Genomic DNA, 72,089 nt, shown 5'->3' with positions numbered 1-72,089 from the left:
CTTCCTTCAAAAGGGCACAGTATGAAAAAGAGGAGGGAAGGGTAACTTTGTACTGCGGAAACCTGACAAACGTTAGCTCAGCCAGGCGACAGGGTCAACCTCAGTAGCGATTAGACGTGTTGATACACGTACCCTTGATCTAATGAGATGAGAATGGCTTTCTCTCTGTGGTCTTCTTCCCCAGAGCACATAACCCCAGTCTAATCATGAGGAAAACATCAGACAAATCTCAGCTGAGGGACATTCTACAAACTGTCTGATCAGTACTCCTCAAAACTGTCAAGGTCGCCAAAAGCAAGGAAAGTCTGTGAAACTGTTACAGCCAAGAAGAGCCTAATGGGTCATGACAACTAAATGTAACGTGGTATCCTAAATGGGATCCTGGAATACCAGAAGGACATTAGGAAAAAACTGAGGAAATAGGAGAAAAGTATAAACTTTAGTTAATAATGTGTCAATGTCAACTCATTAATTGTAACAAATGTACCATATTAATATAAGATGTTAATAATAGGGAAAACTGGATGTGAGGTATATGGAAAATCTTTGTACTCTGTTTGCAATTTTTCCATAAACCTAAAATTGTTCTGAAATAAAGCATTTATTTAAAAGAATTTGCAATGCCCGGTACACTCCTGAGATTCTGATTTAGTTTGTCTGGTGTGTGGCCTGACCCTCGAGACTTTAGAAAGCTGCCCAGGTAATTCTCATAAGTCTCCCGTGAACCACTGCTCTAAGAGTAGGGATGGTTTTTACAAACAAGCTGCTTTTTCTTCCTTCTCCTTTACTTGTTTAATTATAATAAATAATCTGACCTTGTCCTTAGTAAAATAGCAGTGTGACTTAATGACTTTGGTTGTTTGAATACAGCAGTTCTTTAAATGTACGATCAGTGATAGGGAACTTAAAGAGTAATAATTTCCATTAAATAAGAAATCTTGTCCGAAAAGCTTAGAATATCATAAATAGTTGGAGGGCAGACTATGCTAAACATATTTTTGGTTTAAATCTCTCCATTGGGCACGCCTTTCATTTCTCTCTGCAGTGCTGTGCCTTACGTACGCAGAGGTAAAACATCCCCCCAGCTTTAGGTGCAAAGGCTTGGCTTTAATTAGATAGTAGGCTTATTCTCTGGGGTTTGATTGTCACAAATGAGATAAAAGTATCACATCCTGGCAAACGCAGCTTAAAGGCTCAGGCACTGCGAACTCAACCAAGCAGTCTATTTTCCCGTGCGGGGGACCTGGGGACCACATCCAGTGCTGGAGATGATTGGCTTCACCAGTCAGGGAGGAAGGGGTCCTAGTGACCCAGCCCCCAGACAAACTTCAGTACAGACACAGAGGCTAAGAGGAACGGAGCCCTGCTTCCTCATGCCCAGATAATTACGGTACCTAATTTGGAGGTGGTGAGACTATATTTTTCAGACGTACGCTATTTGCTTAAAACCCTAACAGGCCAAGAAATTGCTTCATGCACATGAAGGTATGAAAAAGATTTATTTTCCTTTTTCTTCAGAAATAGTCCTTAGTAGGAATTCCCGCTTTTTGAAATCTGTAAGAATGTTAACCAGCCAGGAAGTATTTGTTGAGTCTTACACTATCCTAGGCACTGAGGGAGATGTTTAAAAAGTTAAAAAATAATAGTGGCCTTTTATTCATTCATCCAAACAATGCTTAACTGAGTGTCTATTACATACCAGGCATCTGTGAGGTACTAGAGATTAAAAAGAATAAAACAAAAAAGCCAAGATTGATCTCCTTTCTTATCTATTCCAGAGTCTGAGAACTTACTGTCTAGATCAGCCGTTCTCAACCAGGGGTGATTTGGGGGGATACTTGACAACGTCTGGAGAAATATTTGGTTGGCTCAACTGGGAGAGTTGGGGAAGGATACTGGCATCTAGTGGGTAGAGGCCAGGGATGCTGCTGAGCATCTTCCAACGCACAGGACAGTCCCCCACAACACAGAATTATAGGGCCCCAATGCCAACAGGCCGAGGTTGAGAAACCCTGCAAATGCATTTGGCCCTTTCTTGAAAAGAGAGCACACTCTTCAGGTGTGAATTAATGAAGCAAGCCTTAAAGCCACCTCCTGCCCTCCTTTTACCAGGTGGGGGTGGGTCAGGGGAGGGTCTCTAGCTGAGGGGAGAGTAAAGGTTACCGCCCTGCCATTTAAGCGGGCTATGGTGGCACTGTTCAGAGGAAGGTCAGTGATTCTGTCATCAGGTCTCAGCAATTCTAACTGTAACAGCCCAGCCCAGAGGGCACATCCAGTTACATCCGGCTGCTCCAGAGAGATGACTGAGTCTTCTCCTTTTTATTGAGAGCAGCCAAGTTTCTACAGTCAACCTTGGATATGCACAAGTCCTTTCAAATGATATTACTAGAAGCCAATGACACTCTCAGAATTTAAACATAGCATTTGAACCCAAGTTGAAACTACTATAGAAATTTTATATCATCTTACTTATGTGTATGTGTTAACTATAAGTTTAAATGTAAAAAGTGGCCTTACAACTGTGCTGTTCAATATAGCCACTAGCCACACCTGGCTGTTTAAATTAGTTGAAATTAAATAAAATTTAAAATTTATTCCTCAGTAACACTAGTCACATTTTTTTTTTTTTTTTTGAGGAAGATTAGACCTGAGCTAACTGCTGCCAATCCTCCTCTTTCTGCTGAGGAAGACTGACCCTGAGCTAGCATCTGTGCCCATCTTCCTCTACTTTCTATGTGGGACGCCTACCACAGTATGGCTTGGCAAGCGGTGCCATGTCCACACCCGGGATCTGAACCAGCGAACCCCGGGTCGCCAAAGTGGAACATGCACACTTAACTGCTGCACTACTGGGCCAGCCCCACACTAGTCACATTTAAAGGGCTCTCTAGCCAGCCACGTGTGCCTACTGGCCACCAAATCAGACAGGGTAGATATAGAACATTTCTATCATCACAGAAAGTTTTATTGGACAACACTATCTTACAAGCCATTTCTAAGGATCCTCACCAATATACACAGTTACTGCAAAAAAAAGCTTGTTGCTTAGCAGCTGAGACACCCAGGCAAATGCTTTGTATTATCTCATTTTCATTGTCTAGTAGGAAGACAGACATAGCCTGCTGGGGGGACCATCTCTTGTCAGACATGGAATTTTGTGAAGGGTTTATGTAATGCATTTTGGGTCATGTATCAGACGATTGAAATGTATTTTCCAGAAGGTGTAACAATGTAGAATTCAAGTAGATAACCCCTATAAGCCATTTCTGATTTGTCAAGTGTGTATTGTTAAATATTAATTCCATTAAGGTATGTCAACAGGGAATTAAGATATGTGACCCAAATATATTTCTTTCTACGAATTGAATGTAATAGAGAACTAGCACTCAGTGGATCTCGACTGGGGATGGGGCCAGATGAAGGGAGGAGGGGAGGATCAGGATGACCTGGTGAGCTCGTACAAAATGCAGAGGTTGCCAGCATGTAAGGTTTGTTAATTGTGGGGTGGGTGGGCAGGTGGGTAGGGAAGGTCTTGGACATATATATTTTGAAAAAGTTCCCCATATAATTCCAGTGTACCCAATTCAGGTGAGTATTGTTTAGAGATAAGAAAAGATAAATTAGTGTGCCTCTTCCATGGGGGGCATGGCTTAAAGAAGACACCTGGGCCCTACCTCCAGATATGATTCCACGCATCTTGAGTGGGTCCAGGTTTCCATTCAGTTCCTTCTCACTGTCTCTTTTTTAAATGACCCACTGGTTGTTCCCATCTACCCTTCCCCCTAGGTTATTTAGAATGATAGGCTGGGTTGAGAACAACTGCTTTAGGTATTTCTTTCCAATATCAGTTTGCTAGAGCAAACATTTGCAAGCCATATATCACAATCTGTTCTTGGATGCATTTTCTGATCAGTGCCTAGGGTGATGATATTTTGTGCTGCTGATCAAAGGAGGTGTCACAGGCACAGAGGATGTATTGGCCAGAGAAGACACTCAGCTGAGGAAATTCAGGAGTGCCCTTTGTATTTTTTGCTCAGGTTGAAGGGTACCCTACTTCCACAGAAAGGTGGGCCATAGATGTGTGAGCAGGGCTAAAAATATTTCCCAAAAGGACCATATCAAGCACTTGGATAACTGTTTAGGGTGAGCATTGAGAGTTTGGTCCTAGAGCTTGGCTCATTTTTGTTATATGAGAAGCCACTACTAACTATAGAGAAACCTTACTAGTCCATCAGATTGATAGCTAGATCTGCTGATGGATAGGAAACTTCAACACCCTTCCCCTCATCTCTCATTTAAACTTTCATTATATTTCATATCATATTTTCAAGGCATGTTAACTCTGAATGGGCCTAGGTTTGTTTTTCGCTTTTGTTTTTTCTGCTAGTGGATTTAGAATAGCCCTACTACATTCTGTATTTTCTTCATCCCTGGATTCAAATTGTCTCCTGGTAGAAATCCAGTTTTCTCCATGATATGTAAAGTGCTGATCACTTGGGATTTTAAAAGCATAAGGTGGGACTCAAATCACTGGGGAACTATCCAGAATATAAAGTCCTTTTGGTGGCACGATGTCCAACATATGACATAAGCAAAAATATCCTACCATCCTCAGCAAATGTCCAATCCCACCTTCTTCCTTCTATTTAGAACATCAGAATCTGTTGTTTGTGAAGTTAAAATGAAGGGATGAAACTGTGAGGAGACTGGAGCAGATTGTAAATCAATAATTTAGTTTCCATCTCTAAAAATCTTTTGTGAATAGTACTCCTTTGAATCTGCCTGTGCCTGAGATGTCAGAGTTGTGAAATCCTGGAAGCCAGTCAGGGTTGTCTTCTCTAGATTGTCCAGGTAGAAGGGAAGGAGAATCTTAAGGCCATGTATAGTTTTGGCTTAAAAAAATTCAGTAATCTCTAAAAAGGAAGGAAGGAAAGGAGAAAGAACTCTAGAATGGCCCACTAGAGACTGCATCATTCATTAACAAATATCGAGTGTCTATTATCTGCCAGACACTGTGGTAAAATGTGCTGCTGTGGCATGGTAAAAAGATATATTTGGTCTTTGTCCTGGTTCCTGGTACAGAGCTCTTAAAATCCTTGGAATTTCTAGAGTGATAGGAGAGTTTCTTGTATTCTACCGAGATGACTAAAGATGGCGGTTCAGGGGCTGGAGAGGAGTGGTGTTAGTTAGATAACTTCAGGGTTGGGGCCAGTCACCAGAGGAACCAAGCATGTGATGAGAGGGTTAGAACCGTCAGCCCCGTCTCCAACCTCCAGGGAGAAGGGAGGGGCTGGAGATTGAGTTCAATCATCGATGGCCAGTGATTTAGTAAATCATGTCTATGTAATGAAACTTCTGTAAAATCTCTGTAACAATAAGGCTCAGGGAGCTTTCAGGTTGGTGGACACTTTGATGTGCCAGGAGGGTGGCACTCTTGGAGAGTGCGTGGAGGCTCTGGGCCCTCCCATCCCTCCATCTGTTGGCCAAAGCATCTCTAACATTTGGCTGTTCCCGAGTTGTATCTTTCATAGTAAAATTGTAATGGGAAGTAGAGAGCTTTCCTGAGTTCTGTGAGTCGTTCTAGCAAATTATAGAACCTGATTGGGGGTTGCGAGAACCTTGAAATTTGTAGTCAGGCAGAAGTACGGGTTGCCTGGGGAACGCTGTTTGCTGCTGGTGTCTAAAGTGGAGGCATCTTGTAGGATTGAGCCCTTAACTTGTGGCGTCTGCGATAACTCTGGGTAGTTGGTGTCAGAGAATTGGAAAATTGATTGGTGTTGGAATGATGTAGCTGGGGATAAAATGGTAAACAAGAGCTGATATATTTCTGCTCTTATAAAATTTACAAATATCTCAAAGTGTTTGTTGGGTTGTTTAGCACTATGTCATGTACTATCCCATTGCCCTTCCAGATCTACTCACCCTGGTCTTTAGAGGCTGACCCTTGTGGACCACGTCCATGGGCACCCTGCTTTTGTCTCTGGTTGGATCTAACCAATGGGGAGCCCTGGGAGGAAACTGAAGGGAGGGAACTAAGTGAGGTCAGGGTATTTATTCCCCTCATTCCCACCTTATGAAAATGGCTTGGGCTATGTCCGTACATGGAATACCACTATTTCTTTCAAGGCAGTCTCCTCTACATGGCTTTCTCCTTCCAGGGTCTGGTAAGCACTCCTTCTCCTTGTCTCTTTGTGCCTAGGGGCGGGAACAGTGCTTCACCTCCTAACCCTGGATTATTGCCCACAATCCCTTTTGGTTTTATTACACCCTGAGTACTCCTTTGTTAAAAGTTCCTTAGTAGGGGCTGGCCCCGTGGCCGAGTGGTTAAGTTCGCGCACTCCGCTGCAGGCGGCCCAGTGTTTCGTCAGTTCGAATCCTGGGCGCGGACATGGCACTGCTCATCAGACCACGCTGAGGCAGCGTCCCACATGCCACAACTAGAAGAACCCACAACGAAGAATACACAACAATGTACCGGGGGGCTTTGGGGAGAAAAAGGAAAAAATAAAATCTTTAAAAAAAAAAAAAAGTTCCTTAGTAAATAAACCTTCTTTGAATTATCCTGATTTGAGTGTTCCATTTTATCGGGACTTTGACCAATGCAAGCACTATCCATTTAAATGTTGGATTGATTCTTGCAGAGTATGTTTATTTTTGTTTTAATATAGTTGATGCTAGGCCAGCCATTTATCTGCTTCTTAAGAAGGTCACCCTGGTTAGCAATGATAAAATCAAGCATCGAATAGAATGCTTATCTTTGTACTTCCTTTGGAAGGAGAGTATTCATTCAACAAGTTAAAGAGAAGGGGACCTAGGATGTCAATTCTGTTTTATAGCATTTAGAATTGCAATTTCAGTTGCCAAAATGCTCTTCTTACCTATTATGATTCTGGCATTGTTACTATATTCCAGGCTTTCAAGATGCGTTAATAGCTTGGGATTCATACCAAGATGATACATGCTGATGAGAGGTTGATAAATGTTGCAAAAAGTCATGTTATTACTGTTTTATTAGTGAGATGGAACAGGATAGTAGCACTCAGAAGTTCCATGATTGTGCCTGAAACCTGTTTCCTTTCATGGTAAACATTTGAGAGAGTGAAAGAGAGCATGTGTGCACACACCCAGAAATGGGTTGTGAAGAGAGCACAAAATGTATGCTTTCATTGTTTACTTTACAGAAGTTCTGCCGTGGAGAACCATGTCATGAGATTTACATTTGTTATTGATCTTTTTGTCTGAGCCCACCCCAGCAGTTCCCTTAGAATCTATTATAAGCTAATTTTTCCAAATGATGAATTTCTTGTAAAAAGATGTAAACTTATGTTTGTGGCCTTTCACAGGAGTTATTTTGAGCGTCCTTTCCTTCTTATTTCGTTTCCTAAAGTCATTACTGAAATATAAATTAGGATGGCCAGACAGGATTATCAACATGTTTTCAGCCTGTCTATAGTCCATTGATCTGTAGATAAGAGGGAAAGCTTTTCTCAGAAGATGGTGCATGTTTACATCTCAGGAGAATTGGTAAGAGGCTTTCTTCATCCTTGGTCATTAACCTTTAGAGAAAAAGCGACTTCAAAGGTCATTTAACCCCTAATGCAATAGATAAGGAAACTGAGACCCAGAGATATTAGAAGACTTACCCCAGAACACAATTGCATTAGTTTGTCAGGGCTGCTGTTACAAAGTACCACAAACTGAGTGGCTTAAACAGCAGAAGTTTATTGTCTCACAGTTCTGGAGGCTGGAAGTCCAAAATCAAGGAGTTGGCAGGGTTGGTTCCTTCTGTGGGCTGTGGGGGAAGGATCTGTTCCAGGCCTCTCACCTTGGCTTGTAAGTAGCCGTCTTCTCCCTGTGTCTCTTCACATCATCTTCCCTCCATGTGTGTCTGTGTCCTAATTTCCCCTTCTTATAAGGACACCAGTCATATCAGATTAAGGCCCACCCTAATGACCTCATTTTAACTTGATTACCTCCATAAGACCCTATCTCCAAATGAAGTCCCATTCTAAGGTACTAGGGTTAGGATTTCAACATATGAATTGTGGGAGCGCACACTTCAACTCGTAATAACAACTGTCTAGACTGACTAGAATTTTGGTCCTTTGATCCCCTTATTAGTTTTTTTTCCTATTACATCAAATATCTTCTAATATTCTTGTTCCCATTGTTGCAGAACAGATCATTTGTTTTTTCCCAGAGGATACGGGGGGTGGCTAGAACCACAAATTTTCTCAGACATTGCAAATGATTCAATTTAAGAGAATATAAGGTCAAAGTAAATTTAGGGGAGTAAGGGTTCTTATTAAGACAGCCTGAAAATATTCATCTTGGGGGATAAAGATAAATAATGAATTTTTGATTACTACATGGCTGCTGATGTTGAACCTTTCAAGTTAGAGATGGAATTTGCTAGCCTTCTTCCATAAACTGCAGTTGTGATGATAAATGAGTTTGTCCAGTTATTTTCCTCTTGACTTGGATCTTTCTGTCCCTGGGAAAAAGGCTCCCAGGGAAGCAAGCTTTCCTTTTAGATGTCCTATAGATGATGCTTTGGCAGAACTGTTGCCAATCCTGGCATTTAATTCTTCTAAAATCATTTTGTCAGTGTAAGGATGCTGAAAGCATATAAAGGTTAGGAGGCAGCCAAATTGGTGCCCAATATCTTAGGGAAATGTTTGCACATTGGAAGGCAGGCTATTTTTGTTATATTGTACCAAGTGGTCTTTTAGGGAAGGTGGAGCTAAACAAGATAAGATTGGGCTCGTGTGTCACGTCACTGAGGTCAATGTGGCTTGCTCATCCTTGCATTAATGAAAATTGCTTTGATTCAAGGTTGGAACAGAAGAAAAATAATAGGGTGTTGAACTCTTTGGTAATGACTACAGACTCCCTGTTCTCACATGGCCTAACATGCTCATTTTGTAGGAGGCGAACCTGATGATCAGAGAAATACCATGATCAGCTCAAGAACACAAGTGCACTTCCACCTAGACCAATGTGTTTTTCACCCAGGACAGCAGCTGTGGTGTAGAACTCGGGAACCATGGACTAAGGGGCAATCCTAACTGTCTAGTGACGTTCACAAAGGGTACAAGTAGTTCGGACATGGCCTATTTAACCAAGTCTCAGAATTTGCCTCTTGGTATTCAAAAGAGGTAGTAGTTTCTAGGATTTGCCCCCCTCTAACCCTCCCCAGCAGTGTTTCCCAAAGCATATCTCTTGCATCACCAGCCTTTCAGTATATGCCAAGGAAAAAAATTTCAGTGGTTAAACAAATTTGGAAGATGCCGCACACTCCATCCCTCTCTTAGCTATTCATTATGCATACTGGAATATTGAAGGCTTTGCAATGTCTTGCAATGAAGAAGCTATTTAACTTTAATTAGGTGTTTCTAAAGTCATCTGATCATGGAAACATTTGTTCATGTATAACTGTAAGTTGCAAGTAACACATTTTGAGAAATTCTGTGTCAAATTTGCATACGTTGAAGAGACATATACATTGAAAAAGAATTTAGATCAAGTTCATAGATGATAGAGCAAAAGATCTGTGGAGCTATCCCTATAGATACTAGAGTGACAATCCTTAAAATCTCCCACAAAATGGTCCTTGTGGCTATTAGCAGGGATGCAATACGAGGCTGGGCTAGCCAGGCTTTCCACTCATTAGGATCTTTGTTAATTGTGGGGGTGTGGATGACTGTGTGTATGTATGTATGTATGTATGTGTGTGTGTGTGTGTGTGTGTGTGTGTGTGTGGCCTGGATAATCAGATGGCTTAAAAAAGAAAGTGTTGGGCTAACAATCAGAATGCATTTTGGTTTGGGCCTTTATCATAGACTTGTGATGTGACATCTCAGCAGTTCCATTCCTCCACTATTTAGTGTGGATATTATTGCAAAATGCCCCATCCTTCTGTCACAAGGCAGACCTTTAGTACCCAGCAGGCCTCTCTGTACACTTGGGACCTCAGCAAATACTGTCTGAAGGTGAAGAGGAAGAAGAGCTTGTCAGGCTGATGACATAATGTCTAAGTGTTTGGGTCACCTCGGGAGAAGCTGAGTGTTTGGTACAAAGGGCTGCATGTTGCTGAGGGAGGTGTGAATGGCTTGTCTGACACCCTACAGCAACCATGCAGCACAGCCGGGTTGGTCATGTAGAATGTTGGTAGTTAGATGCTCCTATAACAAAGCCCCTTTCATTTTAAATAACACAAACTATCTTGAGCTAGCTTAAGAAAAAAGGAAAATAGGTTGGGAAGATATTTGAGCAGATGATGGGATTTAAATAATTTGAACAGCCAAATCTTAAGAGAGGTTGGAAGCATGATAGGTTAAGGGATCTGCCGTTGACTCTCAGTTTCCATGAGTCTCAGCTCTAATTTTGGGTCACATGTCCACTCTGGTCCATCACTTATGACACATCTCTTTGTTCAGGAGAGTGCAGCAATACCTTTCCCCAGCCCCAGGGGATGAATTGTGACAGTCTAAACCCATCATAGTAATCTCATTTCCCTTTGTCAGTAATTGGTCTAGGGGTGGCCGCGTGACCCAGTACTAACATAGGAGATGTAAGAAAAGATGGTTGGATATGGATTCTAGCAAAGCTTTTGTTTTCCCAATAAAAAGGAACAGCAGATTCAAGGGGCCTGGCTCTTTTTCTCTTTGCTTTTCTCCTTCTTCTCTGGATCTCAGACATGATGCCTGGTGGTGCAGCAGTCATCTTGTGACCATGATGTGACAAGCACCAGATGAAAGTTGGGTGCTAAGAATAGAGGCTGCAAAGGAGAAAGAGCCAAGATCCCCCTATGGTTGTGCTGCCACACTGACATTGGACCAAATACCTTCTGATTTGTTATTTGAGAGAAATGATAATCTATTTGTTGAAATCACAGTGCACTATAATAGGTTGTTGTTATCGTTATTATTTGCAACCAAAATAATTCCTAAGTGAAAAAATTTTGTACTATAAATATAGATGTTGACAGCCAATCCCTAAGGATCAGAGAGTGACCTTTAATGGGAGAGTGGACAGGGGTAGCTCGTGAAATGGTGAGATATTCAAAAGAGAGGGAAACCCTCTTTGTGCCAGTACACACCTATCCTGGATAGAATTAACCAATTCATTAACTAATTAATTTTACTTATTTTTATCGATCCCTTTTTATCTCCTAGACATTTTTCTAGGTGCTGGGGACAGATTGGAGAAGAGAGAAAATGCTGGCTCCCAGTAAGTTAACATTCTAAAGGGAAAACAGACAATAAACAAGATAAATAAATTAACAGAATCATTTAAGTTCTATATGAAGCATAAAATGGAGTATTGTGATAGAGAGTGGTGGGAGGGTGTGTGCCTGGAAGGCCTAAGAAAGTGGTATTTGAAATGAAAGTTGGATTGTAGACAGGAGCCAGCTGTGTGTTACCTGAGGGCCCAGGTTTTTGGGAGACAACGGTCAGCGCAGAGGCCCCCGCAGGAATGAGCATGACCTGCTAGAGACACAGAACGAACCATTACTGCGTGCCCACTGCATGGGGATTCGGGAGGCCACCCATGCTCATCTCATTGTAACCGTTCCGGCCGCTTAGCTCACGGGCATTATGATGTATCTGGAGGCTGCTGGCGGGGCTACGTGTTGCATAGGTGACTTTTCCTATCGTCTGCTTTAGGCTGTCAGAACCCAGGGGATGGGGTGGTTGGGGGAGGGTCTATGTAATAGACTGTGACCAGAGTGACTGGTCATCCCTTCCCTTTGAGAATGGTCTCGTCATTCTCAGCCACGGCACGTAGCCTCCCCAGGGGGCTGGCTTTCCTTGGAATAGAGTCAGCCCTATTCTGGAGGGACTGGCAGAGCATTCAGCTGGCACAGAGCTGCCTCAAGACCACGCTCCAGTCACTCTCTCAAGTTACAGTTGCCACGTTTGATGTGTCTCCCTGTGGAAAGACCAAAGCAGAGAGGCAGGGAGCCTGGGAGGGCCCCCTGCTCTGGCTTCCAGCCTGCCTTGACCGGTCATACCTGACATCGTTTTCAAGGGATACTTACCAGTGAAGCAGTCACATGAAATCACAGGGCTGCAAGCTCCCTCAAAGGTCATCTTGTCCTGCATTCTTCATGTGTCTGGCATTACCCAGAACAAAAGTGTTGGAATGCCATCACCCCCACTTCTAGCAGGTTGCCTGCTAAACCAGATATCCACCTAATTCTGGAAGAGAATCCAGTTCTCTTTTTTCTAACACTTAAACTTGGGGGCACTTAGAACCACTCTAATTATATCTCAGGGCTGTTGGGTTTCCTCTGGGGTCTTGTGTGATGGGTGGGACCCGAGGAATATGATGGTTGTTCACCTTAGGAAGATAAGATGGCCTGGAAGTACCCAAACCACCATTTAGAAACCCTGGTTCACTTCTCCTAGATCTGGGACAAAATAAATCACAAGTTATCAAAGTTGGAAGAGAACTTGGTGATTAATATCTCTTCTCTTATAGATGGAACAAAAAGGGAAATATGACTTGACCAAGGTTAATAATACTGCCGCAAAGGAAGGCTCTTTGGGATCCACATGGGTCTTTCATAGATGTTTGTAGCATTTTGCTGTAATGTGCTGCTGTGATTTATGGAACACGAAGGAAAAATAATCTCATGTGTCAGCAATGTACACAAGCAAAGTTCTCTGTGCCCCTGTCCGGTCTCTCGCCATCCTACGTAATAGACGTTCTTTTTCTCATTTCACAGATGAGGAAAATGAGTCCATTTAGTTAGTAAGTGGCAAAACTGAACTCAAGCTTCAGCCTTCTGATGTTTATCTGATATCATTTCCAAGTCTGTCTCAACTTTTCTTCTCTAGGAGTTGAGGGGCAAAGCAGAAATTAGCCATAACTTAGGGAGGGAAGGATACACAGGAACCCTGAATTGGATGTTTTAGGTTGCTAGGAGCTCCAAGGAAAGGATTCTGATTTTTAGCTAACCACCCCCTCCTTCACTGATGTGTGAAGATTCCTTCTTAGAGCCCCTGGACCTGAAGCAGGGGCCCCATGGCTCCAAACGTAACTTGGTGTTGTCATCTCAATAGCCACCTCTCCTTATTTTAAATACCACCTCCTGGACACAGTGTGACACGTAAACAACCTGGCTGTTAGAACCAACAGGCTGAGTCCAAATCCCGGCTCTACCACTTACTCTGGGTGACCCGAAGCATCTTTCTTAACCTTCCTGCGTCGGATTTTCTTACCTATAAAATGGGGCTGGCAGTAGTACCTTCCTGAGAAGGTGGTGAAGACAAAATGAGGTAAAGCGTCTAGATGAGTAAGTGCTCAATAAATGTGAGTTGTTGCTGCATTTGCTCTCGAGACAATGGAAGGAATTCTGTCACAGATCTGAGTTTTCCCCAGCAGTACAAGAAGAATATGTTCATAGTTCCTGATAACTGGTAGGCATTCTGAGGTGACAAGTGTCTAAAAGATATAATCATGTACCGTTCACTGCCTGACTCCAGAGGATGATCTCTTCCAGGTCCTCCACTATAAGGGTTATCTTCTCTTTCTGTCAGCCTCACCTCCTCCAACAGCAAAAAGCTGTGGCTTGCCCACCTGAACAGCTAAAGCTGACCTGGAAGTTATGCTTCAACAAGAAAAAGAAGTCAGAGCATCTTATGCAACTTGAAGAGCATAAAGGATCTAATGATAAAAACCACTGCCCGGAACTTTTCCAAAACGTAATAAATTTCTCTGCGTAAGATTCTCCAGTCATCGCCAAGGTATCATTTGTCTCATTTCGGTCTTAAGAGAGACGAGAAAAAACGTTAATGAACCCCCCTCCCATTAGATTATGTATTTGTACTTAAAGGCTATAAAAAAAAGTTACTATTTCAAGTTATTTCCATCATCTAAAATACACTTCATGTTGTTTTCTGTTTCTCAGCAATATTCTGACTTTAATTTGATCGCTTCCTATGAGTTTGTCTATTTCTTTACACAGAGTGGATTCTCCCTTTCCACCTTTCTGTTTCTCTCTCTCTCTTTTTTTTTTTTTCGCCTGTGCTGTTTGTGTGTTTGGATCATCTCTCTACTGACCTTTCCGTGGCTCAGCATTTTGTTGCAATGCGTGAGCTAAGTTGGAAAACAGAGCCAAGCGACAAACTGTGAAGCAACAGCTCAGCCTCACACACTGATTGTGCTTTGTGCTATTTCTGGCCAGAGCAGATGTGGCCTTGGTGGACTTTGGGGAACAAGATCTCTCCGGTTAAATAAATTACTAAGATTAGGACCAAAATGATGCAAATCCTTCACTTGCAAACGGATCATGAGCAGGCAGCCGTGTGGGAAGAAGACTGGATTGGGAATCAGTCAGGATCCTGCCCTGGGTTTCTCCAGGTCACCCCCCCAATGAGCCATCTGGTCTCAGGGGAGGACCTGTGACTTACAAAAAAGTTTTTGTAATCAACAAAAAAATAGGGAGAATACAATTACAAAACTGTGTGCTACCATAGAGTTCTAGGCAATCCTAACATTTTGATGAGTTCGCTTCAGACCTAGTTTTCTCTGTGGATTCCTCCTCAATCCCATTTCCCTTCCTCCCACCCCGGAGGTAAACACTGTCCTGAATCTGCAAGCTTTCATACTGTTTGGGTATGCACCTGTATCTTTCTACTATAGGTACTATCGTTTTGCCTGTTTTACAACTTGAAATAAACGGAAGCACACTATACATATCATTCTTGCTTTTTTTTTTTTGAGGAAGATTGACCCTGAGCTAACATTTGTTACCAATCTTCCTCTTTTTTTCTTTTTCTCCCCAAAGCCCCAGTACATAGTTGTATATCCTAGTTGTAAGTCCTTCTAGTTCTTCTGTGTGGGACACCACCACAGCATGGCTGGATGAGCGGTGTGTAGGTCCATGCCCAGGATCTGAACCAGTGAACCCCAGGCTGCCAAAGCAGAGCAAGTGAACTCAACCACTATGCCACCAGGCTGGCCCTGCAAATTGCTATTTTTGAATTTAGCATTAGATTTCAGCAACATAGCTCTGGTCCATGCATTTTAGCTGCTGTGTGGTGCAATGTTTCGTGATCAGACCACTATGTGTTATGTTCATTCTTCTGCTGATGAACAATTAGATTGCTTCTGATTTTGCACTATTATAAACAATGCTTCAATGAGTGTTCTTGTACATTTCCTATATTAACATACAAAAGCTTCTCTAAGGTAGCATTTTTTCAAAATGTTTTGTCTACACCCACAGTTAAAGATACACTTTACATGGAAATCCAGCACATGCATGTGCTACATTTGTGTGGGTGGGTATGCATACATGTGGAATAAAATTTTCTCAAAATAGTACTCATCATTATTTTCTGTTCAGTTATAATCCAGTTTAGTCTAGTCTATTTCACACACTAAGAAATGTGCCGGTTGCAATTTACTAAAGTGATTCCGTGACTCAATGATGCACCTCTACTAAAAATTTGAAAAATACTCTCCTGGAACATATACCCAGACATGGAATCGCTGGGTCATAGGTTATACCCATTTTCAAATTGATGCGTTTATGTCCTTGTGAGTTCCTTTCATCCATTTAAATGGATAACTGTATTTAGCTGGCATTCTAGGTTTTTTTAGAAGGAGGCTTTTCAGGTTATTTAGTGTGTCATGTGGCTGGAAATAGAAGTCCTGTTTTAAGCTTTCTGAGCTTCAAATTTTTTCATCTGTCATAAGAAGTTGAAACAAAATAAAAATACTGGACTCTTCAGTATTTTGCGAACCGCTTTCTCTTCCGCCCCGTGGTCCTAGGGAGGACTTTGGGGTCTGCCACAGTGTGTGTAGGTTGGGGTGCATGTTGGGACACGAAAGGGAAGAGAATGAGTAGGTCAAGTTCTGGGTCTTTCCCTGCAGTTCCTACCGAGGGAGTCCATTCTAACACTGATCCAGTGTATTTCTATTAGACTTAATTGGCAAAAGGGATGTGCAGCTGGAAAATATTCTTCAACTATGGGTTTAGATGCTCTCCAAGGCTCTCTCCAGATCTAAACTTGAATGACAATAACTTTGGAGTCTCTGGACCGTTTAACATTGAGGCCAGAATTAAAGAACGTGACGGCTTAGGGTGTGGGGCTTTGGCAAACAGCGTTAGTTCACTCAAGAGTCGACCTCTCCCTCCTGTTGTTGTAGAGCCTGACTTGGATAGGATGCTTGTAGAGTCCTGGAGGGCAACGAGTTAGGGGCACTCTCTGGCTGGGGCTGCCACTTTGGCATAGCCATTTCTCTTCTGTCATATGGGCTTCTTCCATGTGAGGCGGCTCTAAAAAATTGTTTTTATTGTACTAGTTTATTCTGTGAATAACAGCCTAATGTAAATTTTCCTGAGCTCCATTTCTGCTGCAGAAACTGTTCCACATGCTCATGATAAAGCTCATTTGCTCAGTAGGGTACACACACAGTTAAACCATTATATTCACAGAGATGAAATTTTATTATCATTTTAACGAAAATACTCAGCTCCTCTTGGATTTATTTTTGCCTTCCCAAATATAGTAAGAGCATAAAAAGCTGGTAGTAACTTGGTAGTAAAGTGACTTTGGGGTGGGCATATGTTAATTAATTTATATAGCATCTATGATCCTTCTCCCGATAAGCCTCGCTTTCTCTCCTGCTCTCTGCACCTCCCTGGGCCTGGATGACTGCCTGCTCTCAGCGTCTAGTCCCTCTCTTCGATTTGTCCCGCTTGCACTTCATCTTCCTTAATCACTGTTTTCATCACATCACTCCCATGCTCAGAAACCCTCAAGGGATCTTTATTTCCCACCACATCAAATCTAAAAGCAACTGCCTGTTTTCAAGGCTTCTTCTAATCTATTCTGTCCTTACATCTCCAGCTTTATTTGCTTTGCCAGATGTGGTTCTGGTTCCTGTGGTTTAAAGATAATGGAATTTTTATGCACCAAAAAAAAAATTGAAACCTGCATCATTTTTCTTAGGCACAGTTCAGCCCAGTTCCCTTAAGCAAAAGCACAGATCAGCAATGATTGCTTACCTCTCCACGGGCCACGTGAGTGGGACTGTGGGGTCCTCTGGGGGCAGCGGTGGAAGAAAGCAGTTTATGCCCCACTCTCTTTCTGCTTACCGGGAGAAGATTAGGCACTCAGAGAGGAGACTTTATTTGCTGGAGTGGTTTGTGGAAAGCTCTGCCATTTTGACATGACAGGCAGAATGCAAGCAACTTAGAAAGCAAGTATAAAAGATATTAAATTTCAAGCCAGGAGGGGCTGGTTCAAAACTTGTAGAGAGGTACACCTGCTTAAAGCTAAACTCAGCAGATCACAAAGCCCCAGAAAAGATGCTAGTGGTGCTGCTAAAGGGATTCAGGAGGAGGCTTACCTATTAGAGTAGGCTTATATTCTCTGGGAATATAGTTGATTTCTAACTTTGTGTTTATTGTGGTGGGTCGCATTTAATTGTCATTTACTTTGTTTTTCTATAACTGTTTCAATAAATCCTGGCTCTTCCACTTAGTAGTTATATGATCTTTGGCAAGTTTCTTCAACCATAAAGTGGATGTAATAATGGTACATAGTATATGAGGCTGTTGTGAGGACTAAATGAGATAATATATTTAAAGAACATAGAACATGGTCCAAGACAAAAATATTAGCTAGTATTCCTATCATAATTATTATAAGTAGGCATAAGCTTTTTATTTGAGCAGCTGCTAAAATTCCACCTTCTCTCCAAAAACCTCCAGATCAGTTCATTCTAACAAACATTTACTGGGTGCTCAATATATGCCGGGCACTGGTGCAACACTGATGATACTGCAAGCAAGACATTCACCTTGCCCTTGAGTAGCTTACCTTCTAGTAGGGAAGGCAAATGCATGAGTAGATTATTTCAGTGTAAGGCTGGGCTGTCCAATGTAGTCACCATTACCCACATGTGGCTATTGAGCACTTGAAATGGGGCTGGTCTGAATTGAGATGTGCTCCATGTGTAAAATACATATTGGATTTTGAACTTTGTATGCTAAAAGAATGTAAAATAATAATTTTTATTGAGGTATTGACTCCTGTTGAAATAACATCCTGGATATGCTGAGTTGAGTAAAATACATGATTAAAATTAACTTCCCCTGTTTCTAATTTTTTAAAAATGTGCTAGAAAATTTAAACTTACCTGGCTCCTGTTATATTTCTATTGGACAGCACTGGTCTAAGGTGACACAATGGAGATTAAAACACGGTGCTCTGACAACACAGAGGGGCGCGTGTCTTGCAGCCTGGGGGTTGAAGGAAGGCTGCCTGGAGGAGCAGATGAATCCTGAGCTGAGTCTTAAAGATGAGCAGAGTTTATCCAGGCAATGACGAATCTAAAGAGCATTCTGGATTGAGGTAACAGGAAAGGCATGGAAAATATGGTGTTTGTGGGGCACTGGAAGCAGTTGGTTGATCCACAGCATAAAGTATTGTGAGCTGGACACTGAAAGAGGAAGCTACCAGAGATATGAGGCCAGGTTTTCTCATTGTTAACATCCAGTTGTCATTAAGTGCTCTGGTTATTATTAGTGAGGTCTGGTTACGTTTCCATTACTTATTTGTGTGAAGTTTCAGACTATCAGCCTTTGAAAGTTGGAAGTTTATGTCTATACAAGAATAGGACTGTCTTGGAGGACAGGACTAATGCTACTTGGAAGGCAGAATGCCATTTTCCCCTCTGTAGATAGTCTTAAAGAGTAGATAGGCAGCCTAAAATTGCTGCCTACAGTACAGGACTAATGAATGAGAATCGTATAGGAAGGTGAGAGCTTTTGATATGTTCTGATTCATTGTGTCCAAGGAGAGTTTACATGCCTGCATTCACACCCATCTTTCTGTCAATTTCAGCGGGACTGCTTCCCACCCCCAAATTCCCACCAATAAGGAATAAAATTCATCATTCATCAGATTATATTAATTTAGAAGCTCCTTATACCCATTCTATCATGAATCACCCTCAGGTCGTCTGCCTTTAGTAACTAATTATTAAATAGATACTTAGTAGGTTATACAACAGTAAGTGGAAGAGCAATAGCAAAAGATGACTCTGAAAAGCTGAGTGGATAGAGAAGCTGGAGAGTTAGAGGGCATCTTCCAGGTCTGCTTCCTTAATGTACACACAAATCTCATGGAGATCTTGTGAAAGTATAGGTTCTGATTCATTAGGTCTAGGGGGTGGAAGCAACAATTTGCATTTTTATCAAGCTCCCAGGTGATGTCAGGGCTGCTGGTTCACAGAGTTCACTTTGAGTTGCAAGGTCTTAGAGTCTATTTAGTACAATCCTTTACCCAGGGCTGGAATCTACATTGCAACAGCCCTGATGAGTCATTAGAAGCCTCTGCAGGAAGACTGCTGGTGTGTCTCACCTCCCCCACCTTTGTGGAGTGAGTCTAATTGTTGGAACAGTTTTTCATGCCCCTAGATGCTATCTGGGAAATTTCTGTGCATTGGTCCTTGTTCTATTTTTGGAACCACTGAGAATGAATCTAATCTCTCTTTCTTGTGACAGCCCTTTGGAAATTTGAAGAACATTTTTATGTTCCCTTTAAATCTTCTTTTCAATGGATTAAATCTCCTCATCTCCTTTAGCTGTTAATCATAGAAACCTCTGGACTCTCCCAGGAATCAGTATTCTTTAAGTGTATCTCTTCTGAGCACAGTGTTCCAAGCTTTATCCAAACATCAGAGAGTAAAATGGGTCTGATACCAACCTGGCTGTTGATTCTTTGCTTCTGCCAGAGCGTCTTCAATCATCTTGGTTGTTTGGCAGCCAAATCAGACTTTAGATTCAGAATGAACTTGGTTGATAAGAGAAAGCCATGTTTTTCTCACTGGTTGCTATTGACTCAACTAGCACTTTTGGAGTTCTTTATGTTTTCTTAAAAAAAAGTTGTGATATCTTGTTTTCTAATTATGAAATAAATATTGGACATTTGGAAAATGTGAATTAGCAAAATGACCATTATTAACATGTTGAGATATATACACCAATTTTTTTACGCATAGGCATGTGTATGTATCGTCAATGGCATTTTGCAATGACATTGAACTATCTCTTGTGAACATGTTTCACACGTTTTCATTAGCTACATAATATTTATTCATATCAAAATTTTTAGTTTTTTCAACCAGTCCCTTGTTGTTGGGCATTTGTTTCTGATTTTTTGTGTCATTATAATCAATGCTTTAATAAATATCCATGAACCTAAATTTTTTATACATTTTTGATGAAGGTAAATTCCTAGAAGTGAAGTTACTGAACTAAAAGATAGGCTATTTAACGTTTTTCAATTTATTTTATATTTGTCATACTGTCCTCTAGAAAAGTTGTACTAATATGTGTATATTACCACCAAAAGTAAGAGTACCAATTTCTCTACACACTTGCACCCATAATCATTAAAAAAATTCTTTGATAGTTTGAAGAACAAAAACAAATGGTATTCCATTGTCTTATTTTGCAGTTTAATTACTAGTGAGATTGGACATTTTTTCACTTGTCTGTTGCCTTTTAATTTCTTCTTTTGGGGAATTAGCTTTTCATATCTGTTGATCATTTTTGTATTAGGGCATTTTTCTTTTTCCTAATGGCTTGATGGCTTGTAGTAGTTATTTTAGTGCAAAGAATATGTATCCCAAATAATTTTCCCAGTTATTTGCTTTTTAGTTTTGTGTTTATTATAACTAGAATGTGTTCTGGATTGTGACTTCTATCAGATTATTCTTAATTTATAGGAAAATTATGTTTTTTGTGTATGTGTTACTCAGCTGGTGAGCTTTCTGAACATTCATATTCATTTGAATCATTTAAGGTAAGTTTGAATCTCATCTCTTTTTCTTGTCTTGTTGTATTAGCTGGAAATTCTAGAACAATACTAAATAATAATGGTGGTAATGGGCATCCTTGTTTTGTTCCTGACTTTAATGTTTTATTATTAAGCATGATACTGGCTTTTGTTTTGAGATATATATCAAAGCAAATACATATTTAAGGAAATATCCATTTATTCAGATATTTTCAATTTAAAAATCAATAGTAATTGCTGAAATTTATCAAATGTCTTTAGCATCTGTTTATATGAATGTGGTCTCTTTCTCTCTTTCTCTAGAAACAATTTTAAACTTAGAGGGAAGTTGTTAGTATAGTACAAAGAACTGTTTTTCCTAAGCCATTGGAGAGGATGTTGCTGACATGACACCACATCAACCCTGACTACTTTAGTGTTTGTTTTCTACAGACAAGAAATATTCTCCTACATTACTGAAATACTACCATCAAAACCAGGAAATAAACACTGATAGATATATTATTATCATGCAATCCTTAGATCCCATTCAAGTTCTGCCAAACGTTCCAGCTCCTGACAGCCAGGGGTTGGAGTTTTTAACAAACATGTAGATGTGAATTATATCTCAATAAGGCTGTTATTAAAGAAAAGAATTGTATGTTGCCTACTTGTCATGTAGTCTCCTTCAGTACAGAACAATTGTACAGATCTATAGATGGAAAAATTGTTCAGTCTTTTCTTGGCTTTACTGACCTTGACACTTTTTTCTTTTTTTGAGGAAGACTGGCCCTGAGCTAACATCCATGCCCATCTTCCTCTACTTTTTATGTGAGACACCTACCATAGCATGGCTTGACAAGCGGTGTGTAGCTCCACACCCAGGATCCGAACTGCCGAACCCTGGGCTGCCGAAGCAGAACATGCAAACTTAACTGCTGCCCCACCAGGCTGGCCCCAACCTTGACACTTTTGAAAATTACAGGTCAGTTCTTTTTTTATTTTTTATAAGGAAGATTAGCCCCGAGCTAACATCTGTTGCCAATCTTCCTCCTTTTGCTTGAGGAAGATTGTCACTGAGCTAACATCTATGGCATTCCACATACATATTTTGTATGTAGAACGCCACCAGAGCATGGCTCCATGAGGGGTGTGTTGGTGTGCACCCAGGATCTGAACCTGCGAACGCTGGGCCGCCAAAGCAGAACGCGTGAACGTAACTATTATGCCATCGGGCTGGCCCCACAGGCCAGTTCTTTTATAGATTGTTACTCAATTTTAGTTTGTCTGATGTTTCCTCATGATTACATTCAGGTTATACATCTTGGTCAGAAATATCATAGAAAGGATACTGTGTTCTTCTCATTGTATCTTGTCAAGTGGTACATAACTTTGATTTGTCCCAAAGTTCAGTTTGATCACTTGATTATCATCAGGTTTCTCTCCTGTAAAGTTATTCTTTTCCCTCTTAAATTTTATTTTGTGGACAGTTACTTTGAAAGGGTATGAATATTCCATTCTTCATGAGCCATTTGTTTGTTTATTTATATCAATGTGAACCCATGTTTTCACATTGATTTGTCATGTTATGATCCGTTACTGAAATAACATATTTTGGTGTCAAATTATCCCTGATTTGACCAGCAGGAGCCCCTTCACACTGGTATCTGTGTTCTTATTCTTTGAATGCTTCCTTACTCTCTGGTACAAGAAGATGCTCCAGTTTCATCTTGTATTCTGCCTTTCCTAACCCTGCAATCAGCCATTTTTCCAAGAAGCCTTGGTTCCTCTTGGTGGAGAATGATATTTAGAAACCACGAGTTGATCTCTAAAGTATATTGACTGCTTTTGGGGTGTCACTGCTTCTAAGCCCCTCTCAGCTAGACTAAGCTAGAGAATATATGTATGTTTACGTCTATGTGATTTTCCATGTTGTCCATCCGTCCATCCATGGAAAGCCCTAGGTTTATAGTGATGCTTTTACTCCAATCCAACTTCATAGGTTTATTCCAGTTTTCTCCCTTTCCATGTTTGTAACTCCCTTTTCTGAGTATAAGAAACCTTCTATTATCCTTAAGATAGTTATCTATGCGATCAAGTCCTTGTGTAAAACCAGTCTTCCATCCACCACCACTGCTCTTTCCCCTGTGTATGCCCTTCTCATACCACTCAAGTTCCAACCCACTCCCCCTTCTTCTTGGCTCCAGCTTATGGCTTTTGGACTGAATTGTTTGGGAAAGAAAGGGGGATAGAATGAGGAGGAGGAGAAAGCTGTTTTTTCTTTTAACTTATAATTTAGTGAATTATACTAATAGGTTTTTCTAATATTGACTCATACTTAGACTTTCACAATGCCCCCTGCTTTTTCTACTCTTTCATTTAAAATTTCTTGATAAGTTAATTTATTTTGCTGATCTGAAAAAGCTTTGGAATGCTGGAAATTTTCTTAGACATTCCCATAATTTTATTCTCTTTGATGTCTACAGGGGGAATACAAGGCTTTCTCCTGAGTTCTTTGCGTTTTCCCACTGCGTTTGATTTTGGAAATGCTACCGGAATGATGGCTGCGTTTTCAGAGGTGGAAATTCTTATGTCTCAGAAGCAAGGAATTACAGAATACCTACTTTCCAGTGGTGATGTATGACTCACAAAATCCACACCATTATTTATAATTTCCTAGTGAATTTGTTCATGAAAACAGAGCAGAGATTCCTAATACTTCTTGAGTTTTGCAAAATAACAAGAAAGAAAAAAAGAATTCAACTAAATGCCCATTTGTTAGTCCAGCTTTGGAAGGGACCAGCCTTAAAGAATAATTGGTGAGTAAACCAATATCTATACCACTATCCTTCATCTCCTTCGTGTTCAGCCTGACCCAAAAGAATTTCTTGGAGCCCACAAGGTAGTTAATTGAAAAGATAAAACTGCTTTGGAAAGCATTTGCATTTTAAGTAGAGATGGAATTTGGGGAAGTGCCTTGTAGGCATCTATCATTCTACAAACCATAGTGATTGTCAGTGACCTGAAACTTGGAGCAGGTTATGATGATTAAATAATGTCCAGAGTTTTGCTCTTCAGGAGTGCCTTTGTCCCCTACCTGATCATTAGCACGCTGTCTTGACTCCTTTAGGCCTAAAGTGCGTAAGTTGCTTATTTTTATCTGCGTAGTTGGTTAACTTTGGAGGCAATCATCTTTGAGGTATGATTTTCTTCCTCTGACAGACAATGAGGCCTAGATGCCTATTCTTTTTATATTTCGTTATTCCCACTTTCTTCATCTCCCACCAGCCCTCCCACCATTTCTGTTTAAAGAAGTTACTGGTATTTTTCTTGACTAGCTAACTCCTGAAAAAACATTTGAGTATGACAAATGCTGGCAAAAAAGATGAGGGAAGAAAGGATGCTTTTTTGTTATGAGGTTTGAATTTATTTTATCATGATAAGTTGACCATTGGGTAACTGTGCTCCCCGGTGAATTGCATGCTTCAGTTATGTCATTGGCTCTGGTGACTCAGAGAGGGTAATCCAATTGTCCAAATAAAGAAGGGTCTGAAAACAAAGAATAAATAGAAGTTGTATTTTGGAAGCATGCTCATTCGTAAAACTGGTAGGTCCCATTCATTTCAGAAGGGCATTAACTGGAATATTGTCTGAGCCTGTGATTAGAACATTCGTTCATTCATTCAGCAGATATTTACCGAGAACCTTCCACGTGCTGGACACTGTCCTAGGTGCTGGAGATGTATTAATAAGCAAAGACAAACATGATCCTTGCTGGTAAATTTAACAACTGCTTTTCAGAAACAAAAGCCCTTATTTTTAATATTTGCCAATTTCTGTTTTATAAATCATCCCACCATAGCCAATTTCAAGCTTTCCATGTTCAACATTGCCTGGCATATAGTAGGAGCTCAAAAAATGGCAGCCATCACCATCATCTTCACATCCTGATCATAATTATCACTAATAGGCTTGCTTTAACCACATACTGAAAAGAAACTCACGATCTACAGGGGAAAATGTCTAAGATGTGTACTTAAGGGTGTGTGTGAATAAGGACGTAGAGAAGCAGAGATGGTTCTGAAAGGATGGAAACAGACTGGATTTGATAAGGGTAAGTTAGGCAACAAAGTGGGACGTTCCTTTTTCATTTTTACTAATTTTCATGAGTATTATTTTTATAATATTTTTTCTGATTTAAAGATTTTATTTTTCCTTTTTCTCCCCAAAGTCCCCCGGTACATAGTTGTATATTTTTAGTTGTGGGTCCCTCTAGTTGTGGCATGTGGGATGCCGCCTCAGCATGGCTTGGTGAGTGGTGCCGTGTCCGCACCCAGGATTCAAACTGTCAAAACCCTGGGCCACCGAAGCAGAGGGCGCAAACTTAACCACTCAGCCACGGGGCCGGCCCCTACTTTTATAATTTTTAATGAAAGAATTCACCTTGCCCAAGTTGACCAAGCTTAGCTCTCACATGATGCTGGTCGAACAGTGACCAAATACATAGTGGATACAAGACAGTTATCATGAGAGAATCAGATACCACAATATATGAATCATTGTGGAGGGAATTATCACTAAATGATTATTTTCCTGGTGAAAAGTGACAAACTATTGACAGAAGATAAAATAGATTCAAGATACTTGATGAGTATTCCAGTTGCTACAGAACAAACCACCACAAAACAATACCTTAAAACAATGACAGTGTTTGTTTTGCTCAAGGATTTGCGATTTGGATGGGGCCTGGTGGGGACATTTTGTCTCTGTTCTACTTGGCATCAGGTCGGGTGACTGGAAGGCTGAAAGATAGAATCATCTGAAGGGGCAGTCACTCCCTAGTCTGGTGGTTGTTAGTGGCTGTTGCCTGGGACCACTATGGGACTGTGGTTGGAACCCCTATGTGTGGCTGCTTGTCTTCCCCACCATATGGTGGCTCAGTTCCAAAGGCAAGCGTCCTGAGAGAGAACCAGGTGGAAGCTTATCAACTTTAATGACCTAACCTTGAAAGTCATACAGCATTACTTTCTCTACATTCTCTTAGTCAAGATAGTCTCAAAGCATTGCCCAGGTCCAAGGAGAAGAAAAATAGACTCTACCTCTCAATGGACACGTAGCAAGTTCTGCAAGACTGTGTGGGACCAGAAATATGAACATGGCCATTGATGGAAAATACAACCTGACACAATAAATCCTCTGCTTTTCGATGTCATCTGTAGAGCAAAGATGGAAAGTTACCCAGATCTTCTCAGCTGCCCAGCTGAATGTGAGGACTGCAACTTTACCTTTACTCCAAAAACCATATTCATGTGTTGTGAAAGCTATAAATTCTCATGTAGGAAACCAGAAGAATTTTAGTATTATATTTCCCATGCCTAGCACAGCCATGGTTCAAATTCATTTCGCTGTGTACTGTGAAATTTATCTTAACCTCAAAGGCAGATTGACACATTACAGGGATGGTGAAAGTTTACCATTGCTTGGTCTGACTCAAGAAGTTGGTGGGTTCATGTTATTTTTGTCTCTAAGCTTATTTCTCAAAGGGAAAAAAAAAGAGCACAGAAAGGAGCTTCATGAAAATGAATGTTTTGCAATGGAATTTCAAATATTGCTCTTAAATGCCGTTGACGTCCTCCTTTTACCTACCAGCCATACTTTATACTAATTTGTGTTGAGCGTAATGTGTTGTTTGGGAGTCAGATGCATTTCTCGTGTTATTTGTTAGAGTTTGAGTCAACTCATTCATTTGTGTCCCCAAGGTCCTTGGTTCCAGGTGGGGCACACACGCATAGAACATACTAGCAGGAGACTGGGCACCAGGTATGTGTGGATAACCCATAGAGTGGCACTTCGAGAATTGTCAGAAAACATCCAATTAATGGGGTTCACTAGATTTGAACCTCCTTTTATCTTAGGATTTGAGTTGTTATCTCCAAACCAGCTGTAAATTAGATCCTCAGGGATTCCAATTTTTAAAAACACTGTTATTGTAAATTTTTAGTTTTTTGAACATACCCAAGTTCGTTGCTTATTTAAGAAGATGTGGTCATCATGTAACAGAAATCTTAAAAACTAAGCTCTTTTGGCAATTGACATGAAGAAAAAAAATTAAAAAAAAGATTTTCACACTGTCTTTTAAAGTGTGAAAAACAGTTTTATTCATGTTTGGATAAATCAGTCATGTTGAATTTTAACAAAGTTTTCCCCCCAAATATTTTCTTGTTTAGACTGAAGAAAACCATGAGACATTTCTTTGAAGATAAGTCAATATTTTGTTTTCCAGAAATTTGTTAAAGACTTGAAACTTTTAGCAGTCCTTTTTCTCCCATAACTACAATGCCAAAATACTAAAATGAGTAAACTGTTTGTATCTTCCCTGAAATTGACAGCATGACTGGAATCAAATATTGGGCGCCCAAACGTTTATGTTCATTGACGTGTACTCGTAAGGAACACGTACTGATATCCCTAGCTCAGATGGTTAATTATAAAAAACCATCAATTAAGACAGTCAGCCTGGTTATTCTTTAGTTCACCTATGGGAGCTTTTATAAAATACCAATTCTTGGGTCCCACTCCCCAAAGATGCTGACCCACAGGCCTACTGTGAGGACAAGGAATCTATGTTCTTCAAAAGTTCCACTATGAATCTGGATATCAGCCCAGCGTGGGAATGACTGAACTACAATATTCGCTATTTCTTAAAACACTTTTTGTGAGGTAAGATGTTTTACCTTAATAGGAGTTTTTATAGCTCAGGACAAAATGATATTATGTTCAAATTTCTGTCCTTGTTGCATTTTACAATAGGAACTCAGGTTTACACTAAACTTTTATATATTGACTCACTTTATAGTAGAACCTACAGCTTTATAAAAGAAATGGGGTAAGGAATTCCAATTCATAAATCTCGTTATTGCTCTCTTTAGCTTTGTGTTGGGCTTAAATATATTTTATATATAAATGCTCTATATAATAATAATGATCATGATCATCATTATCTGGTAGACATTTCCCTTTAGCTTCCCCAGACTCCACTATCTGGAACTCGTGACTAAATGAACAACTACAAACAATTAGTTATGGTTAGAGGTCATGAATGGGGCATGCCTCACAGAAGTGGAAATTGTTGTATAGAGCCGCAAACAAAAAATAAGATTTCCACAGGCAAAGGAGTAGATATAAGATATTCTTGAGTAGAGAGAACAGAATAAACAAAAGCAAAGATGCTTGAAGTTGCCTGGCACATTCAAGAATGGGTGAATAGCTCAGTGTAGCCAGGGTACAATATGTACGGGAGATATCCATGGCTTGAAATATTCTGTCTTCAGTGATGGGGGCAAAGAATTCTATCTTGGTTCTGTTCCCAATTGTCTGGAATGACTTTATGGAGAAATGTGTTAAGATGGATTCTGAGGATACATCTGGCTCTGGGGTTGATTAGGGCTCAGCTGTGAGCAGAGGAAGGGGGCAACAGAGTATGTACTCTTGATCTTAGTGTTTTCCTTTGCACCTTCTCTTAACTTTGTATATATATTCAGTGTCTGTCCTGCTCTTGGTTCTCATTGTCATATCTTGGGTTATATATTGAGATCCTTGAGGGATTCGTGAAATGCTTATCCTTTGACGAAGATGTTTTGCTTTTGGCTGCCATTTCAACCCTGTGGGTGGGCGCTGTAGCAGGACTCTGCTGGAAGCTACTGAAGCGGTGAGAACCAGATGAAATACAACCCAGTGTTCACTTCAGAGTTTCTGAATCAGTGATCGAGTCAAAGGATGACTGATGAACTGTTCATGTGATTTGCTGCATTTATGGATTTCCATTTAAAAGCTGGTGGGGCACAGACATATTTTTCTCCAGAAGAAAAAGAGCTAATGCGGAAATTAGATCCACTTCAATTTTTAACCAAGAAAGCTCACGCTAATTTTCAAAGCACCGGCATTATTATATATGTAACTATGGATTGGACTGGTAATTTTTCAATTTACTAGTTTTCAGAAACAAATCTAAATGCTTTACATGCTTCAAGAAAATTTAAAAATGAATTTTTACCTCCTCAGACTGTAGTTTACAGGAAACCTCTTCTTGTTGTTCCCACTATCTTTTGGTTCTGTCTAGCAATCTCATTTGGACAAAATGTGTAGGCTCTTCGCTAATACCATTTGAAGATTTTATACTTAATGAGCATTTTTTTTTTCAATTCTAAGACTTTCTTTGGGCCACATTTTAACACTAAAATCAGGATGTGTACATCATACTTTCTGTGAACAGTTCCTGTAGCATTTCCTGTCTGTTCCAACTCCCAACTGCCCGCCTCCTCCTCCCACTCCCTCCCCCTGGTACCGAAAAGCTGTTGGTAAATCTGTGCTGCTTCTTGGCCATTTTAGCATTGAGGAAATGTGGAATGTTTATGCATGGAGGATAAATGGCTCTCATTGATTTTGTAAAAATAAAGGAAAGAGAACTCGGTAAATATGGCAGAAGAATTCCTTTGAGGGTTTCCAAACCATGCCTCCCTCTTCTCTTTCTTTTTTCTTTCTTTTTTTTTTTTTTTTTTTTTTTGCTGAGGAAGATTCACCCTGAGCTAACATCTGGGCCAATCTTCCTCCATTATGTATGTCGGTCACCACCGCAGCGTGGCTGATGAGTGGTCTAGGTCCACGCATGGGATCCAAACCTGCAAACCCGGGCCACCAAAGTGGAGAGCATGAACTCAACCCCTACACCGCCAGGCTGGACCCGCTCTCTTCCCTTTCATTTTGAACGTGGCTAGGTGTATGTCTGGCAGCTGGAAGTTTGAGATGACTTTTCTGCGAAGTCTGAAGGATCATGAAAAACCACATCAGGTGCCTTAAAAATCACTTTATCCCCAATACTTTAAAATTATTTTGGTTTATTAAGCTAATAAGGCCAATTAGTTATTGGTGCTAGAAGGAACAATTTTCCTTTTACCTAGAGATTGGTAAAAACGTTAGAATATTAAATCTAGGGGGTATTTTAAAGGTTGTCCCGTCCAGCCAAAGCTTTGACTATGGGTCCTTGACTCTAGGATCTTTCTTCTAGCATTCTGTCTAGAGTTCTGCTAGTAATCCCTCAGCCTGATGATTATGGGAAGTTCTTAGACACTTCCTGCCCCATTACTTTTGACCTTAAAATAGCCTTTAAGCCAACTTAAATTTTCTAGTAGCCATAGACAGGTAAAGTGCTTAATGCTTACCAAAGTATAGGACATATTTAGGGATCAGACAGATGACAGTTCAAGCTTCAGTTCTGCCACCTCTTAGATTTGTGACCGGTCAAGTTACTCAACGTCCCTGAGCCTTCTTCACATATTGAAGTCATTCAAAAAATAATCAGTGTAAATGAGGTTTGCACATCTAGAATGTGTCAGAACTAGCCTGGATGCTGAGCGTACAGTGCTAAACAAAACAGACATAGTTCTTGCTGTCAAAGACCTCAGCTCCTGAGAATACACAAGAATGAGTTTCAGTTACGATACAGAAGACAAGTCCTATGACAGGGATAGCCCAGGCTTGGAAGTGGGGCACACCGTGCAGGCAAACCTTTTAGAGAAATTACGTCAAAGCTGAGAGATGAAGAATGGCTGGGAGTGGCCAAGCAGGTAGGAGTAATTGTGATGGTCTTAACTTTCTTCCCTGTAAAATGAGGACATGCCTACCTTATTGGGTTATAGTGAGAAACAGACAGTGAATGTGACACACCGGGACTGTGCCCGACAGTACATTGGGCCAGAAAACATGACTTGAATAGGTATCATCCTAGGCAATGGGGATTCAAAAATGAGTAAGAGGTCATCCCCTCCTCCTGGGTCATAGAGGCCAGAAGTCTCACTCTAGCTCCCTAGGCTCCCTCTGTTGCTGCGCTTGTTCCTCTGTGTTGTACTTGCCTGTTCACACATGTCAATCTTGAGACCACCAGCTTAGTGAGGCCAGAAATGCTTCTCTCTTGTCCACTGTTGTAACTTCAGTGCTCAGCTGTTCCTAGTGCCTGTGGACCATTGCTGTTCCCCTGCAGGTTGGCGCCCTGCCATGGCCTCCCTCCCTTACCTTTTCAGCTTACACCTGCCCAACTTTCAACTGTCAGTCCCCACATTTATTTGCCTGAAGGTTTTCTGTGGCTGCTGAGGCCCACTCAGCTCACACGTGAAGGAAGGAGGCTGGGAGTGTGGAGGAGTTAAATCCCACCCCAGTTGCTCTCAGTGGTGTGGGATACAGTTGGTAGATAAATATCCCAGCTCCCATCCCTTGGGTGGGATGACTATGAGGCATGTCGTCCTCTGGGGCTCCCAGAGTCCCCAAGAGGATTAGTTCTAGTTACGCAAGGCGATAACTCAATTGATAATTTACCCTCCATTGGCTGTTTTCCCTTCCTTATCTTCTCTATCTGATCTCCTCCTCCTCTCTTACTGCCCTCGCTTACCCAACTCCCGAATAAACCACTTACACTTGAATCCTTGTCTCAAGGTCTGCTCAAACTCAAATGTCTACTGGGCATCCAAATCCTTATTCTATATGTAGGGAATTCTGCTGCCTATGAAGAGCCCATCTCCCATGATAGGAACTGAACATTTCAGATACACTTGCAGGCAGCGATGGGCACATGACCTGTGCTTCACCAATCAGAGGCAGCCACTCCACTCTCTAAATTGGAAGCCAATGTCATGAAGAAGAAAGAAATGCCCAGGATTACTTCTGTTGACAGATGGTAGCAGAGACAACAATGTGAATGGTAGCTTCCAGAATCCACTGTTGGTGACACATGTGGTGCCACCCAAGACTTCAAGCATGGCTTTACCCAAACAGTTCTACTTGGAGATTTTAAGATCTCTAAGTCTGGTTCTTTGGTCTTCTCAGAGATTCTTTGATCTCTCCAATATCTTTCGTGATAAATTCCTTTCCTGCCAACATGTCAGGGTTGGTTTCTGTAGCTTGTAACTAAGAATGCTGTCTGTCTATGTCAGTCAGGACAGAGCCAGGAAAACAGTCCTCTAGGTCTTTCAAGCCAATGGGATTTAATACAGATAATTGGGTAAAAGGATGATAGAAAAGCTGGAAAGCCAAACAAGAAGCAATGAGCACCCCACAAGTTGGTAGCAGCTGGTAGCTGCCATCACCCCTAGGGCTTCAGTGGAGGAAGGGAGCCCATTGTCTAACAGGAGCCAGAACCACAATAAGACCAGGACCCGAAGCTGCACAAGAGGGAGGGGAGAGAGGTAGGAAGAGAGGAAAAGGGGTGGGGACAATATCTGGCCTTCTTCCTTTTTCCCCCACCCTCCAATTTTACGCCATACCTCCCATAAGTAACCAGAAGCTAGAGGGCAAGGGAGCCTGTAGTACAGAGCAGAACAGGGGAAGAGTCAGAAACAGACCTGAAAGCCAGTAGGCAGTTGACATGCATTTGTACTAGGAGCTCAAACACATTTTGGCTGAATGAATGAAGAGAATGATCAAGGAGAGGGTTGGGCCCAGAAACTTGAGTTATACCAACACTTAAAGGCTAAGGGAATAAGAGAATTCCCCTTAAGGAGAAGCAATCCAAGAGATAGGAGGAAACTGAGGCAAGTAGTGCCCGGGATGCCACAGCTCTGAAGCCATGAAATCTGCCAGACTCCTAACTGGATTTCCATCAAATAGACCTCTGAATTATTCATCGAGTCTAGACAGGAGACTCAGAGCGCTTATCCACGAGCTTCGGGTATCATAGCTTCTAATCCAGGCTATTCCCTGGATAACTTGGGTTATTAAGTGAGGATAACAGTGCTTGCCAACTTCCATTGGGCAAGATGAGAAGCAACGAATAATGGAGATTTTTAAATACTTGGCAAAATAGAGAAATGTGTCGCAGCAGGAATCTTAATCGATAAACTAGAGACAAGCACATTCTTTCTTGCAGTTTGAATTTATGGGACTGTCCTATAGGACTTCCATGAGTAAATGGAATGTAATATTTTGTTAGTGGCAGTGCTGCCTTCCTGCATAAGAGAAAACGGTGGTCCATGTTTGGGATGCAAAGAGCATAGATTTAAGATTCAGGCAGACCTCATTTGAATCTCAGCTCTGCTGCTCCTCAGCCTTGTGATTTTCGATTTGGACATATTTTAAACTGAGCTGCAGTTTCTTCATGTTTAAAATTGGTATCATAATAATAATTCCTGGCTTACAATTATAATTTTTATGATTATGTAGGCAAAGCTTCTAGCACAATGCCCAGAACAGAATGGGCACTTCATAAATATTTCTACCCTTCTTCAATCTGCTTTTTACCATAGCTCTAAACGAGGAGGAAAAAGTGAGAAAATCAATGCAGATACTTTCTAGAAAAAGTGGCTAGCATGGATTCACTTTATAGGCACAAGCTTTAAGGAATTAAACCCAAAATTCAGTGTGCCTGCTTATTGTCGAAATTATGAATCCAAGGCTATTTAACCAGAATTTCAGATGTTCTAAAAAAAAAAGATTCATCTGCATTTTGTTTCCTAAAAAATACTTTCCGTGGCTGCCATAAAATGTCCATTCATTTATATTTTATGTGGGATTTTATTCTCAGGTGATGTCTTGGTGTTTCTATGACCCAAGTAAGGAGTCCCTGTGACTTTATCACACTGTTTCTTCCAGACACAGCTGGAAATATGATTGTCTAAGGGTCCGTCCCAAAGGAGCTGGGCCTCTGCTCTGGGTCAGCAGCAACAAGGAGTGTTGCCAAGATACGAAACAAAACACAAGCACCCTAGGTCTCCCTCTGGGTTTCTGGAGCAGCTGTCTCTAGCTCAGCTGTTGAAATTTCAGTTCCTTCATTGAAATTCCAACACATCTGTCCCCCAGACAGGAACATGCTTAATAAAATGACTTCCTCCATGCTGGCTAGTCTTGTGGTTTTATTCAGCTCTTAAAGACAGTGTGGGGGCTGAGTACCACAAAGAAAGAAGCCTCTCCAGGGATGGAGGCAAATCCTAGTGATGGGTTACTGAGGCAGAAAAGTGCCAGCCAGCGTTGACACCTGGCAGGCACCATCAGGGTATTCACAACTTGGTTTGGCCTTGAAACATCCCATGAGCCCAGACAAATTCAGGTCTCATTTTCACTTGATCCTCACGTGGGCAACCTGTTTGCTTTCTCTCTCATTCTTCCAGCTGTTCCTTGGCAAAATCCTTTTCATCTATTTAATTTTAGAGCACAACAGAGAAATGTATCCCTTTACGCAGATGTCAGTCATGTGCCTTTAAATATCACTTTTGTATCATGACTTTCTGTTTTAGAAAATATGGTTTCAAACCAAAATTTGTTCTTTTTTTAAAGGAGTGGTTGTAGTGTCAAGCCAAACTTAACTCACGTCCTAGGTGGTGGAAGTCAAAAAGAAGTTCTCCCCCATAATTTTTTAGGATTAGAGTGTCCCTGCAGGGGACAGGACAAGAATCTTCCCAGGATAAGGGAGACCCAGGTTCTGTGTCTGTAGAATGGAATGCCCTAATAGGGTAGCTCCTCCTTTCCCAGCCTTGTTCCCTAGCAACGCAAACCCCATGGTGCAGAGTGCCACCGACCCCTAACCTTGAGGTGCCTCTTGGATGTCAGTGCTCTGGAATTATTGCAACAGCCTCTGATCCTCCTATATCCCCTTTTAAAGAATAAATAAGCAAATACATAAATAAATATATTTGTTTCTCTCATTCATTCATTATTTCTAGTAACCAAATGGCTGTAGTTAACCATGTCCTGTTCTTTCAGGACTAAACATGGTTAGCCATTCATTTTAATATCTAATTCTGTATTCTAAATAGAATGCTACCTCTATTCACTTCCTATCATAGATAATGATTTCTCTCTTATATCCCTTTTTCCTTCCTTCATCCTTCCAATTTGTTATATTATGATTTTCAGTGTTTGCATTATTCTAACAATGGAATATTCACTGTTGAGTCAAGGAGCCTGTTATTATTATGTTTCCTTTCTTATTCAATTATTTTTCCTAGAGCTGATAATTTGCTCATTTTTTAAAAAATGTTTTCTCTGTACATACTGTTGTCTTCCCAGCCTCTCCCACAGCCATAATCTTCAAAGCACTGTTTTTAGCATATTAAGTATAGTAATGTATTTAATTTTCAAAATAACTCCATGAGGTAGGTACATATGATCTGCATCTTATAGATGGGAAACCGGAAGCATAGAGGTTAATTCACTTGCATCAAATCATAAGTGGCAGAGGCGGGATTTGAGCCCAGGCAGTCTGGCTCCTGCGTCCGTACTCCCAAGCTCCAGCAATACAGCGCTTGATATAACTTTCTACACAAGCAAATCTACCAGAACAAAGTCAGTGGATTTTTTTTATAGGGCTCTCTCTCTTGTTTATCCTTGTCCTCTAGTTTCATCTGAATTGTTTGTTTTCTACACCAGTGCCCACTTGTCATATGAGGACTGACTTTCACTTCTACCCAGGGAATTTCCTTCATCTCCCTCCTGTGTTGATTCCTTGCTTTCTGGATCCCATTGCTTCTTTCTTGGTTTACCCTCATTGCTTTAGGTGGAGCCATCCTTTAGAAGACTTCCTGAGAAAAGGTGCAGGGGAGGCAAATACTTTTTAGATCTTAAATATCAGAAAACCTTTGTGTTCTATCTTGATAGCACTGGGTAATAGCATTCACTGCCATTCTTATTCTTGGCCATTTATATGTGACCTGTTTTTTTCCCTTTCTTCAAACTTTTACTGTCTTCCTGGTGTTCTAAAATTTTACAACGGTGGTGAGTCTTTTCTCATGTATTGTGCTGGATGCTCAGCAGGCCTTTGCAGTCTGGACGCTCAGGTTCTTCAGGTCCAGAAAATGTTCCTTTAATACTTCTCTTGACATTTTTCTATTCTGGACCCTATTGGTAAGATGGTGGGCCTCCTGGATTGACCTCCTAGTTTTCTCTTTTCTCTCCAATTTTTAAAAAATATTGAGATAATTCCTTAACTTTATTTTCCAAATCTTTTACAAACATATATATATAATATAAAAAATATATATTTATATATATAATTTATAATCTCTATATAGATTTACAAATATATATGTAATTTTAGCTATCATTTAAATTGATAAGAACCCTTTCTTATCCTAATAATAACCTCTGCTTATTTTTTCTTAATAGCATCCCCACCTTGTTTTAAGGATAGTTTCTCTTATCTCTCTGAACTCATCAAATGTAGCTTCATTGAAGTTTCCTTCTTTTTAGTGTGTTGCCTCTGTTTCTTTTGAGTTTCCTTTCTTGTTTTGATGTCTCTTTTATGTTAGAGTCTTTCTTCAAATGTCAAGTAATCCTTGGCTTTCTCTTCATATTTGAAAAGTTCGGTTAAATAAAACACTGCTTGGAAGCTCTGTGTGCTTGGACGTGGCCTTGTCAACTGTAAAGTGCGCTGGAGAATAACTGGGTGGAGAGCTGGCTTTTTCACTGGGAGACTCCTAAATGCCAGGACCTACCGATTTTTCTCTAGGCACACCAGGTATTTATTTCTGTAAAATTTTATTAAAGTTTTGATAAGATTCAGATAATTTATAGTATGACAGCATAAACAACCTAAAATTCAGTGTCAGAGACATGAATTCCTAAAACTCTTTCTGCTATGTCTATAAATTGGACACTACCCCCTTGCCATATTGCTTACATTGCCTTCTCTCTCCTCTTTCTTTCCCCTCTACTAAATTCTTATTCATTTTCATGTAGAGCTGTTTGTTTCACACTGACCCATGTCTTCAGAGCCCTTTCTACCCCTAACCAGCTTTACAAATATTTTCCTAAACAAAGACAGTTCTATTGAAAAGAAGAATTGTTGTTCAGTTTGTGCCACATCCTCCAACATCAATTGTTGAGTTAAAAACTCTGTTATATAATAGCTATTGAAAAACTTGACTTGTGGACTGGTGCCAATTTACGTGTAATCCTTATTTCCTTATAATGTGTAATTATTGCCCACAGATACATTTCCACTCATTAAGATAATTACATTTATCTTAAAGTACATCCATCTCTTTGTTTCAGTGACTCTGCTAAAACCACATGTTTATTTATCATCTTGATGAGTGCACTTGTGATTTTCTACACACTGGAGCAGTCATACTGGAAAGTCCTGTCTTCTGACTTTCAATTTAACTCTCTAGAGCTCTTGGCAAACTTATTATGAAAGGCTCCTCCCCAAGACCTTAAGTGGTAGGGAAAGGGTAGTTGTAGATGTAGCTAGATCTTTAAACATGATTTCCTTCATGTGGAATCAAATATTTGATTTTCTGGTCTTATCTTACTAGATCTTCTAGCAGCACTTGATTGCTCTCTGCTTCTTGAAGATTCCCTGGATAGGTACCACATTCTGCTGATTTTGTTTCCATCTTCTGTCATGTTGGCCACTCTTTTCTAATCTCCTTTGTTAGGTTCATCTCCTCAACTTGACCTCTGATCCAACAGTGCTTCAAGATCCTGTACTCACCACTTCTTTTCTCTTCTCTGTCTACCAGCTCTCTTTAGGTGATTTCATCCAGTCCATATTTTCACCCTGATGATTCTCAGACCTCTATCTTTAACTGGACTCCTGACTCAAGCTGCCTTCTTAACATCTTTACACAGATGTTCGATAGACACATAGACAACTAATGCTTAGCATGACCAACACAGAACTCTTGAGCGACTGCTTTCTGCATACACCCTAACTACCCCTTCCATACCTCTTTCTTCCCATTTTGGAAAACGGCATCAACATCCAGCCACTTGCTCAAGCCCCAAAGCTGACAATTAAGCTTGATTCTTCTCTTTCACTTAACCACAAAAGCTATTTATCTACAAACACTATTGATTCTACTCCAACAAATACCTTAAATCTGTCCAATTCTCTGCATATCCGTGACTCTTACCTTAGACAAAGAGATCATAACACTTCCTCTGGGCTACTGCAATACCTGGTGTCCCTGCTTCCAGTCTTGCACATAGCAACCATAGGAAAGTTTTAGAAGCATAAATTCAGGTCATGCCATGGTTTAAAATCCTCCAGAATTCTCTATAACTTACAGAACCATACATGCTCTCTTCTTGCCTACCAAAGCTGTTTGGTTGCTCACAACACCAAGCTCATTCCCTCCCTAGAGTCTTTGAACTGGCTCTTCGTCTGCGTAGAACAAGCTTCTCCCTCATTCACACAGGGCACATTCTTTCTCATATTCTCATGTTATCTAAAATGACACCTCCTCAGAGAATCCTTCCCTGGGTACCCACTTAGAGTATCTATTCCATTACTTACTTTCCCACTAGACTATTTTAATTCTATGGGTAGCACTTGTTTACTTTTTTGTTTATTGTCTGTCTAGCCCACACCGTAATGCAAACTCCTTGAGAGCATTGACCTTATCAATGTCATTCAATGTAGTATCATCAGTGTCTTGCACTAAGAAAGCACACAATGCCTATTTTTAATGAATGATTAATAGGTGGATGAAAGGCATGTCAGAAGCCATGTAGTCCAACTTCTTCATATTTAGAGGTGAGAAAATGAGAGAAAAAAGCAACTTGCCAAAGACGACGCATGTAGTGGGCTTTTGGCCCATTGTTTTAAATGTGTTCATTGTTGTAATGACCTCAACCACATCCCATAGAAACTATTTTTAATTATACCATTGGTTACACTTGTTTGATCACTTTTTATTATCTCACCCTGGGGTCTTATCGGCATTGTCGCACCTGAGGGTGCTATGGACAGACACTCAAAAAGTTCTACTGTGTCAGTTGCCAGTCACCAATCTTTATCCTGGGGCAATTAGAAGCTTTGTTTATAAACTTTGAGAACTGACTTTTTGGCTGTTCTTTCCTATTGACCCACTACAAACCCACCTTTTTATCAAATCACATACTTGATAGTGTTCATGCATAGCATAGAATTAGAAATCTATTTTGTCACCATTTTGGTGGCCCAGTTTACAGGGTAATTATGGTTAGGTGGAAAGGGCTTTGCCTTGGGAAACTGGCTCTTCCTCCATTTCGGGGACTCAGAAGCTGTCTGATCTTCTTTTTTTCTTTTTTTTTTTTTTCCTGCTTTATCTCCCCAGACCCCTCCTGTACATAGTTGTATATCTTAGTTGCAGGTCCTTCCAGTCATGGCATGTGGGATGCCGCCTCAACGTGGCCTGACGAGTGGTGCCATGCCTGCGCCCAGGATCTGAACCAGCGAAACCCTGGGCCGCTGCAGTGGAGTGCACGAACTTAACCACTCAGCCACAGAGCTGGCCCTAGAAGCTGTCTGATCTTAAGCAAGCCCTTAACACTCTAAGCTTCAATTTTCTTGCCTGCCCAGTTTTGCTGGGAACAGGAAAAAAACCTAAAACAACCAACTCACTCTCTCTCTCCTTCTCTATTTCAAATAATATGAAAATTCACTTCACAGGGATTAAATGAACTCAGAAATCATCCAGTTAGATGGATTAAATGAAGGCATGAATATGAAGACATTTTGCTGAGTGTAAAAATGCATTACAGATATAAGGGACTAAATGTAAACGATTGCTCACCTTACTCAGGTCCTAATGTTCTACATATACAGCCATCAGTAATTGTTGTGATTGGTTCATTTATTTATTTTTGGTGAGGAAGATTGGCCCTGAGATAACATCTGTTGCCAATCTTCCTCTCCTTTTTTTTTCCTCCCCAAAACCCCAGCACATAGTTGTGTCTTCTAGTTGTAGGTCATTCTAGTTCCTCTATGTGGGACACTGCCACACATGGCTTGGTGAACAGTGCATGGGTCCAAGCCCAGGATCCGAACCGGTGAACGCCAAGCAGTCGAAGTGGAGTACGCAAACTTAACTGCTTGGCCACGGGGCCAGACCCTGTTGTTATGTTCTTTAAAGTCCCTGTTATATGCCAAACTCTCAGAACAACTGTCTTCTTATCCAGTATACTTCTGAGTAATGACTTTAATTATTCTTTTTAATAAAACTGTTACGTTCACTGTAATCAATCCAAGTGGTATTGGTTACCAAAGTAAAAACTGAAAGTTCCCTTTCACCTCAAACCCCACAAATGTAATCCCCAGACATAAGCAGTTAGCATTAACTTTCTATTTTTAGTTACTACTACTACTAATAGTTAACATAATAATAGTTTAGTACTTGGCTGTGGGTCTGATGATGTTTTAAACGCTTTATGTATTAACACATTTTGCTGCTCACAATAACCCTCTGGCTCAAGTATTACTGCTATCCTTGTTTTATATATGAGCAAACTGAGGCACAGAGATGGAAAGCTACTTGCCCAGTGTCACACAGCTAGACATAGGCATTTGAGCTCAGGTAGTCTGGCTCCAAAGTTCATGCTGTTAGTCTATAAACTACATATCTCAGACACCTTTCTATGTGAGTATACAGAGCTCTCCTGCATAGCTTTAGTACCTAGGGAACATTTTATTCTATGATGTATATTTATCAGCTCCCATTGATGAGAATTTTAATCGCTTCCAGATTTTTCGTTTTTAAACATAAACTGTAAAAAATTAAAAATTAAGCTGCCATCGACAACCTAGTGCTTTTGTGTGAGTCTGTCTAAGGCATAAATTTCTAGAAGTGGAGAGCTGAAACAAAGGATGTGTACACTAAACTTCTTGAGTGATACCACCGAATTGCCTCCCATAATGAATAGTCATTTTCATCTGGAGTCTATAAACCACCAGAATCACCGAGAAAATTATTTTTATGTGCCTCTGTCTTTTTCTCTGTTTTTAAAATCTGATTGCTCTGTTGTTTGACGAGGAATTCGACCACATGGTAAGCACAACGTTTTGGGAAAGCTCCTCATATTCCTGTGATGTCTCTGCCCCTGGGCATGGGGTGAGCAGGCATCTGGTGATCTCTCTGCTTGTGCTGCCTGGTACCCGGAGGCTCCGGGAGAATTGCTGTGAGGCTGTTCACCTTGGCTCAGCCTGAGAGCTACTCTGACAGATTTATTGGCTCGTCAACATTTATCTGAGCAGAACCTCTAAACCAATATACGCTTTCACTCATTTGCACTCCAGGGAGAAAGAGAGAGATGAGAACTGTGAGGTGTGAAACTCCACAGAGATGTAGCTCCGCCTTTCACCCCATCCTTGCAAACTTCTTAAGAAATGGAATTCATTATTGCGTTCCAATTTCAGTCTCTCTTTTTCTTTTTTAAAACATTGGTTGCCAATCTTCTTTTCTTCTTCTTCTCCCCAAAGCCCCCCAGTACCTAGTTGTGTATTTTAGTTGTGGGTCCTTCTAGGTGTTGCATGTGGGACACCGCCTCAGCATGGCCTGATGAGCAGTGCCATGTCTGCGCCCAGGATCCAAACCAGCGAAACCCTGGGCAGCTGAAGTGGAGGGCGCGAACTTAACCACTTGGCCACGGGCCAGCCTCAGGTCTCTCTTTTTTTAACCAGGGTTTTTCTCAGTCCATTGGTATGTGAAGAATACATTGATGAAAGGAAATTAACAAGATCACTCAATCAACTACTACTTCACTTATTTATTGTTTGTTTTGTAAGGGAAAATATGAATAAGATACGGAAACTGCCTCCAAGAAACTTGCAATCTTCTTCAGCTTTGTAGGAATGGAGGATGGAGAAAATGTCTTGAATTTAAATGGGAGAGAATTTAGAGCAGTAAGGAAGAACACATAAGGAAAATCAGTACTCATATTCTCCCTATTTTCTTCATGAGAAAATAAAGCTTAGAGAGGTAAACGACTTAGCATAGGCTACTCAGAAAGTGGCGATGTCACAGTTCAAACTCTGGTTCCAGTTTCAAAGGTCGTGTATTCTCTATTGTACCTGTTGGTGGTGTCGAAACCTGACTGATGCAGGTTTCTCGTCCCATCTACTTAGCCTATTGACACCCTTCTACGTACAGGCACATAGAAATGCTGGATAAAATATAACAAAACTATTTTATATACATAACCGAGGAAGAAAGTGAGAGAGAGGGAGGGAGAGAGAGAGAGAGAAAAAGTTCCTATTTGTCAAAACTAAAGAAGAACCTCATAACCAATGTGGTAAGTTCATGAGCTGATGTCAGAACAGAACAGAGGACAGCAGACATGGCTATAGGGCCTAACAGCTGGGAGCTGGGATTTTTAACACGTCTGGGAATAAAAGAATTGCTCTTGGGCCTGTGAAAGGTGAAAGGTTGGAACTGAAATTCATGCATAAAGCTGGGACTGAGGAAGAGCTGCTCCCACCACGTAAGGGAACTATAAAACATCGTTCACATCCTACGAAAGCAACTGGCAATATTCTTACCGATTAGATATCTGGATGGGACAAGCTCCCCCACAATAAATGGGAATGTAAAAATCTGTGTTAAGCATAGGTATAGAATCCAAATTTTACACTATTTCCATAGAACAGGAATCCTAAATGGCGATATTAATGTAGATACTGTAAATATTTCAGACCTGTGAAACTCTTGGCATTTCCGGAAGAATCAAAAGTAAGACCTCTCCGAAAGGTGACACCCACATCTTAAAGTGTGCAGGATTCCACAGGGAAAACATATCCTAGCTGAAAATATGCTCACAATTAAAAGTACAAATTAAACAAGGAAGTGGTCCACAATCTGGGAGAGTCAGCAGATACTGTAGGAGGAGTAGCACGACAAGACCCCGAGAGAATAAAATAGTCTAAAGCTGTCTGTAAATTAAGTATATTTACAGTCATGAAAGAGAGAAAGGGAGAAATAAAAACTTTTATGAAAGAACAGGGCACTAAAGAAGAACAGGCACATATGAAAAACAACCTAATAGAACAATTCACAGCGAAAAGCCAGAAACAAAATTAAACACCACAGCCAATTTTAAGAGCAGATTGGCAGTTAAAGAGAGAATTGATGACATGAAAGATACATCTGAGGAAATTACCTGGAGCACTGGAGAGAGAGAGAGAGAGAGAGGTGTGAAAGCCAAGGAGGTGAGGAAAGTTTCAATTTAGGTCTAATGGGAATTTCAAAAGGAGGAAATTGGGAAGGGGCAATATTTTAAGTGAAAATGGCTATGAATTTTCCAGAATGAATAAAAGCCATGAAACTTCAGAAGACAAATCTGGCTGATCATCAGAATCACCTGAGCAGCATATTAAAATACAACATGATGGTTTTACCCCAGATGTTCTGGATGGTGTTCAGGGATATGCATTTAAAGAAAGCTTCTGGTTCATCAGGTACGTTTAAAACTCTTATTCCTTAGCACCAAATACATTAGCAGACACATATGTTCAAATACTCACACATACTGATCTCAAGTGTGTGTTAGTGAAATTATCCCCTCCACACACCTCCCTAAAAAATGGAGAGGTTGGTTCCATAACCAAGGATAATTTTTTTTTTCATGAGGAAGATTTGCCCTGAGCTAAGATCTGCTGCCAATCTTCCTCTTTTTGTATGTGGGCTGCCACCACAGCATGGCCACTGACAGACAAGTGGTGTAGGTCCATGCCCGGGAACCGAACCCAGGCTGTCGAAGTGGAGTGTGCCAAACTTAACCACTAGGCCACTGGAGCTGGCCAGAGGATAATTTCTAAAGTTTTTTCTTTTTCCAGTCTCTAGGGAGTCCATGCTAAATGGTGCCAGAAGATGATCCCAAGAGAAGGTGGCAAAGGAGTTAGTACGAACACCTGTAACCTCACAGTACCATTTCCATTTGTCTTCTCCAACATCTGTGATTAACATCAGATGACACATCATCCTGCCTTCTACTCCAGAATCCTGGTGGGTTTGATGAGAAGAATGCATGGCCAACGGTTGAGAGTATTTGGCAAGGCAGGATTCCTGTCTTACTTCATATTTCATACTAAATACAAAAAGACACCATAACTCACCAGTACCAGAAATTCAGTCTACTTGGTTTATATGGACATCTGTTCTCAGATTACTGGTGGTTTATCTAACTGCTATAATAAAGGTTAATTCTACATTAAGGTGGTACTGAGTATAATTAGAATTTTTATAATAGCCATACTTTTTGAACTAGTAGCACCACTTCTAGCAATTTACCTATATACCTCAAATACAAAAAACCTTTATACTCAAAGATGTTCATTCCTGCGTTTCATACATATGGGTAAAAACTTGGAAGTCTCCAGAAGGGACGGAGGGCAGTGAGATTTTGGCACATTGTTCCAGACACATGTAGTAATGTCTCTGACTTTTTGGCTTGAACTCCTTACACATATACTTTGCTTTTCCTCTTTCGATAGAGAATGCTTAGATAAATAACGGCATATCCACGTGACAGAATCATGCCAGTATAAAAATTGTTTTGAACAGGCAGTTCAAAAAAGAATAAAAATGTACCATAAACACAAATATTTAACCTCATAAGTAATAAAGGGATAATAAAATTCCATTTTCTACAAATTTTAACCAATATTTTTAAAAATTGATAATGCCTCGTGTTGGTGAAATTGTGGAGAAATGGGCACCACTTTGCTGTTGGCAGTATATGCTGGTACATAAATTCTGGATAGAAATTTGGTGATACGTAGCCAAAGTCTTAAAAATTCACGTAGATTTTGTTGTTGGTCATCAATTTCATGTAAAGAATATATACTTTTAAAAACGTAAAGAATGCTACACTTGTTCAATTTATGAAAATTTGGGAATTTAAGTGTCCCAAAATAGGAATTATTTAAATAAATTTTGGTGCTATACTAATGGAATACAGTTAGGAAAGATATTCGTAATACATAGGTAATCATTTAAAAATTGCAAAATGGAAGATAAAACAATTTTGTTAAATTAAACATAAGAACACATAAGATGTCAAGAGAAAGGTGCAGTAAGAATTGATGATAATTATCTCTGGATGTGGGGACTTCTGGTGGTTTTCCTTTTCTTTTCTACATAGTATTTCCTATAAGTTTTGCAATAAATTTGAATTTTTTATGTAAAAATAGAGAATTATGGTCATAATTTTTAAGCAATATGAGATAATGGCAATTATGACAAAAAATGAAGTTTGCCTTATAATTACAACTATGTAGAAACGTGTAAATTAAAAGGAAGGAAGGAAGAAAGAAAGGAAAGCGAGAGGGAGGGAGGAAAAATCCCTCTTAATGACGGTTTTCTTTGGCCGGCAGAATGTGGAACAAATGTATTCTACTTTTATGAATTTCACACATTCTAATATATTACCAATTTTATACTTAGAAGAACTAGAAGGAAATTTAATAAAGTAATGAGCATCATATTTTCCATCGTATTTTATTTTATATGCCTCTCTGAGGTATCAAGTATCCATACTGAATTTTAACACCAGGTTTCTGGGCTCCAACCAGGCCACTGTATTAGATAAGTTTACATAAAATATTACTACTGAATTGATTATTTCAATCAGTGAAAACATAGGGGGCTTGGAGACTTTTCTAGAATCCCCTCATGAGTCTTGCAGGGAGCTTGGTGGGATTAGAACTTGCTTGTCGCCACTCAGCATTCCATCTCGGTGTCCAGAGGGGATGGACAGCAATAAGACCTGGGCGCCACTGCTCCATGCATTTGCTTTTCAGCTTGAGCTCCTCACACGTATGCTTTGCCTTTCTGCTCTCAAGAGGAGGGCTCCTTGCCTGCACGAGTCTGGATGTCAGCAGGTGGCCTGCTGGCCCCAAAAGCTTTCTGCATGAATTACCATGTATGGTTTCTGCACACTGAAACTTGGCGCATACACACCTCCCTGCCCCCGACCCAACACATGAACTCTGTATTCCATTAGAAGCCGTCCAGATTCTTGGCCTGGATATTGGGCCAAAGCCAGGCCTTCTTTAAAGAATCACCTAGTTTCCATCTGCTAACATATCATATTCCCCTTCCAGATAAAGCATACTCTCTAGTCTCTTTCTAGCTTCTAGGCTCCCCTTATCCAGTCCCATCACCACATAGCCATCTGGATGAACAGATCTTGTCTCTGCAGGACCCTAGAACCTTCTGTGGCTTCCCGTCACATTCAGGATAACGTACATTTTCCTTAGGTGGCAGGCAAGGTCCTTCATGATGTGCCCCAACTCAGCCCTGTCACCACACAGTGACAATGTTCCCACTTCCTCTGTTGCTCTAATACATGGTCTCTGGACTTGACCTGCTTTCTCCCTTGTCTTGGCTTTTCCACATGCTGTTCCCTTGCCTTCTGCACTTTGTCCCCCCATCAATGCCTCTTCAGTCTTCAGAAGTCAATGAGTGTCATCTCCACTGGGAAGCCATTCCTGACTCTGCCTCCCTTGCTCTCACCTCCCCCCGCCTCACCCCTCACCCCAGCACCATCCAGTCCCAGGTGCTCTTGCACACAATGCCACAAACATCTGGGAGTATTTACCGGCTCAGCTCTCTCCTTCACTGGATCATGAGGTCCTTGAAAGCAAGAACTGGGCTTTTCTATGCTTTTATTCCTGGACCTAGCCTACTTTCAGTTTCTGGTGAATAGCAAGCCCTCAAAACTGTATCCAGCTCTCCTACTCCTGGTATAATCCCAACATATGCAAGACATGTACAAAGATGTTCACAGCAGCATTGTTTGCATTAGTCCCAAACTGGAAATAACCCAACTGTCTCTTAACCAAAGAATGGATAAGTAAATCATGGCATTTCCAATAAATAAATCCTATGCAACAATGAGAATGAATGAATGAAAGTTGTGAATTAATCTCACAAACATAATGTTGAGTGAAAGAAGCCAGACAGAAAAGAGTAAACGATATATCATTTCATTTCTATAAGCTCAAAAGCAGGCAAAAGTCATCTGTGGTGTTAGAAATCACGAGAGTGGTTCCCTTTGAAGGTACAGGGTCACTGATAGGGAGGGGAACCTGGGACCCCAGGAGTGTTCTGTTTCTTCACCTGGGTGCTGACTGTACGTGGACAGTTTCACACTGTGAAAATTCATCCAGCTATATATATATAAATATATATATTTATGATTTGTACACATATCTGTATCTTATACTTTAATACAATTTTTAATTTAGAAAAGTTCCCTTTGTGAAACATGTCTCTGTGGCGTTTAGGACAGTGACAGAATGGGGAGTGTAGGTTCGGCTCAAGTGAATTGCCAGCTTGAGCGATGCTCTTTTTCCTGCACAGAACATGTCGCGGAAAGGAAAATTTTAAAAAACTCTCCCTATATAGTTTAGCATTTGCTTTCAGAAATGTGATGCTCAGTGGGGTCAGCAGGTGCTATGTGGATAGTTTGGCTTCCCAACTTGAATTTTGGCAAGCTCAAATAATTTTGGAATGAGTCAGGGTATAAATAAACAACTTTAATGGGAATTTTTCTCTTTGCTTGGTATCTTCATCCTTCTGCTTTTAAGGCTCCTGTCACCAATGAGCATAAGCCTATTGGCCTGTACACATCTATCAACCCTTCTGTATCCTTTATTGATTCACCTTTCATTGCTGCAGTTTAAAATGGTTTTCTTCCTCTTGGTACAAGAATTGTGCTTATTATCTAAATTAACATCTTTGAGTTGGTGGGGTTTTTTCTCCTCCAAATTTTAAGGAGTCTAGAAATACCAGATTACAGGACATTTTTCCAAAGATGGTTTCTTCTCTTTAAACAAACAGATATATGTGGAAAGGGAGCCTGGCAACCCTGGTCTCTGAAATCACTGCAGCCGTGCTGGCTGCCTCGTCCTGCAGCCTGCACGCTGGAGCCAGGCCAGCCTTCGCTGCAGGAACTCGCTGAGTTTCTCTCTCAGGTTCTGTAATAAAGGCCTTTCAGCGTCTACGCAGATGGCAGTTCTGCTGCCACCTTCTAATTTCACATTTCCTGCATTTTTCTTCCTAAGCATGCCACTGCCCAAAATAGAAGCAGGGTTTTTGGGAGTCTGTGTGTAGGAATTTAGTGGGGAACGGAAGGGTTTCTGTAGCTCTCTGTGACTACCACACCCTGAGTAGTTTTCCTCTTGGCTATCGGGTAGATGAAGGATTCAGAGGAGTGCTCAGAGTGTCTCTCGGGGCACAGCGTGGATTTTCTTTCCGGCGAGGGTTGGGGAGAGCCCATCGTGCGGTAAGGCGTCAGCGCTGACTCTATGCAACAAGGACACAAGAAGACGGGAAGCTTTGCCAGCCTTGCCATTCACCAGCCCCTTTCACCAATCTTGTGCTCTCCGGAGGTTTCTTCCTGATGGGGTATCCCCTTCCTTTCTGCCCGTTTTTGTATAGGGTTGCCAAGGGATCAACTCCCCTGCTCCTCTCTGCCTAGTGAAATTATCTCCATCCTTCAAACTCTAGCTCAATCTCACCTTTTCTGGGAAGCCTGCCTGGATGACTCCAGCTGGAAGCAATTTCCCCCTTGTCTGAATTTTTAGAACCCCTGGTGACCACACATTCTGAGGGTGCCCACATATAAACATAATTTACAGCAATAATAATATTAACTTAGTACTATTACTGTTCTACTATTCTTGGCACTTTATGTGTATAGTCAGAATCCCTACAATGACTCCATAGGGTAGGTTGTATCATTATTCTCCCTTTATAGATGGGGATTCTGAGGGCCATGGTGATATCATAGCTCCCTCATCAGATGAGAAGCTCTGTTTACCGTTTCTCTGACTTATTGATGTGTCTCTTTCGCAGCACAAGGCTCCGGGACTTGCGATTGGTAATTGTCCAACTCATACTTGTCCATTTAATTATGTGGTTAATAGGATTTGGGACCATGAAAATAGATTTTGAAAATCATTTCCATCTGTCTTATGTGCTACCTTTCCATTTCTGTCAACATGGGCGACTGTGCAATGGAGCAGGTGGGATTGATAAAAATCACAACAGTAAGAACAAGTCCTTATTTGGTAGGTACTACGTTCCAGGCACTGTGAGAAGTGATGCACTTTCACTCTCTCTGTTAATCTCAGCTTTCTTCCCCAAAAAGGATCAGAGAGAGGTTGCAAAGTGCTTGGAAAGGATCAGATAAGTAGATGAAGGTGTTATAGCAAAGGGAAACAAATGGAGGAAGTCAAACACGATCCTAGGTTCAGTTATTCCCAAGAAAGTGGGCCCTAAGAACCCTCCTGTGGAGATGAGCCACAAATTTGGCTCTAGGCTTCCTAGTGTTTATGACTAAGAAGACACGCAATCGATTACAACACTCACATTGCCTGTAAAATAAAGACAAACCAGCTATTCAGATGAAGAACACACAAATGTCGCATCAAACCATTTCTTGTCACCATTCTCAGCACAGGCCAATCTCATCTTGCTGAAGGACAGTATGAAGTTTGATTTGGTTTAACTTTATCTAAGAGATGGATGGACTGTACACATTTCAGGAGATCCTCTCTGAATGTTATTTCTTACAACTGTGCTCCATACTATCTGCTCCAGACAATCACCTTTCCACCTTCAACTAAAAGCTGAATAAGTGTTTTGGTATAGCTCCTGTTGGCATCCTCTAGAACACCCAGTCCTATGGGCAACATGGAGCTTTAAGAGTTAAGTTTTCGGTGGGGAAAATAAAATTCAAACTCCTTTATATGATTTATGATGTTTTCACAACCCAACCCCAACCTGCCTTTCCAGACCAAACTACGTAGAGTTCCATGAATATAGTCAGTGCTCTCACTCATTGAGACCTCCTAAATGCTTCCTCGAACATCCTCTTCTCGCTCCCTTCTCTGGCTTCTCTGCTACTGAGTCTTGAAGGGTATCACCTGTTCTGATAACCTCCCCAGATTCCACCCAACAGTGAATCTTACCCTATACAAGTTTCCCATAGCACCTTTGCTTTTATCGCATTTTATTATCCCCTTTTGTTAGCTTCTCTGATTTCTCTGCCAAACTGTGAACTCCTCCAGGGCAGAACGTGTCTTATTTATCTTTGTATCCCAGCACTGGGGACATAGTCTGACCTGGATTTATTTCACCAAATATTTATTGAGTGCTTCCTGTACTGACAAAGCAAGCTGGGACAATTCCCCGTCCTATGATGCAAGGAAAAAAACCTGAGTTACTCCACAGGTGACCCAAATACATTTCCACTGTTCTCTGAAGCCATCCAATACTGTATAGATGGATTACCCAATATGGTTTGATATAGAAAAGGATGACCCAGTAAATAGTTAGGCTGAACCACAAACCGATTCTACTGAACTCTTTTTTTCCCAGCTAAGTACATCCTGGATTTGAAAAGGAGGAATTGACCATGAGAAAGAGGGAGGACGTCTAATTCTCCAAGACAATGGGGAAAGAGCCAAGAATGGGAGCAGCAGTAGGTATATTTGTTGGTGGGAGCACCAGAGGTTGATGTAGTTCAAGCCGGATGGCTTCAGTTTTTGGTTCAAAGTAGGCAACAAAGTCATCTGCTGATAGTGAGGACATAGGGACTGTGAAAAGGGCTGGAGGAAAATGGTAGTTGGGGTCATCAGAAATAGGAGAATATTACTGAGGGCAGAGGAGAGCACTGGGTTCAAGATGCCTCCAGTTCACATGGTTGTGATTTCTCCACCTGTAAGCAGAGTCCAAGGACAGGAGCAGAGAACAGTAGTAAATGTCCCATAAATGTTTCCTATGTACCAGAAACTGATCTTAGTATCTTTACCTATTGTGGCAGGCGAAATAATGACCTCCTAATAATGTCCACATCCTAATCTCTGGAAATTGTGAATTTGCTACATTATATGGCAAAAGAGAATTAAGGGTGCTGATCAGCTAACTTTAAAATACAGAGTTATCTTGGATTATCTGAGTGGGCCCAATATAACAGTAAGAGTCCTTATATGTGGAAGAGGGAAGCACAAGAAAAGATCAGAGTGACGTGATGTGAAAAGGACTCAACCTTTTGCTACTGATGGCTTTGAAGATGGAGGAAGGGGCCATGAGCCAAGGAGTGTGGGTGGCCTCTGAAAGCTGTAAATGGCAAGGAAATTGATTCTACTGCAGAGCCCCCAGAAAGGAATGCAGACCTGTGAACCCCTTGATTTTAGCCCACTTAGATGGTGCCAGACTTCTGACCTACAGAAATATAGGATAATAAATTTGTATTATTTAATTTTACAAAATTGTGATAACTTGTTACACTAGCAATATAAAACGAAAACACGTTTTCTTTTAGTCTCACAATGCTATTTTACGAGTCGGGCTATTTTGGGAGTTGATCCTGGTTGTTGACCTGGATGTCACAAGGGAGGTGGGGACAAATCTCGAGGAAGGAATGTTATCATCTTGTAAAGCATCTGCCTCAAGGGGAGCCTATGTAATATTGTTTACTCAAGAAATAGTGGACCTCTTCTGAAGGCCCAGAGGATTTATGGGATTCTGAGGACTCAGGGTTCTCAAATTCCTCCAGCTAGATGTCTCCATCCCATGTCCCAGGGTCCCATTCTTTCCCTATCAAGGCTCTTACTGTAGCACATGAGATTTGGTAGTGCTGCATAGTAAGCCTTCTCTGCAATTTGACTTGCACAATCAGATCCTGAGCCTGATTTTCAGCCCAATCTGCCTTTTTCCTATGGTCGTGGAGGGTCTCTTTAAGTCCATAAGAGAGGCCTTTGGGTTTCATGTTATGCCCTGAATAAGTGGTTGGTTAGGTTGAGCCTGCCAGTTCCGCAGCCCTTATAGTTACCATCAGTACCATCTCTCAAGTCTTAGCAAGTTTGCAAATGCCAGCATCCCATCCCTCTTGGCCCCAGGTGAGATTCTTAGCAATTGTGATGTTACAGCATGTCTCGGCTTAAATGTCACTTCAATTAAATCCTAGGGAATCCTTTCTTGACTGTTCTATCTAAAGTTGATCACCTCAGAAAATTCACCATCCCTGCACCCTGTTTCCTCTATAATACATTTAACACTCTGTAATTATTTTAGGTATACATAAAAGTTGTTTGTACATCCAGCTATAATGAGACATTTTAAAATGTAGTGCTAAAAGATTTGAACAGACATTTCTCCAAAGAAGATATACAGATGGGCAACAGGCACATGAAAAGATGTTCAACATCGGCAATTATCAGGGAAATGAGAATCAAAACTACAATATCACCTCATGCCTGTCAGAATGGCTATAATTAACAAGACAGGAAACAACAAGTGTTGGAGAGGATGTGGAGAGAAGGCAGCAATCGTACACTGCTGGTTGGAGTGAAAACTTGTGCGGCCACTATGGAAAGCAGTATGGAGTATCCTCAGAAAATTAAGAATAGATCTACCATGTGATCCAGCTATCCCACTGCTGGGTATTTATCCAAAGAACATGAAAACATGAATGTACAAAGATACATGCACCCCTCTGTTCATCACATCATTATTCACAATAGCCAAGACTTGGAAGCAACCTAGGTGCCCATTGAGGGACAAATGGATAAAGAAGATGTGGTATATATACAAAATGGAATACAACTCAGCCATAAAAAATGATGAAATCCAGCCATTTGTGACAACTTGGATGGACCTTGAGGGTATTATGCTAAGTGAAATTAGTCAGAGGGAGAAAGTCAAATACCATACGATCTCACTCATAAATAGAAGATAAAAGCAACAAAAAACAAACACATAGAGACAGAGATTAGATTGGTGGTTACCACAGGGAGAGAGGGAAGGGAGGGTGAAAGGGGTAATTAGGCCCATGTGTATGGTGATAGATTGTAATTAGTCTTTAGGTGTTGAACATGCTGTAATCTACACAGAAATCAAAATATAATGTACACTCAAAATTTATATAATGTTATAAACCAGTATTACCACAATAAAAAAATAAAATTAAAAAAATAAAAATAAAAAATAAAATGTAGTGCCATTTCAGAGCTTGCAAGAAAATAGACTGAATAAACATTTGTTAAATATCTGAATCTATTTAATTGAGCTTTAGTGTATTAATGATACAGTATATGTGAAAAACATTTTAATTTTAAAGAATTTGTATCCATACCAAATACTAGATACAAATATTTCATAGTGTTCAAAACTATCTCAGTGGACCAATGACTTGATGGCATACCAAAAATAGCAGTACCTCTATGAACTTTATGGATTTTTATTGTCTAACAATGTTTCAAATGCCTACGTGCATAATTCTTGCAATATTTTCTTGAAATGTGTCAGTTACTTTATCCTTAGTCAATGAATTATGTGCAAAACTTGAGTTGTGAAAGAACGACATATTTTAAGGGTTCTACATGTGTAAATGATTATACATAAAATGAGGAATTGCCTTCTCCTGTACCCACCAGCCAAATTGTTCAAATTCCTTTGATGCTGGAGTTAAGTGAGAGGCAGTGTTGGACTGAAATAAGTACACCTCTGAATGCCGGTCACAGAAGTGCCCATCAGCTTGGAGCTCTGCCTTAATTCAACATTGGACATGCATGAGAATGAGCTGCTTGCCACTGTCACATGATTTGCATCTATAACCAGAAAAATATGATGCTTAACGTTCAGGTGCAGTTTGACATTCTCCAGCCTGCTGAAGGAAGTGGATCATGACCTTTCAAAGCCACAAGCAATCACTTAATGTCCATTTCTTCTCAGCCACCTGGAACATCAAATCAAGAAGCATCTTTGGAAGTCTCAGGTTTTGAATTGCAAAGTGATACCCAAATCATCTAGCTATTACCTGTAGAGCGGGGGCAAGAGGAAATTAGTTAAGCAATGGGTTTTTTAACAGAGAAATGTGGCAGGCATCTTTTATACATGAGGTGAAGGAAATTTATTTTGAAAACATTTTCCAAAACAAAATCCTTTGTGACTATAATCCTTTCAACAGTTTAATGATAATGTGTCCCAGAGTCATCATTAGAAGGGGCATGCTGGTCTCAAACACATGAAATTTCTATGACAATCACAAGTCCATCTCTGTGTAATAGCATGCTGGCTCTCACAAGCAATGTTCCCATTCTACCCCCTCCCTCAATTATTTCCATAGGAATGTAAGAAGCAGGATAAAATTCAAGAACTCAGTAATTAGCTGGTTGACTTGGAGTCTTGTGGCTTTCCATTTGACATGGGGTCCAGATAGGAAGGAACACTGTTGGCTATCACATTTTGAGTACCCACCATTTGCCAGGTGCTATTGCATGTTTCATCTCGCTTCACTCAGCCCTCTAACACCCTGATATGATTTTTTCAAATGTTGGTGACAAGGAAACTGAGCCAAATCATCAATGGGCATAAACTAGTAAGTACAAGAGCATGGATACAAACCCTTCTCAAACAGGCTCCAAGTCTCATGCTCTTTGCACTATACTATCTGTTCTTCACTTGAAGTCTATTAAATGTCAGCCTACTCTTCCCGTCAGTATTAAGGCCAATGCTTGCTAAGAGGGCAGATCAGGGCATTGGCCTCCAAAGAATGCTCCTTTTCTTAAAATCTCAATTCAGCTCCCTGGAGTTTCCTCTCAGTGGCTCTCAGCAGTATCTATTGACATGGCCAGCCAAGGAAGCAGTGTCTTTAGGAAATGCCCCAATAAGCCTGTTCCCATCAATGCTGAGTGTCAGGAACTGAGGTTGGTTCCCACTGAACACTATACCCTGGAGCCTTCTGTAGGTGGAACTCACAGCAGCAGCAGCTACTCTCAGAGTGGTGGCTCCTTGTTGTAGCTCTCCTACCTTATCTCCTTCCTCTCCCTTGCCTTCTCTCCTACCAATGAGACCACTTGACAGCAAATAGTAGAGAAATCATCAGCATAGTCCTTTATTGGCCTCCCAATCGCAGGTAGCTTTGGCTACCCAATAAGTGATTATGAATAAAGCCACACAGCTCTTTGGAGAAAATTATTGCAATTTTTATGCAAATTTCCACTCAGCATCATACTTTTGGCTACCCCCTCAGCCCTGTTTTACTTTACTTGAGGCTAGGAAGTAATCAGCCTTCTTCTAATCTCCAAAGGGGACTATTCTTCAAAGAGATAGGAACAGGGAATCACTTATGATCTTCTAGAAATACTGGATTCAGGTACAAAGATGTAATGCTGCAAAATCTCAGATTCTCCCTTCTTGGGGCCTAGGAGCTTCTAAACAAATCAAGACCCCGAGGAGAACCCAAGAAATTCCTTAGTAATTCCAGGTAGATCATTCAAATGCAAACCCAGTCTAATGCAGCCTACACACTGAACATTTTTCTTTCTCTTCTGTTTCTATGATAATTTGATTTCTCTTAACTTGAAAGAAAACCTTTATTTGATTGAACTGTCTCTCTAGCTACCAATCAATTTCTATCTTGTCTTTTACTGTTCACTTTGTTGACTAGAGATAAACCTGCTTCAATTCCATTCCCTTGTCTTTTTGCAATTTGATTTCTTCCCCCAAAATGCTAATATTCTTGGATTCTTAATGTAGGCAATTCATACTACCTTTTTAAGTCCTCATTTTCCTTGCTTTCTCTATAGAAATTTCCAGGAGAGAAACAAAGCTCTCTGGCTTTCGGGCCCAGCTGACCTCCTAGCCAAAAGCCAGCACCAACTTATTAGTCACATGAGGGAGCCCCAACTTGGAAGCAAATCCTTCAACCCTCAGTTAATCACCATCAATCACCAGATATCCCCCAGCTAACATTCCATGGAGCAGAGACAAGCCTTCCCCACTGAGCCCTGCACAAATTAAATATTTATGAGAAACAAAAAAAAAGATATTGCTATTTTTTAAAGCCACTGTTTTAACTAAAACATATGACATTAATGGCCTGACCCTCCTCTGAATACCTCTGTACTATTCATCTGTCAGTGAACTATGCTATCTTGAGTGGAAGTTATTTTTTTATGTGTCTAGAGAATTTATTACCAGCTTGATAATTATCTTCTTGGAGACAGGTATCTGTACTAACGTTTGTTGAGTTATCTATATCTTCTAGCACGGTGACTTTCTAGGCAGTAGATACTCTATAAATATTTCTTGGTTAATTAAATCAGACACTACGTATTCTACAAGATAAAATAATTTCTTACTGTGCCAGTTCTGCAAACATGAGATATGGTGAAGAGCAGACATATTAAAACCTACCCAGACTCTGGGTAGATAAGCACACTGATATTTAAGATACTAAAGTATCTGCATTGTAGAAAATGCATTTAATCACCAATTCTTCAATCCTCTAAAGTAGTTATTTGATGCTCCACTGGAATTTGATATCCAAATCTGTCATTTATTTAAATTTATTTAAAACTTATTTTAAGTCAAACCATATTAGAGCTTCATCACTCAATATATTTTTTAATTAATGAGTTACAACATAAACGAATCAAGTTTGCAGTTAATGAGCTATAAATAATCTATCTGTAAATAATAATTACCACTAATAGCCAGATTAGTTAGACTTCAGGTTTGTTCTAACTCTTTGTATTTACACTAAATTTGTTTCCTTTACTGTGATCAGTTAAGTTTCATCTAAAGATAACTGGAGAGAGATGACTTCTGAAATGGCAGTACGAGGAGCTCTGCAGATTTAGTCCCCAAGAAAACAACCTTAACTGGTGAAAACTATTTTGAAAAACCAACAACTGTTTAAAATTTCTGTAAATTGCCTAAGGAAATATAACAAATGAAGAAACACTTATTTGAGAAAAATCTACTAATTCTTGGTAAGGACAGTGAGTGCCTTTGTTGCTTGAGTCACGATCTACTCCCTCCTTTATTCCTCGCCCCCAGCTCAGCATGATGGAAACTCCACTCTAAAGGGGGCTCCCTCTCCCTCAAGCTATCACATCTCCCTAGGATTGACAGGCTTCCAACCTTCCTCATCCTTACCTAGCCTCCTGTTGCAGAGCCTAATTTCTAGGCAAGTGTGGCCAAGAGGTCAGGGGCTCCCTTCCTCCATCCAGCCCGACTCGTATCCCCACTGGTTCTCCCCAGGCAAAGAATATACACTGGGGCACAATTACCCTCATCACAGTTTGTTCATAGAGAGGATATTTCACACTGGAAGAGGCAAGCTGAAAAGACCAGAGACTACTGTCCCTGCCCAATGCCCTGGTCATTAGAGCCAAGATGGCACTCCAAGAGAAATGGGTCATTGTCCTTTCTCCCAGATCCAGAGCAGTGGCTCTGAGGTTTTTCCTAGAGGGAGGGGCAGGCCAAAAGGATATAAGGCATAGAAGCACTTCCCAAAGACATTGAATTTATTTGGAACAGAATGTGGGAAAGTTCGATCATAAGGGCATCTCAAAGAACAATGAAGATTTTGGTAGTAAGCAATTAAGAGGAGGTTGGTAGCTCGATGAAAGCAACAAGAAAAATTATAAGCCAGTTAGATTACCAGAGAGAACCAGATAAAAATATAACTGCTGAGATGAGCCCTCTTAGGGTCACAAAAAAATTCAAACACTGGCCCTATAAAAAAGCCCAGATTTAATTGGATCAGACTGTGCAGCAATGTGTAAACTAGGACATTATTGAAAATAATAGAGTAATCAGCCAACAATTAGTGAAGCCTAAAAACTGAGTGTGATACCAAAAGAGACAATATAACAGAGAGAGTAGGAGAACAGTCAAAGAGAGCCCTGCTAGAACCAGTCCTCAAATTTGATGAAAAACAGTAATCAGCACAACTGAGAAGCTCAGCATAGGCCAAGGGTAAATGCAAAGAGATCCACATCCAGACATTTCATAAGTGAAATGTTGAAAGACAAAGAGAAAATCTTGAAAGCAGTGAGAAAACAAACTCATCATGTACAAGGACACTCCAAAAGATTAACAGCTGACTTCACACCAGAAATGATGAGTCCAGAAGGCAGTGGAATGATATATTCAAAGTGCTGAAATTAAAAAGAACAAAACCATAAAAACCCAATCTTTCAAAAATGAAATCAAAATCAAGACATTGCCAGATAACTACAATTGAGAGAATTCATTGCTATCTGAGTATCTTAGAAGAAATACTAAAGGAAGTTCTTCAGGCTGAAAGCAAGTGACCACAGACAGTAATTTAAATCTATGCAAAAAAAACAAAGAGCGCTGATAGAGGTAATTATGTAACTATAAAAGACAGTATAATTGCATATTTCTTCTCCTTTCTCTTAAGTTATTTAAAAGGCAACAGTATAAAGCAATATGTATCAAATTGTGTTCGGTCATAACATAGAAATGTAATATTTTTGTAACATCAAAAAGGAGGTGGGTGGGAGCAAAGCTATATTATAGTAAGAAAGTGACACCATATACCTATACCAACTAAAAACCACAGGAACAAATGAAGAGAACCAGAAATGGCAGATAAGACAGTCAATATAACAAACTCTGTAAATACATGCTTGCTTTCCTTTCCTCTCTCAGCTCTTTAAAAAGAGATAAAATTATATAAAATGATAAATACAACAAAATATTGTTGGGTTTATGATATATATATATAGATATCATATATGTAATAATAATAGCATAAAAGCAGCGAAGAGACAACAGATCTATATAGGAGTAACTCTTCTATATTTCACTGGAATTAAGGTAATATAAATCTGAAGTACAGACTAAAAAGTAACATGTGTACCATAAGCTCTAGAGCCACCACTAAGAAAATAACTCAGAAAACATATAGTGAAATGTGACATTAGAAAAAATTTATTAATGCAAAAGAAGTAGAAGAAGAATAGAGGAAAAAAATATTGTTATGGGTTGGATTGTGTCTCCCACAGATTCATATGTAGAAGTCCTAACCCTGAGTACCTGAGAATGTGATTCTACTTGGAGATAGGATCTTTACTGGAGTAAATAAGTTAAAATTAGGTCATTAGGGTGGGCCCTAATCCAATATTACTGGTGTCCCTATAAGAAGGGAGAAATTTGGACACAGACATGGACAGAGGGAAGATGATGTGAATAGACACAGGGAGAAGATGGCTTTCTTCAAGCTAAGGGAAGAGGTCTAGAGCAGACAGAAGGCTGTCTCAACTCTCACAAGGAACCAACCCTACTGACAACTTGATCTCAGACTTCTAGCCTTGAGAACTGTGAGGCAACAGATTTCTGTTGTTTAAGTCATACAGTCTTGGTAATGTGTTATGGCAGTCCTAGAAAAGTAATACACACGTAGAATACAAAAAGTGAAATGGCAGGTGTAAATCTAACTATATCAATAGTAACATTATGTGTGAATGAGTTAAACATTCCAATCAAAAGGCAGAGGTTGACAGATGGAATAAAAAGACAAGACCCACATATATGCTGTCTACAAGAGACACACTTTAGATTCAAATGTACAAATAGATTGTAAGTAAAAGGATGGAAAAAAGATATATCTTACAAACAGTAAACATAAGAAAGCTGCAGCAACTATACTAATATTAGGCAACGTAGACTTTAAAACAAAAAATAATAAAGATAGAGACATTTTATTAAGACGAAAGGGTCAATCCATCAGGGAAATATAACAATTATAAACATATATGCACCTAAAAACAGAACCTAAGTATACGAAGCAAAACTGACAGAAATGGAGAAATAGACAATTCAACAATAATAGTTGGAGACTTTAATACTCCAGTTTCAATAATGGATAGAATAGGCAGAAGATGAAGAAACAAATACAATAGTTGAACTACACGCTAAACCAGTTAGACCTAATAGAAGATTGTACCTAACCACCACCAATATCCATTCTTCACAAGTGCACAGGGAACATTCTCCACGGTAGACCATACATTAAGCAATCAAACAAGCCTTAGTAAATTTAAAAGAACTTAAATCACACAAATGCTGATTTCCACAATGGAATGAACTTAGAAATAAATAACAGAAAGAAATTTGGAGAATTCACAAATAGGTTGATATTAAACAACACATTCCTAAATATCCAATGGGTCAAAGAAGAAGCCACCAGGGAAAGTAAAAAATGCTTTGAAATGAAAGAAAATTAAGATACAATGTAGCAAAACAAGTGCAATGCAGATAAAGCAGTGTGTAGAGGGAAATTTATAGTTTATGTTTTTAAAAAAATCTCATATCAACCTAATATTCTACTTTAAGGCCCTAGAAAGACTCACCACTTTAAGACTTAAATTACCAAAATCAGTATGACAGAGAGAACATAAATATCAGCCTTACAGAAATGAAAAAATTGTAAGGATACCCTGTGAACAATTGTATGCCAACAAATTAGATAATCAAGATGAAATTGACAAATTCCTGGAAAGATACAAACTACTAAAAGTGACTTAAGAAGCAATAGAAAATCTGAATAGATCTACAACAAGATATTAACTACTAAAAGTTAAAAAAGAAAAAAAAAACACTAAGCATTATGAAAAGCCCATGACCAGATGACTTCACTGGTGACTTCCACTGAGCATCAAAAGAAGAATGAGTACTGATGCTTCGCAAACTCTTCCAAAACAAATAGAAGAGGAGGGAACACTTCTCTGTTTATTGTATGAGGTCAGTATCAGTGTGATACAACGACCAGACAGACATCACAAAAAAATAAAACTGTAGACCAATATCTCATGACTAGAGATCCAAAACCCAACAAAATATTAGCAAACCAAATTGAGCAACATATTAAAAAGATGATGATACATGATCAAGATATAAAAAGAATTATACATCACAACGAAGTGGGGTTTATCCTAGGAGTGTAAAATCAGTTCAACATTCAAAAATCAATTAATACGTATATTAATAGAATAAGTAACAAATACACATGATCATCTCAATAGTTGCTGGAAAAGCTTTTAAAATATAACACCCTTTCATGATAAAAACACTTAACTAAGTAGGAATAGAAAGGAACAATATCAATCTGAAAAAGGACACCTATGAAAAACCCAAAGTTAAAGGGAACTAATAAGAGGATTCTGCCAGCCGCTAACTATGTCTATTCCAATTATGCATTCTCAGACTGGGGATATAACCACAGGGTGGGATCAGGAACGCCCTGGAACCACTGTGAGATGGACCTGAGCTAAAACTCCGTTGATCACCTGAGCTCCATTGGCCCCTTCTCCGACTGGTGGGCCACAGTGTTGCTAGGTCGCTTGGAATTAGTGTCAATTCAGAGACAGTGTCTAGTAGTCCCTGAAAGATCTGATTATTTTATTTTCCCCAATATGCAGTTACCCTGGTAAAATGCCATAGGTCCCTTTGTGGGAAGGCTGGAAGAAATATTATAAATTTTTGGTAGAGTGCCAAGGTCTTTCTTCAAGGGGATGCAGCCTCCCCCTCATTCAGGGGGTTCTGGGTCTGTAAAGTAGCTCCAGTCTGAAAATTGACTGAGGAACCATGACTCTGCTTTTATGATTCAGGTTAGACTTTTGTTTACATGACTTAGAAATTTTCTGTTTCTACAGATCAAGAATTTAGGAGCCTTTCCATCTATTACACTTCTAGGAACACCATGATTAGTTAGCCAGTGCCACAGTTCTGCACAAGTCAGACTATTCTGATTGCAGCTTTGACTCTGCTGTCCATTATGGTAACCACGCCCACCTTGCCTTTGGTGGTTGAGTGCTACCACTTGGTACCTGCCACCAGGGATCCAATTACTCTCATTGCATTTAGGTTTCCCAATTCAGTGACTGCTGTTCCCACTGTGAGGTCTGGCCTACAGAGAAGAGCGATCATACAGCTCTCCTCACGAATTTGCTCCTCATAGTATTGGTGAAAGGGATATCTTTTGGACCCTCCCAGCATGGGTAAGTAGGTCTTAAATGACAAATGCATTCTAACATTCCAATCTCCCTAAGTCTTTGAATTCTTTCCTCTACATTAAACCGAGGCATGTCTAGCATTTCCTATTCACTCACGGTGAGCCAGGTTTTGGTCCATGTCTCACAATCCTCAAAGGGGAAAATCTGAAAGCTTCTCCCTAAGATCAAGACAAGGTTGCCTGCTCTCACCACTTCTATTCAACATTATACTGGAGGTTCTAGCCAGGACAATTAGACAATGAAATGAAACAAAAGACTTCAGATTATAAAGGCAGAAGAAAAACTCTCTCTCTTTGCAGATGATGTGGATCACATATAGAAAATCCCAAGGAATCCACTAAAAACTATTAGAACTAGTGAATGAATTCAACAAGGTAGCAGGCTATAAGATCAATATACAAAATCAGTTGTATTTATACCCAATAGCAATGAATAACCCAAAAGTACAATGAAGAAAATAATTCCATTTATAATAGCATCAAAAAGAATAAAATACTTATGAATAAATTTCACAAAAGAAGTACAAAACTTATACTCTGAAACTATAAAATACTGCTGAAAGAAAGTAAAGACCTAATTAAATGGAAAGCATTCTGTTTTTAGGCATTAGAAGACAATATTATTAAGATGGCAATGTTCCTCAAATCAATCTACAGATTCAACACACTCCGTATCAAATCCCAATTGACTTCTTTGCAGAAATTGACAAGCTGATCCTAAAATTTATATAGAAATTTAAGGGACCCAAAATAGCCAAAACAGTCTTGAAAAAGAACAAAATTGGAGGACTTACACTTTCTGATTTTAAAACTTACTACAGGGGCTGGCCCCGTGGCCGAGTGGTTAAGTTCGCCTGCTCCACTTCAGTGGCCCAGGGTTTCGCTGGTTCGGATCCTGGGCGCGGACACGGCATCGCTCATCAGGCCATGCTGAGGCAGTGTCCATCCCACATGCCACAACTAGAAGGACCCACAACTAAAATAGGCAACTGTGTATCAGGGGGCTTTGGGGAAAAAAAGGAAAAATAAAATCTTTAAAACTTAGTACAAAGTTACAATAGTCAAGACAGGGTGTTACTGATGTAAGGATAGACATATAGATCAAGTGAATAGAATTGAGTCCAGATTTTACTCTCACTTTTACGGTCCATTGATTTTCAACAAGGGTGATAAGGAAAGAATAATCTTCAACAAATGGTGCTAAGACAACTGGACATCCATAGGTAAAAGAATGAAATTGGACCCCTACCGCACACTGTATACAAAAATTAACTCATGCTATATGTAACAACCTAAAAGTAAGAGCCAAAGTAGAAAAGTATCATAGGCATAAATTTTCATGAGCTTGGATTAGGCAATGATTTCTTAGATATAATACTAAAAGCCCAAGAAACAAAAGAAAAAATAGATAAATTGGATTTCATCAAAATTAACAGCTCTTGCTCTATGAAGAACACCATGAAGAAAGCTGAAAGGCAATCTAAAGAATAGGAGAAAATATTTGCAAATCATATATTTTATAAGGGATAAAGAACTCTTACAACTCAATACAACAGAAAAATAAGCCAATTAAGAAAGTGGGTAAAGTTTTCTCAGGAAAATATACAAATGGCCAATAAGCACGTGAAAAGATGCTTGGCATCATTAGTCACCAAGGAAATGGAAATCAAAACTACAATGAAATACCGCTTCACAACCACTAGGATGGCTATAATAAAAAAGGTAAAAACAAGTGTTGGTGAAATTGGAGCTCTCATACACTGCTCATAGGAATGTAACATGGTGGAGCCATTTTGGAAAATAGTCTGGCAGCTTCTAAAAACGTTGAACATAGAGTTATCATATTGCCCAGCAATTTGACTTCTAGGTCTGTATTCAAGACAAATTTTTTTGAAAACATATGTTCACACAATCACTTGTACATGAATGTTCACAGCAGCAGTATTCATAATAACCAAAACGTGGATACAACCCAAATGTCCACTAACTGATGAATGAATGAAATGTGGTATATCCACAGAGTGGGATACTATCCAGCCGTAGACAAGAATGAGGTACTATACACGCTACAACATTGATGAACTTTGAAAACAGGATGCTGAGTGAAAGAAGCCAGTCACAAAGGACCACATTTTGTATGATTTCATTTATATGAAATGTCCAGTTTAGGCAAATCTATAGAGACGGAAAGTAGTTTTGTGGTTTCCTAGGGCTGGGAGTTTGGGGAGAAATGGGGAGACTGCTAATGGGTATGGGGTTTCTTTCGGAAGTAATAATATACTAAAAATCACTGAAGTCTATACTTTAGGTGAATCACATGGCATATGAATTTTCCCTCAAAACTGTTATATGTTAAGGTAAAAGATAATTATGTTTAATTTGTGTAAAATACAGTAGTCCTCTTGTATCCGCAGTTTCACTTTCTGTAGTTTTGAGTTACCCATGGTTAACCACTGTCTGAAAATATTAAGCGGAAAATTCTAGAACTAAATTCATCAGTTTTAAATTGTACACCATTCGTAGTAGTGTGATGAAATCTCATGCCATCCTGCTCTGTCCCACCCAGGACGCTGTGTCACATTGCCTGCATCATTCCCTTCGCTTCATCTCCTCACGTAGGCATTGTATCATCTCACGTTATACAAGAAGGATGAATACAGTACAAGAAGATATTTTGAGAGAGGGAGACCACATTCACTTTTATTCCAGCATGTTGTTATAATTGTTCTATTTTATTATTAGTTATTGTTGTTAATCTCTTACTGTGCCTAGTTTATAAATTAAACTTTATCATAGGAAGACATATGTATAGGGAAAAACGTAGTACATAGTTTATATAGGGTTCAGTACTATCCATGGTTTCAGGCATCCGGTGGCGGTCTTGGAACGTATACCCTGTGGGTAAGAGGGCATTATTGTGTGTTCATTCCTATTTTGAAGTTATTAAAATGTCCTAGAAATCAGTTCACAATTCCCTAGTGCTCTGGGCTTCTCTGGAGAAGTGGTTCAGGGCAATATAGACTATTTTTAGCCTTAAGTAATTAGATGAAGAGCTAAAGTCAGAACATGGTAAAACTCCTCTCCTTTCTCTGTTTCTGGTGAAATGGGGCCTGGCTCTGGGCTCAGCTACTGCAAGTGGCCAAATAAGTGAGCACTGAATTTTATAGCAAGAAGGGACTCTAGGGACCTTCTAAGAAATACCACACGAAAAAACTGTCTAGTGTAGATTACCCCAAAGCAAACTCTGAGAAAAGGACTTGGGTTCCGGTAATTTACTTGAGTGGTGAACCCAGGAAGAACAGGTGAGTAAGTGGAGAAAGTAAGACATGGAAGGAAGAAAAGCCAATAAAAGTGTCATTAAACATAAGTTGCCAGGGTGGGCTATTGGGGTTCAATCCTGCTGGGGATGCTCTGTAACGACAAGTAGAATATGCCTCAAAACTGCCCCACAGGAGTACAGGGAGACTGAGGCATCTATGCACTGGCTCCCATCTCCCTGTGGTTGGGGACTGGTCTGGAGGAGTTAATTCTCTCACACTTCTGGGCTGTCTGCCTGCTGTAGAACCAGCTTCTGCTGAAGAAATCCTTCAGGCTTAGAAAAAGAGAGATGCAGATGCTTGAGGGGGAAGCTGTCAGCTTTCTGGGACGGGTCCTGCAGCTATAAGTGAGCTCGGGGCGGGGGGGGGGGGGGGGGGGGGAGGGGGAGGGCGGCTACAGGGTGGGGAAACAACATCAACTACAGTGTCTTGTGATTAAACAAACAATAGCAACAGCATCTCACCACTGCCCTGGCTCAGAAGGGAATTTCCAAATGGCTCTTCCCGCCCTACCTTGATTAGGAGGAAAATTTCCCTTCCTTACCATCACCCCACAAAGTGACAAAGTCCTTTTTTGATCTGTGGGGCTGATGAGCTTCTAGAATTTTCACTACTGGCTTGTCTACAGGAGATGGGTCCATGTGGAACAGAGGAGGGGTCTAGGCAGAGTCTCATGGGTAACAACAAACCTCACTTCCATCCACATGCTCAACTGTCCATGGGTTGGTCCCTGGCAGTTTGTGGGACACCCATAATGAGAGAAGAGGGACATTTGGCTGGTTCAGATTCAATTTCCTCATAGCTTCTGGGTACATCACGGGTACTTGCTTCCTTATCACAGTTCTCAGCTTCTTTTCACCTTATTGAGTCTTAGTGAGAGAACTCATTCTGATAACTTGAATCCAAGTCTCTCTGTACCATTGACCCACTGATTAGTGGTAAAACACTAATCACACAGATTAATGCTTGGATACACAAATTCTACCTCTCAAGATTAGGAAATGCCAACTTAAAGCCAAACAAGCTTCCTTAGTATAATATTTCTCACAGCCTTCAGCATGCCTATGAGCTTTGACTCTCTTCAAGGAGAGAGTTAAAGTTCGCATTATTTCCCTAAATTAAATGGCCAGAAAAGAGTTTTTCACAGAGCATTTCATGGAACAAAAGTTCTACAGAATACACTTAGAGAAACCCCGGCATAGCCCAGTCCATTCATTTAACTGTTGGGGTCCAGAGAAGCAAAGTGACTTCCTTTAGTTATGCTGTGAGTTACTGATGGAGCCAGAGCCTGGACCCAGACCTCCCATCTCTCAGGTGCCCTTAGTTCAATGCCAGGATGATGGTCATGGGTTTACCCATGATGGACAGCTTGTGAATTGTCCTGGCTCTTTTTTTTGTGCATTAGAAAAATGTCATCCTGCTTCAACATCTAAGCCAGAGGAATGAAATATTTGTATCATTCCCATGATCCGGAACTGTCAACTAGTAGGAGAAGAAGTTAATAAAAACAAGGAAAAAGTGAGTTAATACCCAGGCCTGCTGGGTGTGACAGAGGTGGCTAGCTGTCTAGCAAAACTTCATGCTCCCTTCCTCCTATAGGTATGTGAACTCTGCAGCCAGCTATGGCCATACGATGAGTTCTCACAAGTGGGATTTTTAAGCAACAAGGATCCTTTCTCCACTCTCTCTTGCCCCTTCTACTGGCTGGATGCTGAGGACTCTGAGGCCCCAGGGAATGGCAAAGCCATACAATAGAAGGAGATCTGAGTTCTGAACCTGCATGTGGAGGGAAGCACTGGCTTACCTGGGAAGACTCTTACATAAGCAAGAAATAAAATGCTATTGTGGTAAACCACTGAAAGTTCTGGGTTTGATATAGCAGTTCACATTGTCCTAGTTAACATACTGAGAGATGAAAGAAAATCTGGAGCAAAAGAAGAGATGAGGGATGTCAAAAAGCATGAGATGATGGATTCAGAAATTTGGGGACACAGAGCAGTTCCATTTAGCAATTAGAAAGAACCTGGATCAAAACAGATCAGCTTTTATTCCCAGGGACTGAGGGGGCTGGCACAGGCACAGCATCCCGGACACCATGGCCGCCCTCAGCCCATCTTCATTCAATCACTAATCACATCGCCTCATTAAGCATTCCTCATAGAATCGACTTCTCTCCATTCCCACTGCCAGCACTCCAGGCTGAGTCATTATCTTTTGGCTGGTTTACTCCAAATACTCTCTAACTAGTTCTATCTTCTGTTAGCTCCCCTGCTCCTGTGCCCTTCATGAATCTGTTTTCAATGCTGTAGTCAGAAGCATCTTTATAACACACAAATCAGATTATGACCAACATGCCCCACCAGCCAGCTTGAACCCCTTCAATTAATTCCCAGTGTGATTACCATAAAGTCCCAACCGCTTTGCATGATACACACGGCCCTGCATGACACTCCTCCTTCTCAGCTCTCACCTCCCTGGCCTTTGGACTCTTTTCTCCAGCCATTCTGAACTTCTTTTGGCTTCCTGAGTGGGTCTTGCCTCTTAGCCATCGTACAGGATACTCCCATTTCCTGAAATGTCCTTGCCCCCTCCTTTCTCACAGTTTGACTCTCACTCAACTTAGCTGTCACCTTTTCTTCCTTTTTTTGGTGAGGAAGATTGTTGCTGAGCTAGCATAGGTGCCAGACTTCCTCTGTTTTGTATATGGGATGCTGCCACAGCATGGCTTGTAGAGCGGTGTGTAGGTCCGCGCCGTGGATGCAAACCTGTAAACCCCAGCTGCCAAAGCAGAGCACCTGAACTTAACTACTATATCATCAGGCTGGCTCCACTGTCACCTTTTCTAGGAAAACACACTCTCAGACTGTAATAGCCTCTTATTTTCTGTTTAGTCCCTTTCCCTGTCCCCTTCCCTGCCCCTGTCAAAGGACATTCATGCTCTAATTGTGTGCTTATCAGTGTTCTCCATTAGAATGATCTTTGAGGGCAAGAGCACCTCCTTCACCATTGAATCCGAGCACTTCTCGGTTACTTGGCACAGAGCAGGTGCTCTAGAAATACTTCTTGAAGGAATGGATGGGGGTGGGGTGGATGGTTGGGATGGATGCTTATTCTGTATGAGCCTAAGAAAAAGTTGTACATACAGCAGTAAGCAATGTTAGTTAACTATTAGTGGAAATAGGATCACTTTTTTTCCCCGTACATTTATTTACTTAACTCTGCTTCATAAATGTCTTTTAGCATACAATATTCCAAAGTTGCTGTGTTTGGCTGTTTTAGAAGATTTAATTGATTAATTTTGTTTGTTTATTAACATGCATAGACAAACCAGCACATCTCACTCATTCTCTGCAAGCCAGGATTTGAAGAAACCTGGCTTTCCGGTCATGAGGAATGAAGTAGACACAGGGTTAAGATCTTGGCTCCACAGTCAGTGATGGCTGGTTGAGTCCTGCCATAAGACTGACCAGCCGTGTGACCTCAGGCAATGACATAATGTGTCTAGAGTCCTTAGCAGAGTGTCTGGTACATAATAAGAACTCAACAACTGGTAGCAATAATTATTGTTGTATTTGCCACAAAAATTAATACTAATTTTGTCATTATCCTGCCCTAGTATCGTCATCAGATCATGACTAAGGCCACTGGGGGTTTGTACACTGTGTGCAGGAAAAGCAACCAACAAAGACCAGCCCTAATGAGGTCATTGGAGAAGACTGAATTCTCCTCATTGGACAGACAAGGAAACCCACAGTCAGCAGGGTGAGGAGACCTGCTCCTAGTCACGTAGCTCATAAGGGCAGAGCCAAGACTCATGCCAGAACTTCTGATTCCAAAGTCAGTTCTCTTTCCACTACACTGCACGGCCTCTGGGCGTTAGCATTTCCAGGACCTACAGGCTTCCAGGTGTCTAAGATCAAATAGGACTCAGGATTCCAAATAAGCACCCTGGGACTGACTGTTCCCCTCCCTTCATTCATAGGTGCTTGAGATTGCGGGCCCCCGGGGCATTCTGCCCAGGCTGCAGCGTTCACGGATGTGGCTCCTCTCCACAGGCTGCCCTCTGCCAAGGGGACAGACCGGCTCCCACAGAGACCAAAGCGTCCTTTTACAGAGTAGCTGCTGCATCTCCCTGGGGACTGCGCTGGGAATGCCAGCTACCCCCTACACTCCAGAAGCCCCCTGCTTGGTAGGTGTGTACCATGGAAACTGAATACACATCACTTGAGTGAACATCAGGGTGTGCTACATCTCTGAAGTCCAGTTCTCAGTGCAAACTGCCGAAGGAGAGAATACATAAAGTACTCAGAATGTCATAGATTGTCCGAACTCGACAAGAACTGAGTGAGGCCTCATCTTTCTCTGAACATTTATTTTGTAGAGGAAGAAATCTGGCCATAGAAAAGGGCAAGAACAAACGGATTAGGGGTGGAGGGTCTCCAGAGTCCCACTCCACTGTCCTTTTCATCACATGAACATACGGCTTCTGGAGCATCATCATAATTGGATACCCTTTATGGAGAAGGGCTGCCTCAGACATACAAACCTGCTTAGGACATTTGCCCTCACCATGGGGAGCCGTTTTTGACATGGGCTGTCTTTAGTGATCTGGGATACTTCTTCAGGATGGGACAGTTAGTGGAGAGTGGTTCTTTCTTTGAGGGCTTTGTGCTACAGAAGCCCTAGGAGAGGCCACATAGAGGTGTGGACAATTCTAGAGCTGTTTCAAGAATGGTGCTCATCACTTGTTTTTCCATATTCCATATCCCAGGAAAGTGGCTGTGAGCCATCCAGTTGCAGGGACTAGCTCAGAGTGGGATTGAGAATGAGCACTGCCCCAGGCACCTGCCTTCCCCAAAGCCTATTAAGCTGAAAGGGACCAAGCTGGGCGGATGAGTTCCTCAAAGCTTGGAAGTCTTCCAAATCCTATTGGATTTTGTTATATATAAGATATTGTTGTCTCAGAACCTCACAGCGGGTCCCTGAACCAGGATGTGCTCCAAGCAGACAGACAGAAGACATATCTAAGTCCTCTGTTCTTCACAGTGTCCCATCTTCTAGCTCCACTCCCCGTCCTAAATCAGGGACAGGCAACTCTCTACAGCATGGCAGTGCTGTGCCAGAGGACTTTAGGATATCTGTCCATTGCAGACAACCATTCACAGATAATGGAGAGCTGAAAGAGGACCCAAAGGGGAAAATTGCCATATCTTGTGAGTGTATTGAATTCCATCTCATTTAAGGCAGGAGACAGTGCTTTTTTATTCTTAAGGCTCCATTATCCTCTTTGATACTTAGTACATGGAATAGTCCAAATAAACAGCTGACGAATGACTTGGCAAATGAATGAAGGAAGGAACAAAGTGTGTGTTTGAGTTAAGGAGTAAATGCATGGACTATTGAGAAAATACATAAGGGAATTGCAAAACCTTGATAATGCATGCATAAACTTACATGAATTCTGTGCTGGAGAAAGAAGTTCATCTGTTTATGTAATTCTTATTGATACAGCATTCCCTCTTCTGTTCTTTACTCTCTTGAACTCTGTAGAACAAGGAACCTTTAGCTATTTTGTTCTCTGAACGTTTGGGCAGGATTAAAATAACTTTTTAGTGTATCTCTTTGATTTCTCCAGCCAGTCACACATTTGTTCCCAATCTAGAGCCTAAATGAGCTATTTTTCACTTCAACTCTCAGTGTCCTGTCTGTTGCTAACACCTGGTCTTGTCATCGCACTATTCCTTAACACCCTGGTGGAGAAAAGGCAGACTGGAAGCAGACAGCGAAGTGGTGAAGCCGGGTGGGGCACCCTGGAGGCAGACAGCCCTGGGCCCTGGAGTCCACCATCTAACAGAGTGGCTTTGGATGAGTTCCCAGCCTCTGAATAACAGTGGAACATACATTGTGAATGTGATTATAAATAATCATGCAGAAAAGTACTTTGCATCAGGTCTATCACACAGTGAATGCTCAATAAATTTTAGTTATCATTATATTATATTGTATTATATCATATTTGATATCATGTTGTATTATATATAGCGGTAGTGTATTGATTGTGGCCTTGTAAAACCAGTGCCTATGGGTATGTTGACCAAAGTCACATCCTCCATACAGATCTCCACTAATCACTTTCTTAAATTTCTTCCCCAGATTCAGAACACTCTTTATTTCTCTCTTATGTACATCCTAAAAGTGGAACCCAGTGCTCTTCAAGGAGGAAAATCTACTTGCTCTTCCCCTGGAACAACATTCTGCTGAACCTGTGGCTGGGCCACCCTGTCCTTCCCAAATGCGTCCTCTGCTTCCTGTCCAGGAGAAGCCACTGGAGTTCAGAGTCCAGACAGGAATCCTGTGTTTGAGGAGTGAAATCCACTTTCAATCTCCTTTGTTGACCTGACTTTAACCCTTCCCCAACAGCATTCCAAACTCCCACTCACATCAACAAGCTGTATTTTTAAAAGTTGGTTGGAATTGTGAAAGCTTAAGGTTACGAGAGCTCAAGGATACGGCCAAAGCTGAGTCTGACAGCTTATTTTACTGCCCGCACTGGGGCAGTCAAGGCCAGGGCAGTGTCAGTGAAAGTCCAGGGTTTTCTAGTGGCCATGGGCTTTTGGTCTTATGCAAGAGAAGGGAGGTAAAGCTGAAAACACATCATCGAGTTAGAGAAAATAGGTACATTGACTGGCACCACTCTATGCTCAACACAGTGGCAAACACACCTGGTTACCTTCTCTTTCCATCTTCAAGTTATAGGATCCCCATTTCTAGGGGGTGGCAACATGCTCAAGGAAGACGGAACCCTTCTCTCAGCCTAAGAGAATGAAGCATAATTGGCTTACAACATATGTGGCAATTCCATTCCCTTCTTCCCATGATTAACTTGGGAGTAAACATGTGACCCAGTTCTTGACCAATGAGACCAAAGGAGCAATTTGTTGCTGGTTCTCAGAAGATTTTTGTTTTTTGGTACAAAAAGAAACAGCAAGTTTCTTCCCACCTGACTTGAATGCAATTGGGTGAGAATATGGTTCTTGGAGCTACAGCAACCATTTTGTGATATGAGGCAACAAGCCAAAGGGCACAGGATAAAACAGTGAAAAGACAGAACCTGTGGTTTTTGAGAATATCATTAAACTACTGAACCAATCTGGAACTGTTTTCTTCTAGACTTTCATATTTGTGAGATGATTAAAAATTTCTGTTGTTTTAGCCACTATTTCTTTTCTGTTACTTGCAGCCAAAGACATCTCATGTGATACAAATAATATCTAATTTGTGTTGTAATTTATCTATTTTACGTCTGTTGATTCTGTCTTATTGACTTTTGTATTTTTAGCATTGAAGGTGATCCTGGCGTTTATTAAGTCTTCAATAAAATGCC

General features: G+C 40.6%; 1 long non-coding RNA gene across 1 annotated transcript; it reads right to left on the bottom strand.

Moving 5' to 3' along the window:
- Positions 1–24,211: 24,211 nt before the first annotated feature.
- LOC139078525 (uncharacterized) lies at positions 24,212–70,282 on the bottom strand. The gene is made up of 2 exons (XR_011531521.1): positions 70,160–70,282; positions 24,212–24,356 (listed from the first exon to the last, which is right to left on the bottom strand). It is a non-coding gene; the product is annotated as an uncharacterized lncRNA (long non-coding RNA).
- Between the last annotated feature and the right edge of the window lie 1,807 nt (positions 70,283–72,089).

The sequence above is a fragment of the Equus przewalskii genome, chromosome 22 (genome assembly GCF_037783145.1).
Source record: "Equus przewalskii isolate Varuska chromosome 22, EquPr2, whole genome shotgun sequence".
NCBI classification, from domain to species: Eukaryota; Metazoa; Chordata; class Mammalia; order Perissodactyla; family Equidae; genus Equus; species Equus przewalskii.
The sequence above is the reverse complement of the archived record's forward strand: the minus strand, read 5'-3'. Positions and strand labels throughout refer to the sequence as shown.